This window comes from Cannabis sativa, chromosome 5 (genome assembly GCF_029168945.1).
Source record: "Cannabis sativa cultivar Pink pepper isolate KNU-18-1 chromosome 5, ASM2916894v1, whole genome shotgun sequence".
Taxonomy (NCBI): domain Eukaryota; kingdom Viridiplantae; phylum Streptophyta; class Magnoliopsida; order Rosales; family Cannabaceae; genus Cannabis; species Cannabis sativa.
The window spans coordinates 32,434,429-32,506,517 of NC_083605.1; the positions used below are offsets into that span (position 1 = coordinate 32,434,429).

The following is a 72,089-nucleotide window of genomic DNA, read 5'->3' on the forward strand; positions in this document are numbered from 1 at the left end:
AGTGGAGAGGTGCAAGGCTCGACTTGTGGCTAAAGGCTATAGTCAGAGAGAGGGCATTGATTTCAAAGAAACGTTTTCGCCTGTTTCCACCAAAGATTCGCTGCAAATCATTGTGACTATAGTAGCCCATTTTGATCTAGAACTCAAACAAATAGATGTAAGGACTGCCTTCTTGAATGGTGACCTATCTGAGGATGTGTACATGGCTCAACATGTAGGTTTTGAGAAATTTGGCTAAGAACACACGGTTTGCAAACTCAAGAAGTCAATATATGGGCTTAAACAAGCATCAAGACAGTGGTATCTCAAGTTTGATATGATTGTAAGTGGGAGAATATGGTGGATCAATGTATACACATGAAGGTCATGTTGGATATTATTTTACCAGGACCTTAGATCTACTCACAAGTATGTTTATTAACATCCTAAATATGAACTTTCTAAAACGATAAATTAAACACATATAAAGTTTAAGAAATCTTACATTGGGTGCAGCGGAATTATAATGACTCCTTCCGTTCAGATCTCTAACCCTTGATTCCTTTCTGTAGCAGAGTATTATCAAGATCTGAACCTGGATCTTCTTCTCTGAATCCTTGATGCTGAATCTCCTTTGCTGATGATCTTTCTTCACGATCTTCCTCACTATGATTGAGGTATTGCTTGATGTGTGTGGGCACTACTCTAATCACTAAGAGAGGTTCGAAATATAGAGGAAGAATAGAGAGAGAGAGTGGCGGCTAGAGAAGAGAGTGGAGGCTCAGGTTTTTTCTGATTCAGAAAGTGTAATTTTCCTGAAGCCTTCACTATCTATTTATAGCATTCCACTAGGGTTAGATTTGAATTATATGGCATTAAAATAATGAAAAAATCATTTAAAAAAGATAACATAGGTGGCCGGCCCTGGCTAGGTGGACTGGGCCTTGATTTTTGCAATTTTGCAATTTTACCACCTTTTGTATCTGATTTTCTCAAAAATGCCAATTTCCTAATTCAATCATTTAAATGCCAATTCTAACTATTTAATAACTATAAATAATTATTAAATAATATTGTCATTTATCATATTTATTAATTGAACCATACAAAGTATCATAATTAACAAATATGCCCCTGTTAACTCTTTCTTTACAATTTCGCCCTTACTTAGTGAAAATTTCACAAATAAACATAGTCTAATTCGTGAATTATAATTGATTAATCAAAACCAATTACATGAGTCTTACAAGCAATATTATCTCAACTAGTGGGGGGACCATGGGTCTATATAACCGAGCTTCCAATAAGTAGATCAAGAATTTAGCACTAAAATTCACTAACTTATTAATTCTTCGTTGAATCCACGCATAGAACTTAGAATTGCACTCTCAGTATATAGAATGCTCTATATGTTCCACCATATAGACACATCATTAGTTATCCATTGTTATAATCCTAATGTGATCAATGATCCTCTATATGAATGATCTACATAGTAAAGGGATTAAATTACCGTAACACCCTACTATGTATTTTATCCTTAAAACACTTGACCCCGTATAAATGATATTTCAGCTTATGTGAAATGAGATCTCCACCATTTATTTTCGTTTGGTCAAGCTCGAAGGAAATCATCCTTTGCTTACTATTTGCCAGATAGAAGCTATAGATTCCATGTTTATGCTAGCGCTCCCACTCAATTGCACTACCGTGTTCCCAAAAAGTATGTATCACCCTGACCTAAAAGTAGGCTTAACTAACAATTCAAAGGAACACGAATAACCTTTCAAGATTGAGCCTAATCATAACAGGATTAAGATCATTTGATCTAGGATCAACTTGGCGATATTGACTTGAATAGATTTTACGGTAACTTTAATTAAATCTAATTCAAAGTTCAATATCGGTCCCTTCCGATGCATACTCCATGCATCCAACCTGAGCTTTACTTTAACCAATGTTCTGGAAAGAACATAGTATTTCTCCAAATTCAAGTAAACTCTTGTTGTAGATTATCATATCAGTAAAACCCTGTGTCTGATAAATCTAGGAAACTTTATTCACATAGTCATGTTTACTTTCCAATGTGATGAAAACACAATAAACATGATCAAGTATGTGAAAAGGGTTTAAGATGAATTTATAAATCAATTAGACAAGCAATTGATAAAGTGAACCAAAACATACACAAATGAATGAAAAATACTTCTGTTTCTTTATTGATGTTGAATAAAATAGATTACATTGAAATGGAGTTTTATTTAGGGCATAAAACCTAACAAACTCCCACTTGAACTAATATAAAACTAATTAGTACATATCAATTAATCCTAAATTCTGACGGTGCTTTTCAAAGGCTGTCACGGCCAAGACTTTGGTAAATGGATCAGCCAGGTTGTCCTCTGTGTCAACTTTCTCAACTAGTACATCCCCTCTTGCCACGTATTCTCTGATAATGTGATACTTCCTTTCAATGTGTTTGCTTCTCTTGTGGCTTCGAGGTTCTTTGCTGTTTGCTATTGCTCCATTGTTATCACAGAGTAGTATCAGAGGCTTTTCCATTCCAGGAACAACTCCTATGCTGGTGAAGAACTTTTTGAGCCAGACAAGTTCTTTAGCGGCTTACCGTCGCTATGTATTCGGCTTCCATAGTTGAGTCTGATATCGAGGTTTGTTTAGCACTTCTCCAAACCACCGCTCCACTCCCAAGAGTAAACACCATCCCGCATGTTGATTTCTGTCTTCAAGACTTGCCTGGAAATCTGAATCAGTGTAGCCTATGGGATTTAAAGCACCACCCTTGTAGACTAACACAAAATTCCTTGTACTCTTTAAGTATTTCAGAATATACTTAACTGCATTCCAATGTTCTTGTCCTGGATTAGACTGATACCTGCTCACAATTCCAACAGCATAACAGATGTCAGGTCTAGTGCACAACATTGCATACATTAGACTTCCAACTGCAGAGGCATAGGGAATATTTGCCATGTCCTCTATCTCTTGAGGATCAGTCGGTGACTGTTCCTTAGATAGACGAATACCAAATCTAGAGGGCATGTTTGCCCCATTGGCATTGTTCATGAAGAATCTCTCTAAGACTTTGTCTATGTAGGCAGTTTGAGAGAGAGCAAGAGATCTGTTCTTCCGGTTTCTGATAATCTGAATACCAAGAACATAGGCTGCTTCACCCAAATCTTTCATTTCGAATTGAGTGTTGAGCCATTCCTTAATGTGAGTCATTTTCTTGATATTGTTTCCAATGATCAAAATGTCATCAACATAAAGGACCAGGAATACTACTATTTGGTCTTCCTTGAGTTGGTAAACACAAGGTTCATCTTCATTCTGAAGAAAGCCGTAGGTCTTGATGATTTCATCAAACCTTTTGTTCCATGAGCGAGAAGCTTGCTTAAGTCCATAGATAGACTTGTTTAACTTGCAAACTTTCTTTTCTTGCCCAGGAAGAACATAACCTTCGGGTTGCTCCATATAGATGGTTTCTTCAAGTACCCCATTAAGGAAGGCAGTCTTGACATCCATTTGCCAGATTTCATAATCGAAAGCAGCAGCTATGGAGAGAAGAATTCGGATGGATTTGAGCATGGCAACAGGACTAAAAGTTTCCTCATAGTCCACGCCTTCTCTTTGGGTATAACCCTTGGCTACAAGTCTAGCTTTAAAAGTTTCGACTTCGCCTCCAGCTCCTCTTTTCTTCTTGTAAACCCACTTGCATCCTATCGGGTGATAGTCGTCAGGTGCGTCTACATATACCCAGACTTTGTTCTTTTTCATGGAATCCATTTCTGAATCCATGCCGGCTGACCATCGTTTCCGTTGCGGACTAGCCATTGCCTGTTTATAGGTTAATGGATCGTCATCAATACCGTCACCTACGACCATATTGATTTCACCATCCAAGCCATAACGAGCAGGTTTTGTTGAAACCCTCCCAATACGACGAGGTACGGTTGTCTTCTGAGGGAGTGGGATTGTCCTCTTCTCGTGTGGAAGAGAACGGAACATTGGAAGGACTTATATCTGAAAGCATTTCCTCCAACACTACTTTACTTTGTGATTTGAAATTCTTAATATAGTCATCTTCAAGGAAAGTGGCATTTGTAGAAACAAACACTTTATCATCCTTGCGACTATAAAATAGTCCACCCCTAGCTCTTTAGAATTACCGACAAACATGAAAACTTCAGTACGTGACTCAAGTTTGCCGTCTTTCTTTCTTAAGACATGAGCAGGGCACCCCCAGATTCTGTAATGGCGTAAACTAGGTGTACGACCATTCCAAAGTTCTAAAGGTGTCTTAGGGATTGATTTAGATGGAACAACATTTAAAATGTCAGTTGCCATCTGAATTGCATATCCCCAGAAGGACGTAGGTAGAGTTGAAAAACTAAGCATAGACCTAACCATTTCCAAAAGCGTGCGATTCCGTCTTTCTGCAACTCCATTTTGCTGTGGAGTGCTAGGGGCGGTTAATTGAGATTCAATTCCAAGTTCAATTAAATGATCTTTGAACTGCATATCCATATATTCTCCACCCCTATCAGTTCGCAAGATCTTTAATGATTTACCTAATTGGTTTTGGGCCAAAGCATGAAATTCTTGAAACTTTGCAAATGTTTCAGATTTCTTATGCATAAGGTAAATATGTCCATATCTAGAGTAATCGTCAATGAAAGTGACGAAGTACTCATAACCACCTCGGGCTTTGACATTCAAAGGTCCGCAGACATCGGAATGCACTAACCCTAGAGGGATTTTGGCACGCTCTCCCTTTGCAGAGAAAGAACGTTTAGTCATTTTTCCTTCTAGGCAGGACTCGCATACTGGCAGTTCACCTAAGACGACATTTTTCAATGGACCGTCTTTGGTTAGCCTATTGAGTCTATCAAAGCCTATATGACCTAAACGTAAATGCCATAGATATGTTTCATTATCATCATCGATCTTTTGCTTTTTGTGGTTTCTAGGTTTAGCTACTTTAAAAAGTTCGTTATGTAGAGCAAATGGTGTTTCTGGTCTAAGAACATAAAGCCCCTGTTCCATGGATGCAACACAAATCTGAATGTCATTTCGAGAAATGGTAGAACCAGAATCCGAAAAATCTAATTTGTATTGTTGCAATTGTAAGCATGAAACAGAAACCAAGTTTCTACTGAAATTTGGAATGTATAAGACATTGTCTAATTCCAAAATTTTGTTTTGAAACTTGAGTTTGGCTTTTCCTCTAGCTCTAACCGAAACCATTTCGCCATTACCAACTTTAAGTTTCAACTCTCCGGATTTCAAATAATTCCAATTCTCAAGCAATTGCAATGAACAACTTACATGGTTTGTAGACCCAGAATCAAGAATCCAAATGGATTTATCATTCTCTAACACACATGATTCGAAGACTAAAGCATTACTGCTTATTCGTTTGTTAATTGTTGTTTTTGCTAGTTTATTTTGTTGTGAAGTATAACTTGAGGAAGTAGAATCACTTTCTCTTATCTTCTCAACTAAGCTTGAAGTAGTAGGATTTATGGAGTTATGAACTATTTGCTCTTCAGAGTGAACAATTCCCAGCTTACCTGCTTTCTGGAACTTAAAGTCCATCATGAGCATATGTGAAGTATTACTCTGACAAGGAGTTTATAACTTCAAGTTCAATTGCTAAGATATTAACTAGGAGTGGAATGAGAAGGGGATTATAGACACTACAACACATCAATAAAACAGAAGTAAGGTTTTGGTTCAAAATTCATACACAAGTTTAGAAAATAAGAAGTAATGACATATGTTATAGAAATACTAAATCTAACATAGTTATTTTCCAAGGTTTCCAACATAATGAAATACAGTGTCCCGGTAGGCGAGAGTCAAAGATAACATTAGTTGAATAGAGTTGTCAGCTCATCTAAAATAAACATTTTAGCAACCTTTTATTCGATTAAAATGAGAATCCAACGTTGTCCCGGTAGGCGAGAGTCAAGGTTATTCTCATTTTATGAGCTTCCACCATTGTTTCATGTTCTATGAGTTTATCTCTAAGTAGTCACCGTAGGGGAGAGTCTAAATAGAGACGAAAACTCACAAAACACTTATCAAATGAAATCTTACGGTGTTAAAAGTGTTCAACGAATAACCATCCATAGGGGGACGAAGTCTAGCGTCTCGAGGTTATATTGAATAAGTTTAACTATTGTAAGACCAACAATGGAGATCGAATATCTTTTGATTAAAAGCTCATTATCTAAAAAAAATATATATATGTATTTTGTATAATCATAATATTCGATATTATAATAATGAAAAATTACAAATTAAAGTTGGTTTAATTATAAAATCAACTTTAATTAATTTTCAATTATTATTTAATTTGAAAAATAAATTCAAATAAATATCGAACAAGTTTCATAATATAATAATGAAAAATTAAAAATTAAAATTGATTTAAATAAAAAAAATCAACTTTAATTAATTTTCAATTATTAATTAAATTCAAAAAATAAATTTGAATATTTAAATGGAACGAATTTGAAAATATCTTGTTTAAGTTGTTTTAGAAAGAATCTAAAAAATCAACTTAAATATCTTTCAAATCAGATTTAATTAAATTCAAAATTAAGTTGTAACCACTTAATTTTGTAGATATTTTAAGTTAATATTCAAAAAGATATTAACCTAAAAATATCTAAGATATTCCATTTTAAGTTAATATTTGAAAAATATCAACTTAAAAAATATCTAAAGAATCTTAATAACCAATTCCTAAAATTCCTCAACTTAATTTTAAAATTTTGAATTCAAAAGATATTCAGATTTAAGTTGGTTAGTTATGGATAACTAAATATCAACTTAAATAGGAATATTTAATGAAAAATTTAAAATAAGTTCCAGAAAGAATCTAGATGGTTATAATTCTATATTTAATTAAATACAAGAAAATACATATAGTTTAGCTTAGAATATTAAATTCTTTAAACTATGATTTTCTAAATTAATTTCAAAATAAATGAAATTAATTATGTTGCTAATTCAATTTTAATTAGGTTAAACTAGTGTAATTAACCTAGTACAGTCATTCAAATCAGGCAAATGGGCCTTCATAATTGGGGTAGTTTGTGTGAGGGGGTGCTGGGTTCAGTATGTCGTACCCACTTCTATGGCTCCCAACTCTCACACAAGGCCCAAAAGAGAGGAATTTAACCTTAATAAGAACAACTGTTATTAATTGAATAGGCCCAAAAAGCTAAATGGGCCTAAATAAATCCTATCAAGAACTATGATAATTTATTTTAGCAACATTAACCTATATGCATCTATAATAAAATTAAACACATAGGCTCACACAGGCACACTTTGGATGGGTCCTATCATGTTGCTAGGTCATACACAGATGAAAGAAGATTGTAAATTATACCTGTTACAAATTATTATCTTGACCAAGGGAGCCATCAGATCATTAGATCTGGCAAAAGGTAACCATGGCTATTTGCAATCAAGTAATAATAGGTTTTGAAAACTTACACATAAGTTAAAACACATACTCTGCAACAGGGATAGCTGGATAGTTGGAAGTAGTATTTATTTAATTTTAAATAAATAATTTCGAATAAATAAATAATTAAAATAAAAAAAAATATTTTAATATTCGAAAAATAATTTTAAATTTCAAAAAAAATTTAAAATTAAACCTACTTTTATCTTATATCTATTTAAAATTACATGATTATAAATATCTTATTTTAAATAAGGTCAAAATATCTAAAAATATTTAAAAAAAAATAAGATATTTTTAAATATCTTAAAAGATAAGATATTTTAAAATATCTTAAAAGATTTTATAAATATCTTAAAAGATATTTTTAAAATATCTTAAAAGATATTATAAATATCTAAAAAATCTGACCTTAAATTTAAAAAAAATATAATCAAATTTAAAAATAAGATAGGTTTTTAAGCAAAAAGATAAATACTAATTCTATTCAAATTCAAATTACGCTAATATCTTGAATTAATTTAAAAAAAAATTAAATTAATTCAAAATGATAATTAGAATTGAATTAGGAATAGTAATAGTATATATACAAAACCATACAAAAAATTGGAAGTTAATTCCATGAAAAAGTTTGAAAAATTGAAGAAAAAGGAAAAAATTCGAAACTGTACGGACAGTTCTGTGATCGCAGGAAACTATTAGCACAGCCCCGATTTTGTCAAATCTTCAAAAAAATCATAACTAATTCAAATAAAATCCAAATTGAGTTCTGTAAAAGGCTAACTTGCTTAATTTTTTCCATACTATCCAATAAAAATAATTCCAGAATCGAAATCACAATTATTTTTCACGAAAATTTCACAAACATCAATCATTCATCAAATAACACTCAATACAACATGATACCATCCAAAGAACATACAAACAATCGTTTTAAAGTCCAAATTTCATGTAAGTAAATCAATTACCATGGCTCTGAGGCCAGTGGTTGGATATTATTTTACCAGGACCTTAGATCTACTCACAAGTATGTTTATTAACATCCTAAATATGAACTTTCTAAAACGATAAATTAAACACATATAATGTTTAAGAAACCTTACATTGGGTGCAGCGGAATTATAATGACTCCTTCCGTTCAGATCTCTAACCCTTGATTCCTTTCTGTAGCAGAGTATTATCAAGATCTGAACCTGGATCTTCTTCTCTGAATCCTTGATGCTGAATCTCCTTTGCTGATGATCTTTCTTCACGATCTTCCTCACTATGATTAAGGTATTGCTTGATGTGTGTGGGCACTACTCTAATCACTAAGAGAGGTTCGAAATATAGAGAAAGAATAGAGAGAGAGAGTGGCGGCTAGAGAAGAGAGTGGAGGCTCAGGTTTTTCTGATTCAGAAAGTGTAATTTTCCTGAAGCCTTCACTATCTATTTATAGCATTCCACTAGGGTTAGATTTGAATTATATGACATTAAAATAATGAAAAAATCATTTAAAAAAGATAACATAGGTGGCCGGCCCTGGCTAGGTGGACTGGGCCTTGATTTTTGCAATTTTGCAATTTTACCACCTTTTGTATATGATTTTCTCAAAAATGCCAATTTCCTAATTCAATCATTTAAATGCCAATTCTAACTATTTAATAACTATAAATAATTATTAAATAATATTGTCATTTATCATATTTATTAATTGAACCATACAAAGTATCATAATTAACAAATATGCCCCTGTTAACTCTTTCTTTACAATTTCGCCCTTACTTAGTGAAAATTTCACAAATAAACATAGTCTAATTCGTGAATTATAATTGATTAATCAAAACCAATTACATGAGTCTTACAAGCAATATTATCTCAACTAGTGGGGGGACCATGGGTCTATATAACCGAGCTTCCAATAAGTAGATCAAGAATTTAGCACTAAAATTCACTAACTTATTAATTCTTCGTTGAATCCACGCATAGAACTTAGAATTGCACTCTCAGTATATAGAATGCTCTATATGTTCCACCATATAGACACATCATTAGTTATCCGTTGTTATAATCCTAATGTGATCAATGATCCTCTATATGAATGATCTACATAGTAAAGGGATTAAATTACCGTAACACCCTACTATGTATTTTATCCTTAAAACACTTGACCCCGTATAAATGATATTTCAGCTTATGTGAAATGAGATCTCCACCATTTATTTTCGTTTGGTCAAGCTCGAAGGAAATCATCCTTTGCTTACTATTTGCCAGATAGAAGCTATAGATTCCATGTTTATGCTAGCGCTCCCACTCAATTGCACTACCGTGTTCCCAAAAAGTATGTATCACCCTGACCTAAAAGTAGGCTTAACTAACAATTCAAAGGAACACGAATAGCCTTTCAAGATTGAGCCTAATCATAACAGGATTAAGATCATTTGATCTAGGATCAACTTGGCGATATTGACTTGAATAGATTTTACGGTAACTTTAATTAAATCTAATTCAAAGTTCAATATCGGTCCCTTCCGATGCATACTCCATGCATCCAACCTGAGCTTTACTTTAACCAATGTTCTGGAAAGAACATAGTATTTCTCCAAATACAAGTAAACTCTTGTTGTAGATTATCATATCAGTAAAACCCTGTGTCTGATAAATCTAGGAAACTTTATTCACATAGTCATGTTTACTTTCCAATGTGATGACAACACAATAAACATGATCAAGTATGTGAAAAGGGTTTAAGATGAATTTATAAATCAATTAGACAAGCAATTGATAAAGTGAACCAAAACATACACAAATGAATGAAAAATACTTCTGTTTCTTTATTGATGTTGAATAAAATAGATTACATTGAAATGGAGTTTTATTTAGGGCATAAAACCTAACAGGTCAGTGGGAGCAGTTTCATTTTCTTGGTACCGTGTGTTGATGACATCCTTCTTGCATCTAATAATTCTGACCTGTTGGCTGAGATAAACAACTCTTGTTTGACCATTTTGACATGAAAGACCTTGGAAGTGCTTCTTATGCGCTTGGGATTCAAATCCCTCAAGATAGGGCCAATGGTATTCTTCTTTTGTCTCAGAAAACTTACATTGATTGGATCTTGAAAAGATTCAATATGCATTCATGTTCTTTTGGGAAGGCACCGATAGTGAAGGGTGACAAGTTCTCAAAGGCCCAATGTCCACAAAATGATAAAGAGAGAGATGAAATGAAAATTGTTCCGTATGCGTCACTGGTTGGTAGCCTTATGTATGCTCAAGTATGCACACGCCCTGATATTGCCGTTGTTGCTGGCGTGTTGGGTAGGTACTTGAGTGATCCCGGACTTAGCCATTTGGAAAGCGGTTAAGAAGTTCATGTGGTATCTTCAAGGTACCAAGGATCATATGTTGACCTATCGGCGAGCTAACATTCTGGATATAGTTGGGTTCAGTGACGCCGATTATGCGGGATGCGTGGACGATAAAAGGTCCACTTCAGACTATATTTATATGATGGATGGAGGAGCTGTATCGTGGAAAAGTGTCAAGCAGACACTCATAGCTTCATCCACAATGGAGGCAGAGTATATGGCGTGTTATGAGGCTACTTGTTAAGCAATATGGCTGCAGAATTTCATTTCAGCACTAGATGCTGTAGCCTTTATCGCGAGGCCGCTGAAATTATATTGTGGTAATTCTACAGCAGTAGCTTTCTCTAAGAACACTAGAAGTACTTCTCGCTCAAAGCATATTGACAAAAGTACTATTTTGTTAAAGAGAAAGTTACAAAGTCTCTTATTTCCATTGAATACACGCCTAGCACTGGCATGTTAGCAGACCCACTAACGAAAGGCTTACCCATATGTGTATTTTGGAGCATGTTGCCCGAATGGGATTGTTGGAAGCCTAGCTTATTAAGCTCAGTGGGAGTTTGTTATTTATGTATTGAACATGCTAGAATTTTGTACGGATTTCTTATGGCTTGTGTTTTGTTAAGAACATGCATTATGATACTGAAGTCACTTCTTTATTGTTATTACATATGTATGCTTATACATATATGTCGTTGTTCAAGGAAGTGACAGGTACAAAACGAGATGAATGCGCATAATCTCAATTTTGTCGTACCTCATGCATGTTTAGTTTGATTGTTAATGATTGTTAATGGATAAATGTCTTCAAGGTCAATTCATACATAATACATGTATCCTGTCGATATGATATTATGTACGTCTTAATTGGTTACCTTATGTGTGATAGACAATGTTATGGTGGTTGATTATATTGTCCAAGTGGGAGAATGTTAGAATTATTATTGTGGACTAATATAATCATGAGCTTAATACCATAAACACAATCATTAACTATGTGCCCAATATTTGTTCACTACCATAATGGGATGGTTAATAATCATATATTATGTTAGAGGCACATGAGAGCACCCTTAAAACTATAATTGGCCCATTAAATTATAGTATACCATTATTGGACCACTTAAGCCCAATTAGTAAATAACCCTTTAGGGTTAAATGGGCATGAGATGTATATATATATGTTATATATGAAGAAGTGGTTTTAAGGTAGGTTAATGGTAATAACGTGAAGAGGGGATAGCTCCACATTGTGCTCCTGTCCAATCTTGGTTTTACATTGCATTGTTTGGATTCTTGGATGCTCTAACATGGATCAAATGGATGGTTCATCAATGGAAGGTATGTATGTTTATTTTGGTTTGTGATGCTCTAAATAAAATATAGATCTTGGTTAATGATTATGAGTTAATGTGTTTGAATATCTCATAATCTATATGATAATTTAACAAGTACTTCACAAAATTTAAGAATATATTTGTCCAATATTTTATTCTTTTTTAATTCATATAATTCAGCCCTAAGTCCTAGTTGAAACACTATAAAAGGAACATAATACTCTCACTCATCCACTCGATGCCTTCAACCATATATCAAAATCTAGTTTTCTATGTCAGACAACTAGTTGATGAGAGAGTTCCTTCCTTAGTGATTTCTCACCTCCTTCATTGTTCTTCTATATTCGAAACCTTGAGTGAATAAGTGTCGTGCCCACACATAGCAAGTCAAGTACTCAGTCATAGTGAGTAAGACGGTGGTAACCAAACTCGAAGGAGAGAAAGAAATCCAAGTTCAAATCTTGATAATGCTCTGCGACAGAAATGAATTAAGGGCTAGAGATCTTAAACATAAAGGAGTCATTATATTCCGCTGCAATCAATGTATGGTTTTCTTAAATCCTTATGTGTTTATTTTCACTGTTTTAGAAAATTCATATTTAGGATGTTAATTCAACATACTTGTTAGTAAATATAAATCCTGGTAAAATATTCCCAACAACTGGTCTCAGAGCCATGGTAATGATTTACTTTCATGAAATATGGATTTAAAACGATAAATATTGTTTGTGTGTTGATTTGGATGTGTTCATATTGGTTTATGTGTTATTTGATAAATGTATGTGAATTACAAAATTTTTCCATGAAAATATTTTATTTGGATTCCTTGTGAAAAATTAAGTAATTTTAATTTTTTACAGAACTTGATTCTGATAAAAATTGAGAAAGATATGGATTTTTGAGTTTCGGGACCAAGAGGTGTCGAGTGGGGTGCATCACATGCACCAGGCACTCGGACAAGGCTTCCGCACGCGTGACAGGGGACAAAACCCTGTCTTGGCCAAGGATCATGCAGATCTTTCATTCTGCGCGCGAACACGGCGATTTGCAGCCTGTCTTGGCTGCACGTGCGTAAGCCCCCAAAATCCGAATTTTGTGGGATTTTTTTCCCAATTTTAAATTTTTGTAATTTTCAAACCCTAATTTTAAAATAAAATATTATTTTTAATATATTTAAACTTAAATATAAATTTTAAATTAATAATATTTCATTTTTAATAGATTATTATTAATTTTATGATATTATGAGGTTTAAATTTAAAAATTGATTATTTTATTTTTTAAATTATGATTAGATTTTAAAAAAATTATTAATTTCTTTAATATTTATATATTGTTTAATTATAAGATTATATATTTTAACTAGGTAGATGTTACGTGTAATACACGAATACTTAATTTTCAATAATTAAATAAAGTTTGTATATATATATATATTGTATATTGTATTGCATTACTCTTTCTCTACTACAAAAGTTTGTGTCAAATATGAAAAGTGGACATTGTTGTAATAATTGAATGATATCTTCGTGATCACCTAATTTTCTTTTTTAAATTATAAAAAAAACAATTGAATATCACACATTACCAAATGTTTATAACAGATGTCAATGCTAAACATGACATTCTGTAGTAGTTACTTAGAATCACTAATTAACAACTCTTCCTGAATTAAAAGAAGGAAGGAAATGAACCACATGAACAACGTATCCTTGTATAAGTTCTAGAACTCTAATACTACTACATGACAAGCGTTTAATTAAATCATCCACTTAAATTATGCAGAATCTAGATGATAAGCTTATATAGTTGATGCGTTTACTTGGAAAGTTCTTATATATATATATACATTTCTTGCACTCAACTATGGTTGGGTTTCTCATACACAACATGAAAATGATTACAAGTAACACTTGAGGCAACAATAAACCGTATCATATTTCAATGCTTAAATAATTATATTATAACCGGATTGGAAAAATTTGTGGTTATTTGGTTGTCAATGCTTTTTGTTTAGCATATCTCTCTGCTTTGAGGCGATAAATAAGAGGAAACAGCGAACATACCTTTTAGTTTCTTCATGTTGCCCATGATTTCGCCCAATATACGTGGACCAATCAAATAGGGACACGTGGATCAAATAACTTGTAAATATTTGATAAGTCTTTGTATGCCACAAGGAAGCACCCTGGGCATAGGTCCCGGAGGAGGCACCCGGAGTACAAGGTGCTCCCGGAAGCTCGCATAGCATAAAGCCTCTCCGGGAAGTGTCAGGCCTCTCCTGAGCAATCAAGTCGCATTTAATGCTGCATGGGAGGAAGCGTGTTGGGACTGCAACACGCAATAAAGTCTGACGGCACAACCTCCAAACAGCAGCGCCACAGTAATGATCATTTAAGTCTAGCGACGGCCACTCTGCGAAGAGTCACATCAATCACAAGGCAAAAAGGACATTCCTCATAAAAACCCTACAGCACCTAGGGATTTGACCATGTATTACCCATGGTATATTCATTGGGAATACCCAACTTTATGGATACTTACAGATACGTTTGTAAGAACAATTCTAGGGATTACCCCACCAAAACACTATAAATACCCCCTCAATACTCATTTAATGGGATCGAGAATCTTGGGTTGCATATGAGCAAGAAGAGCAAATACTCACCAAGAACATTCTCTGTATTTATAAGGCTAACATTCCCTCAAGTGTGGAATCTGTATTAAATACATCCATTAATAACAAAGACTCGTGGACTAAGGCTCATTAACGCCCCAACCACGTAAAAATCCTTATCTCACTTTCTTACAGCTCAATATTATAATCATATTTTAATAGTTGCCGAAAATCTCGGTCAACATTTTGGTGCTTTCATTGAGAGCTGAAGAAAGCTGCTACACAACAAGCATTTGGCTTCACAAAGATGGTGGAGACAAGAAGTACACGTCAGCCTCGCCCTCTGGAAGATGCTCAAGACCCAAATGAGGAGGATGTAGCCTCAAGAGCAGCAGAGGAGTCCGAGGAAGAAGAAGAAATATGTAACGCCCTGTCCAACAGGGACGCCACGTGTGTGCACTTTATTTAAAATACCAATAATTATATAAGATGTAATTATACTAAAAGTGTGGGTAATTAAATTTTTGATAGTTAAAACTCAACCTTTAAACTGTTTAACAAAAGATAAGTAACATGAAGTATGGGGTCCCCCTGTTTTCAAAATATTTACAAACTGGTTTCAAAGTATTTTACAACATAAGCTTTATATTTTCCAAAATACAATCAAAATAGAGCATCCTGTAACTGGGCTGCCTACGGCTGGTATGTACATTGCTGCTGCGACCATAAACTCATGGTTGCTCGACTTTAGCCTTTCCTTTACCTGCACCATAAAGCACCAGTGAGTCACAGAGACTCAGCAAGAAAGTGATCAAAACAATAATTGAAAGAAAATGATTATCAACTTATTCTCATGCCATTATGTTTACTCACTATTCGATAATAATAAGCGTTCCTTTAAACATCACACATTCCTGGTACTTAATAAAGTACCACTTTTTACCACTCGTCACATACGAGCTGAATATGTCACTATCGTTGCCCGATAAAGCAAACGATAAGTAAGAAACCTAACCGCGGTTTCAAGAGTAATTACTCATAACGGTAATAACCGTTTCCAACCCTAGGTCATAACCTAGGCTTAATAAACTTTTAATCAGCATCATGATAATAATTTAAGGCCACTTCCATTCATCCATTAATCTTTAACCACATACGGTGCTTACCACTTTTCTTACCTTAATTCAGAAGTCAAAAGTATGGCCGACCTGAGTGGAAGAACAAGCTAAGCGATCCCGGTCCTATGTCACGACAATTGAAACACAATAAATACCTTAACTCAAAGTTCCGGATTAAAACCCTAATTTAGAAATCAAACGTAACCTAACTCCCAGCAACCCCAATTTAGGTCAAGCATCCCATATTTAATTTAAAACAGATAGTACACAACTCCCCGGGTCAAAACTGAACATAAAGCAAACCCGAAAAAATTCTCCCCTGCAGGCAACCGGTCGACCGGTTCTGATACACCAGAACCCATCCGGTCGACCGGTTCTGGCAGACCAGGAACAAAAGTTCCTCTTCACCAAAATCGAACCAAAACCCCTCCAAACCTAACCAAACTTTCCAGAACAGTATATTAACATAAATATGGCATAACCTAAGCTGCAAAACACAGTGGTTCAATCTCTAGCTTAAAATCACACACTCAAGTGAAGAAATCAAATTTCTTTTAGCTTCCTCACTGACCAATCAATCCCAACAGCCATGAATTCAATTCAAACATACATTAACAGACCTTATTCAACTTAGATAACAAACCTAAACCTTCACTAAACCTACAGCTTTGAAAACTTTCAAAAAAAGTAACAAACCTAGCTTAGAAACCTAAGAAAACATCAAAACAAAAGGATGAACTTACCTAAGGTGCAAGGTTGATTTGAAGGTGGAGTTTAGCTCTGAAAATAGGTGTTGGCTGAAGCAAAACAATCCCCCTAGTGGCTGGTTTCACCTGCTCGAAGGAAGAGGAGGAAGAAGGTTGAGAAAAAAGTTTCTTGCCTTGGAAGAAAGCTTCCTCTTCATTTATAAATGCTTTGTTTTCTTTCTTTTCTTTTTTTTTTTAAAATATAGGCAGCTACAAAATAAAACAAAAACCAACACCTAAATTACTAATCTACCCCTCTTAAATATTAAATTCTTAAAAAAAAACCCTAGGGGCATTTTGGTAATTTTACTAATTCCCCAATCCGGCATTCTAATAAAATTGTTACTTAATCCGGGATATTCTCAAAATAATTCTTTCATTTAATGTCGTGACATTGCTAACCACATAGCTAAAATTCCACAATTGCCGGGCCCAAAATAACGTATTTCATTAAATAATTTCTCAACAATTTACCTAAGTAAGATCATAATCCTACTTCATTTCCCAAATAATTACATATTTAATAAAATATGTCCATTTAAATATTATTTATTTTCTGGGATATTACAACTATCCCCCACTTATAGGGATTTCGTCCTCGAAATTTACCTGAAAAGCTCGGGATACAGTCCCCGCATCTGCGACTCTAATTCCCAAGTCGCTTCTTCAACTTTGCTGTTCCGCCACAACACCTTGACTAGTGGAATAGTCTTGTTTCGCAACACCTTTTCTTTCCTGTCTAAGATCTGTACTGGTTGTTCTTCATATGACAGGTCGGTTTGAAGCTCAATGTCTTCATAACTTAAAATATGAGTTGTATCAGATACATATTTCCGAAGCATCGAGACATGAAACACGTTATGAACCCCAGATAAAGCAGGAGGTAGAGCCAACCGATAAGCTACCTGACCTACTTTCTCAAGAATCTCAAATGGACCAATAAATCTGGGACTCAACTTTCCTTTCTTCCCGAACCTTCGAATTCCTTTCATTGGGGACACCCGAAGAAAAACAAAATCCCCAACTTGGAATTCAACATCTCTACGCTTTGGATCTGCGTAGCTTTTCTGTCTACTTTGGGAAGCAAGCATACGAGCTCGAATCTTTTCAATAGCCTCGCTCGTTCTTTGGACAGCTTCAGGTCCAAGGTACCTACGTTCACCAGCCTCATCCCAGTGAATAGGTGATCGACATTTCCTTCCATAAAGCATCTCATACGGAGCCATGCCAATGGTACTCTGATAACTATTGTTATAAGAAAACTCAATCAGAGGTAGGTACTTGTTCCAAGAGCCTTCAAAGTCCATTACACATGCCCTCAACATATCCTCAAGTATCTGGATAGTCCTTTCAGATTGACCATCGGTTTGAGGATGAAAAGATGTACTAAATTTCAACTTAGTACCCATTGCTTGCTGTAAACTTTCCCAGAATTTGGATGTAAATTTTGGATCTCGATCTGAAACTATCGACTTTGGGGCACCATGAAGTCGAACTATCTCCTTAATATACAAATCAGCATATTGATCCACTGTATACGTTGTCCTCACCGGGAGAAAGTGAGCAGACTTCGTATATCGATCCACTATCACCCAAATAGAATCATAATACCCTACTGTTCTGGGCAATCCTACCACAAAATCCATGGTGATGTCTTCCCATTTCCATTCAGGAATCTTTAGAGGTTGAAGCAAACCTGCCGGCCTTTGATGTTCTGCTTTAATTTGTTGACAGGTTAAGCATTTTGACACATATTCAACAATATCCCTCTTCATACCGGCCACCGGTATAAAGCTTTCACATCATGATACATCTTGGTTGTTCCCGGGTGTAAGGAGTACGGTGTAGTATGAGATTCATCAAGAATCTCCTGTCTGATTTCTTTATCAACCGGTACACAGATTCTGTTTTTGTATCGCAACAACCCATCAGATAAGCACGAAAAGTCTCTTGCCAATCCAGCCTCTAACTTCTCCTTATGTCCCTGTAGCTCAAGGTCACCTTGTTGGGCTACTCTAATTCTTTCCAATAGGTTAGACTGTATGGTGATATTAGCAAGTTTTCCAATTACAAATTCAATTCCCGCTCTCGTCATATCCTCAGCCAACTTTGCTGAGATTTCCTTTAGTTCACAAACTTGCCCTGGTCCTTTCCGACTTAGAGCATCCGCTACCACATTTGCTTTACCAGGGTGGTAGAGAATCTCGCAGTCATAATCTTTGACCAGTTCTAACCATCGTCGTTGCCTCATATTTAAATCCTTCTGAGTGAAAAAGTACTTGAGGCTTTTGTGATCTGTATAAATTTCACACTTCTCACCGTATAGATAGTGACGCCAAACTTTTAGTGCAAAGACAACCGCTGCTAATTCAATATCATGGGTAGGATATCGTTGTTCATACTCCTTCAATTGCCTGGATGCATAAGCAATCACTTTCCCTGACTGCATAAGAACACAACCTAACCCTTGTTTGGATGCATCACAATAAATCACAAACTTTTCATCACTTTTTGGTAAAGTCAGCACAGGAGCGGTAATCAACCTTTGCTTCAATTCCTGGAAACTTCCTTCACACTTGTCAGTCCAAACAAACTTACAATTCTTTCGGGTCAATTCAGTTAAAGGCGTAGAAATCTTTGCAAAGCCCTCAACAAATCTTCGGTAATACCCTGCTAACCCCAGGAAACTTCTAACTTCAGTTGCTGACTTAGGTCGAGGCCAGTCACGAACTGCTTCAATCTTTACTGGATCCACTAAAATACCATTTTTACTCACCACATGCCCCAAGAAACTCACCTGAGGTAACCAGAATTCACATTTCTTAAACTTGGCATACAACTTATGCTCCCTGAGACGTTGTAATACCATTCGAAGATGTCTTTCGTGAGTCTCTTCTGAGTCTGAATAAATTAGAATATCATCGATAAAGACAATAACAAAATCATCTAGAAAATCTTTGAACACTCGGTTCATCAAGTCCATAAATGCTGCCGGGGCATTTGTTAATCCGAAGGACATTACCAGGAATTCATAATGACCATACCGGGTCCGAAAAGCTGTCTTGGGAATATCCTCCTCTCGAATCCTCAGTTGGTGATAACCAGATCGAAGATCAATCTTAGAAAAGACAGTCTTACCCTGCAGCTGATCAAATAAATCATCTATTCTTGGTAAAGGGTACTTGTTCTTCACTGTCAATTTGTTTAACTCCCGATAATCTATACACATTCTTAATGTTCCATCTTTCTTTTTCACAAACAAAACTGGTGCACCCCAAGGTGAAGTACTAGGTCTAGTAAATTTTAAATCCATCATCCCCTGTAATTGAACTTTTAACTCTTTCAGCTCTGCCGGTGCCATCCTGTAGGGAGCTTTCGATACAGGCTCAGCTCCTGGTATTAAATCAATCTCAAAATCAATTTCACGTTTTGGTGGCAACCCTGGTAACTCTTCTGGGAACACATCCAGAAATTCTCGAACCACTGGGACATGCTCCGGTCCCGCTAGTGGTTCCCTGGAAATATCCACAACACTTGCCAAGAAACCAATGCACCCCTCACACAACAAATCCCTTGCCTTAAGGGCTGAAATTAAGGGAATCCGAGATCCTTGCATCTTACCCACAAATACAAATGGGTCCTCGCCCTCAGGCTGAAAAGTTACCATCTTTCTTTTACAATCAATGGTGGCGTTGTATTTAGCAAGCGAATCCATCCCCAAAATAACATCAAAATCCTCCAGATTTAATTCTATCAGATCAACTGATAACTCTCTTCCTTCCACAAACACTGGAAGGGATCGAACCCACCTGCTGGAGATAACCAACTCCCCAGTAGGCAACAAGGTTCCAAAACCTCTAGAAAGCACATCACTAGGTTTATTCAGCTGCTCAATTATTCTACTTGAAATATAAGAATGCGTCGCACCAGAATCAATTAACACAGTCAATAAAGTACCAGCAACAGAAAGCTGACCTGTCACAGTAGAAGGACCAGCATCAGCCTCAGCTTGAGTCAGGGCAAACACTCGGGCAGGTGCGGGTGTATCATCCTTCTTTTGCTCTAGCCGTAGCAATTGTGGACAATTTCTCTTCATATGACCCACCATTCCACAGTGGAAACAGGCCCTAGCCTGACACTCGCCCAGGTGATGCTTTTTACACCTCGGACATTCAGGAAAAGTCCGCCAGTTTTCGTTTCCACTACGACGGAAACCTTGGTTACCCTGGAATCTTTTGTTTGGGCCTGCCGCTGATGATTCACTAGGTCTTTTCTTGCGGTCACCAAGATCAGTACCCCTACCCGAACCAGCACCTGCTGCTTGCTTCCATGAATCTCTTCTAGCAATATTTTTCTTTCGTATCTGAGCCTCGGCACCCTCAGAAACTAAGGCCAACTCAACTATTTGAGCATAAGTTCGGGCAACCCCCGGTTGTTTAGAAGCAACAATCACATCCCGGGCGATGTGTTCATCCAGCCCCCGTATAAACTTTGCTTTTCTAGCAGCTTCAGTGGCCACCTCATCTGAGGCAAACTTTGCCAGTCGATCAAACTTAGTAGCATACTCTGTCACAGTCATACTACCCTGAGTTAACCGTATAAACTCTTCTGCCTTTGCTGCCTTAATAGATTCATTATAATACTTCTCATAAAATAAGGCCCGAAAAGTTTCCCAGGTCATGTTATTCAGATCATGGCCCTGAGATACAATCTCCCACCAAATACGGGCATCATCTCGTAGCATATAGGTAGCACACCTGACTCGGTCATTATCTTCAACTCGCATAAAATCGAAAATGGATGTTATCTTACTCATCCATTGCTCCGCCTTGAGTGGATCAGCACCACCCTCAAACACTGGCAGATTCTGCTTCCTGAACCGCTCATACAATGGTTCCAAACGATTCCCTGCATCCGGTGGCACTACTAGAGGTGCCGGAGGATCAGGATTAAGATTTAGAGCAGGCTGAGCTCGCTGCTCTCTTAATTCTCTGATTTGCTCACCCTGCTGCCGAATAGTTTCTTGCATAGCAGCATATAACTCTTCCCAATTAGGTGGTGGTAAAGGGTTCTCACCCTCACCGGCAGCCCCGAGCCCAGCTAGCTCGCGGGTACCCCTACCAGTCCGCCTTGGGTGCATAACTATACGCCTGCGATCACATTCCAAGTAATAACAATACTGATAAGTATTTCCATATATTATAATTCTTCCCACAACATTCTGGTATCAACATAATTCAAATAATCAGGTTATCAGAAAATTAACAAGCTATCTTTTAACTTAAAGCTTACTAAACCATGAGTCGATCAGGTCCTTGCAGCCAATGTACATATCAAACCAGTCTTCAGGATCTAAAAACCTTGGCGCTCTGATACCATGTTGTAACGCCCTGTCCAACAGGGACGCCACGTGTGTGCACTTTATTTAAAATACCAATAATTATATAAGATGTAATTATACTAAAAGTGTGGGTAATTAAATTTTTGATAGTTAAAACTCAACCTTTAAACTGTTTAACAAAAGATAAGTAACATGAAGTATGGGGTCCCCCTGTTTTCAAAATATTTACAAACTGGTTTCAAAGTATTTTACAACATAAGCTTTATATTTTCCAAAATACAATCAAAATAGAGCATCCTGTAAACTGGGCTGCCTACGGCTGGTATGTACATTGCTGCTGCGACCATAAACTCATGGTTGCTCGACTTTAGCCTTTCCTTTACCTGCACCATAAAGCACCAGTGAGTCACAGAGACTCAGCAAGAAAGTGATCAAAATAATAATTGAAAGAAAATGATTATCAACTTATTCTCATGCCATTATGTTTACTCACTATTCGATAATAATCAGCGTTCCTTTAAACATCACACATTCCTGGTACTTAATAAAGTACCACTTTTTACCACTCGTCACATACGAGCTGAATATGTCACTATCGTTGCCCGATAAAGCAAACGATAAGTAAGAAACCTAACCGCGGTTTCAAGAGTAATTACTCATAACGGTAATAACCGTTTCCAACCCTAGGTCATAACCTAGGCTTAATAAACTTTTAATCAGCATCATGATAATAATTTAAGGCCACTTCCATTCATCCATTAATCTTTAACCACATACGGTGCTTACCACTTTTCTTACCTTAATTCAGAAGTCAAAAGTATGGCCGACCTGAGTGGAAGAACAAGCTAAGCAATCCCGGTCCTATGTCACGACAATTGAAACACAATAAATACCTTAACTCAAAGTTCCGGATTAAAACCCTAATTTAGAAATCAAACGTAACCTAACTCCCAGCAACCCCAATTTAGGTCAAGCATCCCATATTTAATTTAAAACAGATAGTACACAACTCCCCGGGTCAAAACTGAACATAAAGCAAACCCGAAAAAATTCTCCCCTGCAGGCAACCGGTCGACCGGTTCTGATACACCAGAACCCATCCGGTCGACCGGTTCTGGCAGACCAGGAACAAAAGTTCCTCTTCACCAAAATCGAACCAAAACCCCTCCAAACCTAACCAAACTTTCCAGAACAGTATATTAACATAAATATGGCATAACCTAAGCTGCAAAACACAGTGGTTCAATCTCTAGCTTAAAATCACACACTCAAGTGAAGAAATCAAATTTCTTTTAGCTTCCTCACTGACCAATCAATCCCAACAGCCATGAATTCAATTCAAACATACATTAATAGACCTTATTCAACTTAGATAACAAACCTAAACCTTCACTAAACCTACAGCTTTGAAAACTTTCAAAAAAAGTAACAAACCTAGCTTAGAAACCTAAGAAAACATCAAAACAAAAGGATGAACTTACCTAAGGTGCAAGGTTGATTTGAAGGTGGAGTTTAGCTCTGAAAATAGGTGTTGGCTGAAGCAAAACAATCCCCCTAGTGGCTGGTTTCAGCTGCTCGAAGGAAGAGGAGGAAGAAGGTTGAGAAAAAAATGTTACTTGCCTTGGAAGAAAGCTTCCTCTTCCTTTATAAATGTTTTGTTTTCTTTGTTTTCTCTTTTTTTTTTTAAAATATAGGCAGCTACAAAATAAAACAAAAACCAACACCTAAATTACTAATCTACCCCTCTTAAATATTAAATTCTTAAAAAAAAAACCCTAGGGGCATTTTGGTAATTTTACTAATTCCCCAATCCGACATTCTAATAAAATTCTTACTTAATCCGGGATATTCTCAAAATAATTCTTTCATTTAATGTCGTGACATTGCTAACCACATAGCTAAAATTCCACAATTGCCGGGCCCAAAATAACGTATTTCATTAAATAATTTCTCAACAATTTACCTAAGTAAGATCATAATCCTACTTCATTTCCCAAATAATTACATATTTAATAAAATATGTCTATTTAAATATTATTTATTTTCTGGGATATTACAAAATAGTCCCCGACGAGGACTACGAGGGGAACCTCGACGAGTATGCCTATGACGAAGGAAGTTACTCAGAGCTGGTGCTTCTCAGACAAAAAGCTATCGATCATGAAGCCGAGATCGAAGCTCAGAAAGCACAAAACCAGAAAATGCAGGAAGTGATGCTAGCCATGCAGAAAGCCATGGAAGCAGCTGGCATTCACGTGCACCCCAAGGCAATGACTGCTGGACTCAACAGGGAGCCAGCGACGTCTACGCCTAATTCCCAGCAGCAGAAATCTAGGGAACCTAGCCCTATAAGATATCCTGCTGAGGGAAATCAGACGAAAAACCCTACTTCTACCCCTGGGCGAAAGAAAAAGGTGCAGGATCCGCGAAGGGTCCGCTCAGATTTCCCTAAAGGGAAAGGTCCGCAGAGGGGCAAGCCCCAAAAAGGGAGTCTTGGCCCTCAGGATCGAGGGGACCGAAAAAGCGTTTCTGTGCACCAGGAACCAGGGGGTAGAGGGAGAAGAGGACAGAGATGTCCTCCCATTGATCTGAGAAATCAAATTAATGGGAATCAAGGTGACCTCCGGGATCACCTTGACCAAAAAAGATACGGGCCCGTGGTTTCCTCTGGTACGTTAAACGAAGGGATTATGGCGGAACTCGCCATACTTCGAAAAGACATTGCTCGAGTCTCCCGGAGGCAGAAGGGAGACGACTCAGATTCAGACAGCGAGGATCGGGAGCCGTGTGCCAAGCACATCCTGGAGGCGGAGCTCCCTAAAAACTTCAAGATTCCCAAAATGGCGGCATATACCGGGAACTCCGATCCCAGTGACCACCTGTCACGGTTCAACCGTGTCATGACAGTCATGCGGGTCAGCAATGATGCCAAATGTCTGTGCTTCCCACTCACTCTGAGTGGGTCAGCGGAGGAATGGTTCAAAAAGCTGGAACCAGGATCCGTGGGCTGTTGGAACAAGCTCCAGACCAACTTCCAGAGACAGTTTGTCGCCGCCAGAAAGGTTAACTTAGAGGTTAGTGCCTTGACCAATATCAAGCAACTGCCCACTGAAACCTTGAAGAATTACATCAAGAGGTTCCGAGAGGAAGCCTTGAAGACCAAGAAGGTTGATGAAGGACAACAGCTTGCACTTCTCCAAGCAGGAATCCGTACTGGGACTCCCTTCTGGAATGAGTTGCAGCAAGAAGGGGCTGCTAGCCTCCAGGACTTCCAGAAAAGAGTCCAAAAGTATATCAACCTCGAAGAAGCCCAAATCGTGGCTTATGGAGGCTATTATCCCACCGGGATAGCAGGGTACATGCCCGGAGTATCGCCCTCGGGTACTGCCCCGACCGCGACTCCACAAGTGAGTGGCATACAGTTCTCTGCTACCACTGGGTATAGCCAGGGCCAAGCTTTGGCGCCAGCATCTTCTCATTTTGGCAACCCGTCCGGGGTGAATGGGCAAGCTCCTTCACAGGCTGCCCCGACTGCTAGCCTAACAGGCCCTACCCAGGGATCGAGGAGTAAAAGGTCCTCCAAAGGCAGCACCCGAACGGTAGAGAAGCGCCAGAAAAAGGGGTACACCCCCCAATATACTCAGTACACGGAGCTGTCGGACTCTCAGGAACGTGTGTACTTCGCCACTAGGCAAAATATGCACTACCGGAGACCACAACCATTGTACAAAGACAGCTCCCGGAGAGACCCGAGCAAAAGATGCGAGTACCACAACGACATTGGTCATAGCACCAATGAGTGTAAGAATCTCAAAGACGAGATCGAAAATCTAATCCGTTTGGGCCACCTCTATGAGTGGATCAAAAATAAGTTGCCCCACCTTAATCCGGGACAGGTGGCTGGGGGTATGCCTCCGGGAACACCAGGGGGTACAGCAGGAGTATTGGCTCCAGCTGCTCCCGCAGGTGACGCCCAGCATATTCCCGGGCTACCGCCCCGGCCTAATGGGCGGGTGGCCATGATCTCCGGAGGTCCCCATATCAGAGGGAACACTCGCAAGGAGCAAAAACGATACGCCGAGGCCGCGAAACACAATGAGATATGGGAAGTTACTCAACTCCCAGCTCAAAGGCCTCGACTGATGGACCAACCCATCACGTTCACGGAAGAAGACGCCAAGACGGTGCGTTTTCCTCATCACGACCCGTTGGTCATAGAGACCCCCATCGCGAATAAAGTGGTGGCCAGAGTCTTAAATGACAATGGGAGTTCCGTGAACCTGCTCTTCAAAGAAGCCTTCACCGCGATAGGGTTGACCGACTGTGACCTCTCGCCTAGTGGGTCGCAACTCACGGGGTTTAACGGGGCGACGCTTATCCCGATGGGAAAAGTAAGGCTCCCGGTCACTCTGTGCCCGGATACTCCCCAAAGCACATTTAAGTATTGCACCTTCGTGGTGGTAGACTGTCCGACAGCCTACAACGCGATCCTCGGCCGGCCGGCCCTAGTGGATTTTGGTGCAATCACTTCGATTCGACATCTGTGCCTAAAATTCCCTACCCAGGAAGCCGGAGTCGGAACTGTGAGGGGAAATCAGGGGGAAGCAAGGCAATGTTACAATGTTGCCACCCACCTACCCGTACTTATGGTCCGGGAGTCCCCTGAGATAGAGAAAGCTGAAGAGGATGAGTTGGATCCTCGTTTAGGATCCGAAAGGGTCGTGGAACCAATGGAGGACGTCGAAGAAATACCAGTGTGCGACGACGACTCCACCAAAGTACTCCGGATAGGGAAGAACCTGGACCCGGAGGAAAAGGACAAAATAATAAAAACACTGAAGGGCGCCATCGACATCTTTGCATGGCGCCAAGAAGACATGACAGGCATAAGCCCTCACGTCATCACCCATGTACTCAATGTCAACCCGGACATGCCTCCTGTACATCAAAAGAGACGCCCGCTCGACTCGGTAAAGGCCGAGGCTCTAGAGAAAGAGGTGGACAAACTTTTGACCAGCGGCATGATCCGCGACGTGTACTATCCGGAATGGCTGGCCAATCCGGTCCTGGTGCCCAAGCCGAACGGGACTTGGCGAGTTTGTATAGACTTCACTGATCTAAACAAAGCTTGTCCAAAGGACTGCTTCCCGCTACCCAGGATCGACCAAATGGTAGACGCCACTTCCGGATTTAAACTGTTATCTTTCATGGATGCCTATGCTGGGTACAATCAAATAAAAATGCATACGGCAGACCAGGAACGCACTAGCTTCAGGACCGATAAGGGGGTATACTGCTACCTAGTCATGCCTTTCGGACTGAAAAACGCCGGAGCAACCTATCAAAGAATGGTTAACCGGATGTTTAAAAGCCTCCTGGGACGAAACATGGAGGTGTACGTGGACGACATGCTCGTCAAATCCAAAGCATGCAACAGCCATGCAAGCGACTTAGAAGAATGTTTCGGAGTCGTCCGGAGATACGGTATGAAACTCAACCCAAAAAAGTGCACTTTTGGGGTCAAGTCAGGAAAATTCCTGGGTTTCATAGTCAGCCAAAGGGGGATTATGCAAACTCGGAAAAAATCCAGGCTCTCCTGGATATGCCATCCCCCAAGAAGCATAAAGACGTGCAGAGCTTGACCGGAAAGGTAGCCGCATTGAGTCGTTTTATCTCACGATCCACGGACAAGTGCATACCCTTCTTCAACGTGCTAAAGAAATGCCAAAAGTTCGAATGGTCGGACGAATGCGAGGAGGCATTCAAGAGGCTAAAAGATCACATGGCCAAACCTCCTATCCTATCGAAACCCGTCCTTGGAGAAGACTTGTTTCTTTACTTAGCCGTCTCCGAGCACGCGGTCAGCGCTGCCCTGGTCCGGGAGGAAGAGAAAACTCAGCATCCCGTGTACTATGTCAGTAAGCGCATGATAGGGGCCGAGACAAGGTACCCGGTCATCGAAAAATTAGTATTTTGCCTCCTGATGGCATCAAGGAAGTTAAGGCCATACTTCCAAGCCCATCCGATCAAGATCCTAACCAATCATCCGCTCCGGCAAGTTCTCCAAAAGCCTGAAGCGTCCGGAAGACTCCTCAAGTGGGCGATGGAACTAAGTCAATTCGACTTGCACTACGTCCCCCGGATTTCCATAAAAGGCCAAGCCTTGGCAGACTTCATTACCGAATGCAACGAAGCCGAGGCAACAGCGAATACGCCGGTACCACCAATCCCCACCTGGAGGGTATTTGTAGACGGAGCTTCTAATGAGAACGGCTCAGGAGCCGGAGTGGCTATGATATCACCAACTGGACTGCGGCTCCAGGCGACCCTCCGATTTGACTTCACAGCTTCAAACAATGAGGCCGAATGTGAAGCCCTGATAGCAGGGCTGAAATTGGCAAAAGCTGTAGGAGCCAAAAGAGTGGAAATCTACAGTGACTCTCAACTGGTCGTAAACCAGGTATCCGGAGAATACCAAACTCGCGGCGAGCGGATGGCCGCGTACGTAACAATAGTCCGAGAACTGCTCCACGAGTTCGCGGACTATAAAATAGAAAGAGTCCCCCGAGAAAAGAACGCTCACGCGGACTGTCTGGCTAAATTAGCCTCGGATAGCGAAATCGAAGAGCTGGGGGTAGTACCAGTGGAACGCTTGGCAGAGCCAAGCATCAAAATAAAAGAGACCACACTAACGGTTGGGCAAGAACCCAGCTGGATGGTCCCCATCATAAAATACATAACAACAGGTGAGTTGCCCCAAGAGAGGGCACTGTCTCGAAAGATTCAGTATCAGGCTCATCGTTATGTAATGATGGACCAAATTCTCTACCGGAGGGGACTCAGCATCCCTTATTTAAGGTGTGTATCAGACCCTGAAGCTAGACAAATCATGCTAGAGGTCCACGAAGGGTTCTGTGGAGATCATACGGGAGGACCCAGCCTCTCAAAGAAAATATTGAGGCAAGGGTACTTCTGGCCAACAATGAAAAAAGATTGTATAGACTATGTCCAAAAGTGTGACTCGTGCCAAAGGTACGCGAACATACCGAGAGCCCCTCCAAACGAGATCACCCTGATGACCAGTCCACAGCCCTTCGCGGTACGGGGAATAGATCTCATCGGGTCTCTACCAACAGGAAAAGGAGGGGTAAAGTATGCAATAGTAGCAGTAGACTACTTCACCAAATGGACAGAGGCTGAGCCTATGAAGACAATAACTGCCAAGAAGGCATTGGACTTTGTTATAAAAAACATAGTGTGTCGATACGGCCTGCCTCACAAAATAGTCTCCGACAATGGAAAGCAATTTGATTGCGAGGAATTTACTGACTTCTGCAACCAACACGGAGTAGTAAAGAGCTTCTCCGCGGTAGCCAGGCCTCAAACAAACGGCCAGGCGGAAGCGGTCAATAAAATCCTAAAGGTCACCTTGAAGAAGAAGCTGCTGGCTTGCAAAAATAACTGGCCTGAAGAATTGCCAAGGGTATTATGGGCCTACCGAACGACCCCCAGAACCACAACCGGTCACTCGCCTTTCTCAATGGCGTACGGTTGTGAAGCAATGGTCCCGGTAGAAACATTATTCCCATCCCACAAGAGGACGACTTACGATCCTGCCATAAATCAGGCACTGCTCCAAGAAGCTTTGGATCAAGTCGAAGAACTCCGGGATGAGTCTCAAATACGGATGGCTGCTTATCAAAAGAAGGTGACCAAGTATTTTAACTCTGAGGTTAAAGACAGAAAATTCGCTATTGGGGATATGGTCCTAAGAAGGGTTTTCCCAGCTACCCAAGAACCCGGAGTGGGGGTACTTGGGCCAAATTGGGAAGGACCATATGAGATCGAGGACGAGATCGGTTCCGGCACTTACAAACTAAAAAGAATGGATGGAACCACCGTCCCAAGAGCCTGGAATGCCGATCACCTCAGAAGATATTACCAGTAGCGAAATAAAACTTAGACTTTGTTCAAAGGGTTTGTACCGTCCAAATGTATACCTCCTCTACATGTTAAATAAAACTGAGTGCCTTAAAAACAAAGTTTCTATGCCACTCAGGGGGGTACTAGGGTATACCGCACGGACAGACAGAAAAACAAACTAAGTAAAATATCCTGACCCAAAGGGCAGGTCAAAAAGTATGCGCAAAAATAAAAAGCATAAGTATAAAAACCCTGATCCAAAGGACAGGTTAAAGAGAGAAGTATGTGGCAAAAGTAGGATCACATATAAAATATCCTGGCCCAGAGGGCAGGTCATATACGTATAAATGGCCCGGGGATAGGCCTTAAAAAATAATTGTCTCCCCTTCGAATAAAAACTGCTACCTATATATATTGTTCCAAGGCAGCAACAAATATGTACAAAAGAAAAAAAAAGAGAGAGCATAATAAAAGAAGCAGATGGAATCTTGGTTATACTGGGTCGGTTGTACAGCAGCTCAGTCAGCGCGCGGAGGAAGGCGAGGTCCGATACGTGCCTCTAACACGGCATCAAGCTTCTTCTTCTTTTCCCGGAATTCGGCAATCATTTCCTCGGGTTTGGGATAAAAAGTAAGCTTGATATTTTGGTTGTTGGTGGACCAAGCCATGTAGACTCCATCGTCAAAGCGCTTCGGATTGCTCGGCTCTTTTTGCCTTCCTGATGGATTGCTCCTTGAAGTCCCTGAGCTCCTTCAGCTCCGCAGCTAGAGCGGCCTTGGACTCTATGTTTGCCTGGTGAGTTTCCTCTAAAGATCTCACCTTGGCAACCATCTCGTCCAAAGCCTCCCTGGCCTCCCGGAGGTCCCGCCTGGCCTTATCAGCAGCCTCGCTTTGAGCCCTCAGCTCTTCCTGGTGTTGGGCCTCCATCCTGTCCCTCCGCTGGGCCTCGTCCCGGATCATGGCTTCCGCCTGAGCCTCCCTCCGTTTGGCCTCCTCTTCCTTGGCCTTGGCAGCCGCCTCCTGGCGCTCGGCAGCCTCCTGGTAGATCTGCCTCTCCGCTGTAAGGTCCTGAAGGACCTTCCTGACATCGTTCATGTCCCCAAAGTCGGACAGAACGAAGCCGTGGTTTATGATGTTCTTGGAGAGGCGGCTAGCCTCAGCAGCAAGCTAAACAATAACACAAGTGTAAGAAAGAAAAATCTCCCAAGAAGAAAAATAAAGGGAAAAGCAAAAATTGCGAAGTACTTACCACGGTGAGGGAACGGCTGAGGTCCTGGACCTGGAAGATGGAGTTCAGGGAGGCGCAAGTGGCGAACCGCTTAGGCGCGCATCGGGTAAGCTGAGAAGCGAACTCGCCGGTCATCTCCGCAGCAAAAGGAGCCAAGGTGGGCCCAAGGAAGCGACGGAACCAGTCCGATAGGGGGTCCAAGTTAAGGTCCCACGGATCGTGGTACTTTGGGTTGTTGATACTCGCCTCTACCTCAACCCGCAAAACCCTCCTAAGGGCTTCCACCTCAGCGTACCCCCGGGAGTACTCGTCCATGGCATAGTTATGCTTGGCTATCCGAAGCTCTTGCCTCACCTCATCCCCCGGGACCGGAGTAAGCACGATGTTGGGAGGAGGAGGATTTTCTTCCATGGGGGAGACCCCGCCGTCAAGACCATGAGCAGGAGTGTCGGCTCTCCGGGGCTTCTTGGGCTCGTCCTGGGCAATCATCTTGCCCTTGCGCTTACGAATCAAAGCCACCTCAGGCTCCTCTTCGCCTTCCTCAGCCTCCTCCGGAAGGGCTCGGAGCTCTCCCGCACCCTCAGCGACTTCCTCAGAGAAGTCCCACTGCTTCCCTTGGCCTTCTCCCGGAAGCACCTCCTCGTCGTCCACTAAATCAATAGTGTCAGGGGGAGCGCTGGAAGAGACCTTCAGGGAAGGGGCCATGGGAGAGGAGGTAAAGGCTGGAGGAGCCACGGGAGTGTGAACTCCGGCAAGCTGTTCCAAGATGGCGTCCATGGAGACACCTGTTTCACAAAATAAGCAAGTGTTAGATATCCGTGGGGAACCACTTATACAAGATACAACAAATAAGCTACTCCTACCCGAACTTCCTAATTCGGCCCTAGCAAAGTCCTGAACTTTAATGCTGGCAGCATCATCTCCGAGATAACTGTCCGAAGGCCGGAATCAGCTGGACGTTATGTAAGCTGAAGGACCTAAGGGAATAGGTTCCGGAGGGCCAGAGCCCATCCGGGACCGACCTAGGAAATCTCCTAAGTTTGAAAAATAAAATTCCTTCAAACGATCCCCCCACCGGGTCGATGGCATCCTAAACCTATGAAGACGCTCGTCGAACCCTACAGGCCTATGACTGGCGTATTCACCAACGGAAGGAACATAACGAATTATCAAAGGAGACTTACCGCCGGCACCGGAGGTGCTAGCACCAGGAGCCCCCGAGTTGGGCTCTGGGGCAGAAGGCTGTGGCTGGGGGGTCTGCCTCTCCGAAGATTCCTCAATACGAAGGGGCCTCCTGGCAGGACGATCCCCAATCTCTTCTTGAAGAATCTTGTCAAAAAATTTAGCCTCGGACTTCCCGGCAATCGCCTGGCTCCTTCGCACCACCGGACTCCCCACGCGAAGTCCCCTCCCAGAGGCAGCCTGGGCCTGAGAGTATGCCTTCTCCTGGGCCTTCCGGTAGAGATAGTCTTGGTACTTTTTCTCTGCCGTGGCGATAAGCTCATCTCGGAAGGCCTTCTCCGCGACCGGCGCCCTTACATTGGGACAGATGACTCGTGAGAGGTTAGAGTCCTCCACGAATTGATGCGGAAGGATAAGTTTGGCCTTCCTGCAGTTCTCCGTGGTGACCAAACCCCCGACATCGAGATCGGCGCAGTCGTAGGAGGCAAAGGCTTGGGCCCTCCGGAGGAAAGTCTGGGTAGGGGCCGTCCGCTGATAGGGTGGGATGCTCACCCACTCAGTAAGGAGCTCCGGGTGATCCACTGCCCTGAACCCGGAGGAAAAGAAAAAGCGATGGCGATACTCCTTGACGTGAGTCTGCCTATTATACGGGACCACCCCCTCGTTAGCGGGATGGATCCGGAACCCATAGAAACCGTCCTTAAGTTTGTCCCCTTTTTTGGGGACGGATACAAGTTCATAAAAATACAAAATTTTCGCCGGGCTGGGAGATCCCCATCCGCGGGCGGCATAAAAAATAAATAAGCCTGAAAGCAGGCGATAAGCTTGAGGAATGAGTTGGTATGGCGCAAGGCCGACAAAAACAAGGAAATTAACAAAATAGTCTTGAAGTGGGAGCATGGCACCGGCCATCAGGTGTGTCTGGCTCCAGGCTCCGAAGCCGCCGTAATTGTGGTTAGGCGTCTCCGAGTCGCGAGGTGGCCGGTGATAGGTCCCCAAAGTGGAAGGTTTGATCCCAGCAACGTCCATAATATTCTCCAGCTGATGAGGACAGGTTAGGGTGGAATGAAGCTCGGCCGCTTCCCACCCGGTTGCTCGGGATTTATACCCCTCCTGAGCAACGGGTCCCAGGGAAACCTCCTCCAGAGTGGCCATGCGTTTCCCGCTCTTCTTCGAAGACTTCGAACCAGAGGCAGACATTTTGTATTCTGTGAAAAACAAAAAAAGAAAGAGGAAATTTCAGCAGTTAGGTCCCATACCAAACCCTAAGTCAAGAAAAAGGGAGTGGGGGTCCCCTAACCGCTGGAAAGAGGCCCCCTCCGGACACGTGTCACATGGGAAACCCTAGAAAGATTCCCTGGACAAGTTTCGGGTGCAGTAAAATCGCAGAAGGTGGTTTTACACAGTAAGGAAAACAGAAAGAAAAAGACCCCATTCTATGCCCTAAGCAACCGTTGAACGAAGAACATATGGTTTTCTTCAACAAAAATGCACGATAATAACAAAGGCATAATAATGGCGATCCTACAACTAAAGCAGTAAACACAAAACAAAATACATGAAGAACTTAAACACTTGCGTGCCCGGAAATCTCAAAGTGCGAACCCAGAAAAAACGAACAAAGCAAGTAAAAGCATGTCATTACCAAAGGATGCAAGAAACTTACAGTGAAGTGTTGAACTGGGGGTCCTGAGTTTAGTCGAGTAAGGACGAGAAGGACTGATAACAGCAAGCAAGGGAAAACTGGAAGAAAATGGCAAAGTGTTCAGAAGGTTCGTGCTGTTTTTGAAGAATTTTCTCTCTCGGAAATTCGAGCAAAAATGGCAAGGAATGGAAAGTAACCGAAATGAAGGAAAGATGGTGGCTTTTATAGGCAAAAATGCATGAGGAACAGGCGTCACCACCTACCAATCGTACGGTGGGGGAAACGCACGATTCAAATACCCAAAGATCAACGGGTCAGATTGAGTTGCCATAAAGGCGGTGGAAACGTTTGAGTATCCGTCTGACACCATTAATGCGCTGCATCAATCAAAGGGCGTGAAACAAATCGACCTCTGCAAAAAAGCGAATCGCTGCATTTAATGCCATCATTAGATGCACCCTCACGCGCCCCAAGCTCGTGCCGAGAAACCGAGGAGGCGACCGGAGACGCCTCTGCAAAAAGAGAATCGCTGCATTAAATGTCATCATTAAATGTGCCCCCACGCGCTCTGAGCTTGAGCCAAGGAACCGAGGAGTTAGCCGGAGGCACCTGAGCAAGCCTTGGTTTATTTTCCAAGTAAACAAGGCTTGGGGGGTAAATGTTGCCCCTGATTTCGCCCAATATACGTGGACCAATCAAATAGGGACACGTGGATCAAATAACTTGTAAATATTTGATAAGTCTTTGTATGCCACAAGGAAGCACCTTGGGCATAGGTCCCGGAGGAGGCACCCGGAGTACAAGGTGCTCCCGGAAGCTCGCATAGCATAAAGCCTCTCCGGGAAGTGTCAGGCCTCTCCTGAGCAATCAAGTCGCATTTAATGCTGCATGGGAGGAAGCGTGTTGGGACTGCAACACGCAATAAAGTCTGACGGCACAACCTCCAAACAGCAGCGCCACAGTAATGATCATTTAAGTCAAGCGACGGCTACTCTGCGAAGAGTCACATCAATCACAAGGCAAAAAGGACATTCCTCATAAAAACCCTACAGCACCTAGGGATTTGACCATGCATTACCCATGGTATATTCATTGGGAATACCCAACTTTATGGATACTTACAGATACGTTTGTAAGAACAATTCTAGGGATTACCCCACCAAAACACTATAAATACCCCCTCAAAACTCATTTAATGGGATCGAGAATCTTGGGTTGCATATGAGCAAGAAGAGCAAATACTCACCAAGAACATTCTCTGTATTTATAAGGCTAACATTCCCTCAAGTGTAGAATCTGTATTAAATACATCCATTAATAACAAAGACTCGTGGACTAAGGCTCATTAACGCCCCAACCACGTAAAAATCCTTATCTCACTTTCTTACAGCTCAATATTATAATCATATTTTAATAGTTGCCGAAAATCTCGGTCAACACTTCATTTTTCTTAATTTTACATAAATGAATGTATATATATAATAGAAAATAAAAAATCGAAAAATTCTAGTAAGCCATATTCGTTCTCAATTTTAGAAAAAGACATTTACTATAGATAGAAAAGAAAATAATAAAGAATGAAAAATTCTCATTGCTGTCACATGTTCGTTCTCAGTTTCAGAAACAACATCAACGTGAAAATCTTTTGAGGCCACTTGTTTCCATCAGTGAAAGGCTCATCTCTTGCTTTAGCGAAGCCCCTGTTAAGTGACAATTTGGCATTCACATTCACCCTTTCCTTGGTAGATTCCTTGATCCAAAGGATCCGAAATCGATTATTTACCTTTTTCCTTTTAACTATTCTGAAGGATTCTTGATAAAACTCTCCAATGATGAATGACTAAACAGGGATGAAGAGCGGCATAACAGGAGGTTTCATTTGAAGTTTATACAACAAAAAAAAATTAATAATCTTCGAATGATTAGAGCATGTTTGATATTGTTTTCTGTTTTTTTGTTTTAAAAAAATGTTTTTAGAAATGAGAACAAAATATAATTTTTGAAGTTTTTAACACACAAATCATGTTTGGCTAGTGATTTTTAAAAACAATATTGATCAAAAGTGAATTGGTTTTTAAAACAGAAAACAACATTTTGTTGTTTTCAAAATTCTTGTTTTTTGTAACTTTGTTTTCTGAAAACTGTTTTTAAAAAATAAGGCCAAACAAGCCAAATTGTTTTTAAAAATAATTTTCTGTTTTTAAAAACAAAAAATATTTTTTTAGGTATGATGCCCAACATGCACTTATTGTTGTTGTTTTATAATTTCTTGAATCGTAGAATTTTTTTTTTCAATCGCAATCTAGTGCATGGAGGTGGCAATAACTGTTGGGTTTTATGCCCTAAATAAAACTCATTTCAATATAATCAGATTTACTTATTAATATAGATCAGAAATAACATTTAATGTTGCATGGTTCACATGATTTATTTCATGATTATATGTACATAATGTATAAATTCATCTGAAACCCTTTTCACATACTTGATCCCGTTTATTGTGCTGTCAACACATTGGAAAGTAAACATGACTATGTGAATAAAGTTTCCTAGATTTATCAGACATAGGGTTTTACTGATATGATAATCTACAACAGAGTTTACTTGCATTTGGAGAAGTGCTATGTTCTTTCCAGAGCATTGGTTAAAGTAAAGCTCAGGTTGGATGCATGGAGTATGCATCGGAAGGGACCGATATTGAACTTTGACTTAGATTTATTAAACTTACCGTAATATCTATTCAAGTCAATATCGCCAAGTTGATCCTAGATCAAATGTTCTTAATCCTGTTATGATTAGGCTCAATCTTGAAAGGCTATTCGTGTTCTTTGATTTGTTAGTTAAGCCTACTTTTAGGTCAGGGTGATACGTACATTTTGGGAACACGGTAGTGCAATTGAGTGGGAGCGCTATCATAAACATGGAATCTATAGCTTCTATCTGGCGAATAGTAAGCAAAGGATGATCTCCTTCGAGCTTGACCAAACGAACATAAATGGTGGAGTACTCATTTCACATAAGCTGAAATATCATTTATACGGGGTCAAGTGTTTTAAGGAATAAATACATTGTAGGGTGTAACGGTAATCTAATCCCTTTACAGTGTAGATCATTCATATAGAGGATCATTGATCACATTAGGATTATAACAATGGATAACTAATGATGTGTCTATATGGTGGAACATATAGAGCATTCTATATACTGAGAGTGCAATTCTAAGTTCTATGCGTGGATTCAACGAAGAATTAATAAGTTAGTGAATTTTAGTGTTAAATTCTTGATCTACTTATTGGAAGCTCGCTTATATAGACCCATGGTCCCCCCACTAGTTGAGATAATATTGCTTGTAAGACTCATGTAATTGATTTTGATTAATCAATTATAATTCTCAAATTAGACTATGTCTATTTGTGAAATTTTCACTAAGTAAGGGCGAAATTGTAAAGAAAGAGTTTATAGGGGCATATTTGTTAATTATGATACTTTGTATGGTTCAATTAATAAATATGATAAATGACAATATTATTTAATAATTATTTATAGTTATTAAATTGTTAGAATTGACATTTAAATGGTTGAATTAGGAAATTGGCATTTTTGAGAAAATCAGATACAAAAGGTGTTAAAATTGCAAAATTGCAAAGCCCAAGGCCCAATCCACTAATGCTTGGCCGGCCACCTATTGTAGGTTTTTAAATTGATTTTTTCATTATTTTAATGCCATATAATTCAAATCTAACCCTAGTGGAATGCTATAAATAGATAGTGAAGGCTTCAGGAAAAACACTTCTTCTGATTCAGAAAATCTGAGCCTCTCTCTCTCCCTATCTTTAGCTACCACTTCTTCTTTCTTCTTCCTTTGAATTTCTAAATCCTTAGTGATTAGAGTAGTGCCCACACACATCAAGCAATACCTCAATCATAGTGAGGAAGATCGTGAAGAAAGATCATCAGCAAAGGAGATTCAGCATCAAAGATTCAGAGAAAGAGATCCAGGTTCAGATATTGATAATGCTCTGCTACAGAAAGGAATCAAGGGCTAGATATCTGAACGGAAGGAGTCATATTATTCCGCTGCAACCAATGTAAGGTTTCTTAAACTTTATATGTGTTTAATTTATCGTTTTAGAAAGTTCTTATTTAGGATGTTAATAAACATACTTGTGAGTAGATCTAAGATCCTGGTAAAATAATTTCCAACAACTGGCCTCAGAGCCATGGTAATTGATTTACTTGCAAGAAATTTGGACTTTAAAACGATTGTTTGTATGTTCTTTGGATGGTATCATGTTGTATTGAGTGTTATTTGATGATTGATTGATGTTTGTGAAATTTTCGTGAAAAATAATTGCGATTTTATCTCTGAAATTATTTTTATTGGATAGTATGGAAAAAATTAAGCAAGTTAGCCTTTTACAGAACTTAATTTGGATTTTATTTAAATTAGTTATGATTTTTTGAAGATTTGAAAACAATTGTTTTGTCTTTGATTTTTTTCTCTGCGATCGCAAATCTGTCCGTACAGTTTCGAATTTTTTTGTTTTTCTTCGATTTTTCATGCTTTTTCATGGAATTAACTTCCAATTTTTTTGTATAGTTTTGTATTTATACTATTACTATTCCTAATTCAATTCTAATTATCATTTTGAATTAATTTAATATTTTTTAAATTTAATTCAAGATATTAGTGTAATTTGAATTTGAATAGAATTAGTATCTATCTTCTTGCTTAAAAAACTATCTTATTTTTAAATTTGATTATATCTTATTTTTTTTTAAATTTAAGGTCAGATTTTATAAGATATTTATAAAATCTTTTAAGATATTTTTAAGATATCTTATCTTTTAAGATATTTTTAATTATATCTTATCTTTTAAGTTTTTTTAAATTAAATCTTTTTAGATATTTTGACATTATTTAAATTTAAAATAAGATATTTATAATCATGTAATTTTAAATTGATGTAAGATATTTTGCTAACTTTTAAATTTTGTTATTTTATTTATTTAAATTAAATTTAAAATCTGAAAAGATATTTATTTATCTTTTCTTATTTTTTATTTAATTTTATTTATAAAATAACATTTAAAATTTAAAAGTAGTTAGCAAATTTTTGAAATGATATTTAGGTTGGTTGAAACCTAATTTTTCAAAAAAATTGTAGGTTTAATTTTAAATTTTTTTTTAATTTTCGAATTTTTCAATTTTTTTTTAAATTTTTCGAATTTTTTTTATTTAATTAATTATTTTCGAAATTAAATATTTAATTTAAAATTAAATAAATCCTACATCCAACTATCCAGCCAACCTTGTTGCAGGAGTATGTGTTTTAGCTTGTTTGTAAGTTTTCAAAACCTATTATTACTTGATTGCAAATAGCCATGGTTACTTTTTGCCAGATCTAATGATCTGATGGCTCCCTTGGTCAAGATAATAATTTGTAACATGTATATTTACAATCTTCTTTCATCTGTGTATGACCTAGCAACATGATAGGACCCATCCAAAGTGTGCCTGTGTAAGCCTATGTGTTTAATTTTATTATAGATGCATATAGGTTAATGTTGCTAAAATAAATTATCATAGTTATTGATAGAATTTATTTAGGCCCATTTAGTTTTTGGGCCTATTCAATTAATAACAGTTGTTCTTATTAAGGTTAAATTCCTCTCTTTTGGGCCTTGTGTGAGAGTTGGGAGCCATAGAAGTGGGTACGACATACTGAACCCAGCACCCCCTCACACAAACCACCCCAATTGTGAAGGCCCATTTGCCTGATTTGAACAACTGTACTAGGTTAATTACACTAGTTTAACCTAATAAAATTGATTAGCAACATAATTAATTTCATTTATTTTAAAATTAATTTAAGAAAATTATAGTTTAAAGAATTCTTTATTCTAAGCTAAACTATATGTATTTTCTTGTATTTAATTAAATATAGAATTATAACCATCTAGATTCTTTCTAGAACTTAATTTAAATTTTTCATTAAATATTCTTATTTAAGTTGATATTTAGTTATCTACAACTAACCAACTTAAATCTGAATATCTTTTGAATTTCAAATTTCAAAATTAAGTTGAGGAATTTTAGGCATTGGTTATTAAGATTCTTTAGATATTTTTAAGTTAATATCTTTTCGAATATTAACTTAAAATGGAATATTTTCAAATTAAGTGGTTACAACTTAATTTTTGATATTTAATTAAATTTAAATTTGAAAAATATTTAAGTTCTAGATTTTTTCTAATACAACTTAAATTAGATATTTTTTCAAATTTTGTGGAAAAGATACTTAGTCAAATAAGATATTTTCTAGATAGTTATTTCTAGACTACTTATTATTTCTAATATTAAATAGGAAAATATTATAAATTGTGAAATTAATTATTTAATTAATTTTGGTACAATTTATTTTAAGTATATTTTTCCTAGTATTAAACTAGAAATTAATAATTAAGCCTTCTCTACACTTAATTATTTATTTCTTGAATTTAATACATTTAATTAATTTGAAAATTAAATATCTAAGTTGATTTTTATCATCATACTTAAATATTTCTTTTTCATGACATTTAATTAAATAGAAAATTATTTTTAGTTGATTTTTTTTTCAACTAAATTTAAATAATTTTCAAAATATATTTTTCTTTATTTTATTAATCAATTTTCGAAATTGCATTTCTTAAATGCTAGAATTTCGAATTTTATCCTGAAAAATAGATTAAGTTGTAAATTAATTATTTATTTTAATTAATTCTTGGATTAACTTAAATCAATGATTTTTTTCATTTATTGATTAATTTAAAATAAATTGAATTAAAGTATATTATTAGAAATTGAATTAATTAGTCAAAGGAAAATCTAGATAGGTGATATTTTTGCTTGAAGTATTTTTCTAGTGTATTTAATTAAATAGAAAATTAATATTTAAGTTGATTTTCATCATCATACTTAAATATTTGAAATTTTTCTTATAAATTTAATTAAATAGGAAAATTATATTTTTTGTTGTAAATTAATTTTATTAATTAATTTTGGGCCAATATTAAATTAGAATGATTTTTGCAGGATTTATTTTTTATTTTAATATGCATTTTTCGAAAATTGTATTCTTAAATACTTTAATTTTTCGAAATGCAATATATATTTATAGAAAATTAAATTTGAGTTGTAAATTAATTTAAATTAATTTTGTAACAACTTAAATATTTTTTTTCTAAATATTTATTGGAAATTATTACTAAGATGGAAATAATTCATGTTATTTTCACATCCATCTAAGTAAAATTTATAAATATTAAATTAAAATTTATATTTGGAATTTTTCATTCTAAATTGTAAATTTTAATTAAATAAATATATATTTAAAATAAATAGAATAAATAAAGAGAATCAAAGAAAATACAACTCACTTTAAATAATGAGCTTGATTATTATTAAGATATTCGATCTCCATTGTTGGTCTTACAAAAGTTAAATGTTTTCAATATAACCTCGAGACGCTAGACTTCGTCCCCCTATGGATGGTTATTCGTTGAACGCATTTAACACCGTAAGATTTCATTTGATAAGTGTTTTGTAAGTTTTCGTCTCTATTAGACTCTCCCCTACGGTGACTACTTAGAGATAAACTTATGAAACATGAAACAATGGTGGAAGCTCATAAAATGAGAATAACCTTGACTCTCGCCTACCGGGACAACGTTGGATTCTTATTTTGATCGAATAAAAGGTTGCTAGAATGGTTTCTATTTTAGATGAGCTGACAACTCTATTCAATAAATGATGCTTTGACTCTCGCCTACCGGGACACTGTATCAGTTTGTTGAAAACCTTGGAAATCATATAGGATTGTATGTTTGAGTATTTTCACTAGTCATTCCTACTTGCTATATGTTTATAATTTCTGAATTGTGTATGAATTTATATTGAACCATGTTATTTTCTGTTATTAAGTTGTAGTTTAATTTCGAATCTTCATTGTTGGTCCAACATGTTTGTTTATCTAATGAGATAAATCCCTAGTGGATTTTCACCATTAGACATACATAATAGCGTTAGATCTCGAAAGATAAATATTGTATATGCGACATCTAGCTGTTCATCAATTGATGGCACCTTAGACTAGTATTTTTACGATATGAAACAAGAAGATTGTATAAATAAGATTACTTTGACTTTCGCTAATCGAAGCATCGTTGGATTCTTATTTTAAATGAAATTATCCTAATTCCTCTTAGCTTATTCATTTCGAATTAGCTTTAAAAACATATCATTGGATGAATGGTCTATAAATCATTTCATGTCATTTCATATGACGCATATGATTATAATCCCGAAATTCTATTCCCAATTGATATAAATCCTCAATCTTAGAAATCTCCTACTTGTATGGGCAAATCTGACTTAGAGTTTAAATTAGTAGTGGTGGTCCAAGAAAGAATTACTCATTATATTTGGTATAAATTTAAGTCTTTGACTTTAATTTTAGATTCCAAATAGAAATTTTCTTATATTTCTAATTCCAGAATACAATACAGTTACACTTTTTCAAGTGTTTAATATCCATCTTCTATTAATGGATTAAAACTGTATGGAATATGAGTTAGGTATTCTGTGACCAGGATCCACTTGCAGTATTCTAAGAACTCTTTGATGTAACAAAACCTATGTCATCAAAAGACACTACCACATTTTAATCTATGGCATTTGTATCTTGTTCATAGTGGATTTGACAAGATCAATCTCTGCAAAGAGTTAATATGCCTATATCCACTGAAAGTAGTTCATCTCATTCGCAGATGGATGTACATTCAGGGGTGGATATGAGTTTTTCGTTGTATTCTTAAAACGATAACTCTAGATTATACCTTTTAGCAAGAAATTTGAAATGTTTGAAAAATTTCATTAATTTCTAGCAATGGTTAAAACCATTAAGGTAAGTGGTTAGAGATCTTGCGAACTGATAGGGGTGGAGAAATAGTTAGTAGATATGTAGTTCAAAGATCATTAAATTGATTTTTGAATTATATCCAAACTTACCTCCCCAGAAATTTCGAGTTGCATATTGATGATTAGTTACTAGTCGTTGCCTAAATCCTTCTATGGTAATACAATTTCAGAATGATGTAATGGTTGTATACTTAATGTAAATCATTACTAGATTCATGGATGACCTAATCAAAATCTTAAGAAAAGCTAGAACTGTTAACCATGGTTTCTTAGCTATTCTAAGTGATTAGGGGTGGACCATCCCATTGTCAATAGATAAGAAAGTATTTGTTCAAACAAATACTACTTTTCTAAGTTAATGACTAAGTCTGAAAACAAGTAGCAAATAAAAGAGATATTTAATTCTTGATTCCAAAAGTGTTCTATCATCTTATTTGATATATGATGATCCCACTGCCTCTGTTGTCTTGTCACAACCGAAGAGATCAATACCATTTAGTTTTCTTAGACATAATTCACGGTGCCTTGTCGTAGTGGGAGAGTTTCTAGGAACTCACCTTCTTATGACTTGGAAGACACTAGTGATTGAAATCCATTGTGAGTTTAAACAAGTAATGGATTGTTAAGATAAGAAACTAAGAAGAAAGCCAATAGAACTATGGTTTAATCCATTCAAATGGAATAACCTAAAGTTTTCTATTACAAGGACACAAAAGGAAATTTTCGTTTATAAGTCCATTCAATGGACTTAACAAACTTCCTGTTCCTAGTATTATAGGTTTGAGTTTATCTAAACCTATGGCTTGTGGTATACCTGGTAATTACTTACTCTAATGCAAGCAACTTATTTTAGTAAGATGCTGAAGCATTTTCTTTCTAATGGAAATCTATAGAAGCTTCACAACTTCTAAGGCATAGATTTTATTTATCTAAGGAAAAGTCTCAACTATTCCAGAAAAGATAAAGCCATGAAAGAATTTCTTATTTCAACAGTGAGAGGTCTTAGATATGCTTTTGCATGCCTTAGACCAGACACCTGCTGTTGAGTGGGAGTAATGAGTAGGTATCAGATTAATCCAGGAGAAGAACATTGGAAGACAATCAAGTAAATCCTAAGATTAAGAAGAGGAACTATATGTTAGTCTATAAGGGTGTGTTTAAAACTCTTAGACTACACCATATCAGATTTCGAAATTTGCCTTTGTGCTAGTAAATCTTTCTGATAAGATTGTGATTACTCTTGGGGTGGAATAGTGATTTTGGAGAAGTGTAAAAACCTATCTGAAGTCTCTAGGTCTACCACAGAGGGACTGAATGTTAAGGTTGCAGGAAAGGTACTTATTCACTCTAAGGAAAGTTCTATACATTTTTGGCATCATTCCAAATTGCCTTAAACTACTAGTGTTAATTTCCTGATTAACCAAAAGTAGTTGCCAAAAGTATAGAATCCAGTATCCCAAGAGAGTAGACATATAGAGAGGAATTTCACATTATCAATGATTTTGTGATTAAAGGAAGAGTAATGGTGGAGAAAAGGTTGTGTTTAATTCAACCTTTCAGATCCTATTACGAGGAGTTTACTACTACTACATTGATTTGTATATCAAGGTGTTGAGATTATTTGAAACGCACTTTTTGTTTTATATTAGTGCAAGTGGGAGTTTGTTGGGTTTTATGCCCTAAATAAAACTCATTTCAATATAATCAGATTTACTTATTAATATAGATCAGAACTAACATTTAATGTTGCATAGTTCACATGATTTATTTCATGATTATATGTACATAATGTATAAATTCATCTGAAACCCTTTTCACATACTCGATCCTGTTTATTGTGCTGTCAACACATTGGAAAGTAAACATGACTATGTGAATAAAGTTTCCTAGATTTATCAGACATAGGGTTTTACTGATATGATAATCTACAACAGAGTTTACTTGCATTTGGAGAAGTGCTATGTTCTTTCCAGAGCATTGGTTAAAGTAAAGCTCAGGTTGGATGCATGGAGTATGCATCGGAAGGGACCGATATTGAACTTTGACTTAGATTTATTAAACTTACCGTAATATCTATTCAAGTCAATATCGCCAAGTTGATCCTAGATCAAATGTTCTTAATCCTGTTATGATTAGGCTCAATCTTGAAAGGCTATTCGTGTTCTTTGATTTGTTAGTTAAGCCTACTTTTAGGTCAGGGTGATACGTACATTTTGGGAACACGGTAGTGCAATTGAGTGGGAGCGCTATCATAAACATGGAATCTATAGCTTCTATCTGGCGAATAGTAAGCAAAGGATGATCTCCTTCGAGCTTGACCAAACGAACATAAATGGTGGAGTACTCATTTCACATAAGCTGAAATATCATTTATACGGGGTCAAGTGTTTTATGGAATAAATACATTGTAGGGTGTAACGGTAATCTAATCCCTTTACAGTGTAGATCATTCATATAGAGGATCATTGATCACATTAGGATTATAACAATGGATAACTAATGATGTGTCTATATGGTGGAACATATAGAGCATTCTATATACTGAGAGTGCAATTCTAAGTTCTATGCGTGGATTCAACGAAGAATTAATAAGTTAGTGAATTTTAGTGTTAAATTCTTGATCTACTTATTGGAAGCTCGGTTATATAGACCCATGGTCCCCCCACTAGTTGAGATAATATTGCTTGTAAGACTCATGTAATTGATTTTGATTAATTAATTATAATTCACAAATTAGACTATGTCTATTTGTGAAATTTTCACTAAGTAAGGGCGAAATTGTAAAGAAAGAGTTTATAGGGGCATATTTGTTAATTATGATACTTTGTATGGTTCAATTAATAAATATGATAAATGACAATATTATTTAATAATTATTTATAGTTATTAAATTGTTAGAATTGGCATTTAAATGGTTGAATTAGGAAATTGGCATTTTTGAGAAAATCAGATACAAAAGGTGTTAAAATTGCAAAATTGCAAAGCCCAAGGCCCAATCCACTAATGCTTGGCCGGCCACCTATTGTAGGTTTTTAAATTGATTTTTTCATTATTTTAATGCCATATAATTCAAATCTAACCCTAGTGGAATGCTATAAATAGATAGTGAAGGCTTCAGGAAAAACACTTCTTCTGATTCAGAAAATCTGAGCCTCTCTCTCTCTCCCTATCTTTAGCTACCACTTCTTCTTTCTTCTTCCTTTGAATTTCTAAATCCTTAGTGATTAGAGTAGTGCCCACACACATCAAGCAATACCTCAATCATAGTGAGGAAGATCGTGAAGAAAGATCATCAGCAAAGGAGATTCAGCATCAAAGATTCAGAGAAAGAGATCCAGGTTCAGATATTGATAATGCTCTGCTACAGAAAGGAATCAAGGGCTAGAAATCTGAACGGAAGGAGTCATATTATTCCGCTGCAACCAATGTAAGGTTTCTTAAACTTTATATGTGTTTAATTTATCGTTTTAGAAAGTTCTTATTTAGGATGTTAATAAACATACTTGTGAGTAGATCTAAGATCCTGGTAAAATAATTTCCAAAAATAATCTAGAGTCATAAAATTAAATAATTTTAAAATAATATTAATATTTATATATTTATGAAACAAACAGTACTAACATCCCGTTAAACTTAACAGAATATTCTTTTATTTTTAAAGTATATTCTGTTAAACCAACAAAAATGGTTAGATAGCCACTTTTTATATATAAAGAAATTAGCTATATTTTAGATTAAAAGATATATTTATCTTTTTAATTTGAAATATTATATTAAAATTATCTTATATGATAAATTAAATAATTAATAAATTTGAAATTAACCTAGATATTTTTATAGATATTCTAACTATAATATTTTTAAATTCAAAATTAGTTATTTTGTTAAATATTTTTTTTTTGAACAAGAATATGAATCTTTATTCAAACCAGCAAGAACAACCAAAGGTTACACAACAGTAACAGTCCGAGACCCTGCACTTAAGACCAGCCGAAAATTACATTTAAAATGTAGCTATCTAGGTTCCCTTTTCCCCCATTACAACCCATTAAACATCTAGATTTTACACAAGATTTGATCTCTTTACTCAAGGTACTAACTGTCTTACAACTCAGCTCAAAAATACAACTATTTCTGTTTGTCCAAACTATGTACAAAGTTGCCAAAATGACAGTGTTAATAACCCTTTCCTGCATACTGTTGGCTGCCTTGGAGAACCATATGTTCAAGTCGACTGACCAGTCAAATTGGCCACACCGTTTGGTAATCTCACCAGTCAGTTTTTGGGTAAAACAGCAGTGCACAAACAAATGCTGGTGCGACTCATTTTCCCTACAGCAGACCGAGCATAAAGGAGAAGAGATTGACAAAAACCGGCTAAGGTTGTCTCTGGTTAGCAGCTGGTTGTTCACAATTTGCCAACCTATGAATCGATGCTTTGGAAGGACCATTCTATTCCAAATGTTTCTTGCATAATCAACCTTGTGGGCTTGAATATAAGAGAGATAAAACAGTTTAGCACTGAACTTACCTCTTTTTATAGCAGCTATGACATTTGATTCATTGACAGTTGAACGAAGATGAAGGATTTTTTTGAAGTACCAGCTCGCATCTTGCTTGAATTTAACTATCCAGAAGCTCAACCCTCTCAGATATATCGCATCAATCCACCTAACCCAGAGGTTGTCCTGTTTGCTGGATATAGCCTAGATATACTTTGCCATAAGCGTTATGTTCCAAATCTTCCCTTCTCTGAAGCCAAGACCTCCTGAGTTCTTGGGGAGACAAACTTTCTCCCAAGAGGGAATATGGAATTTGCTTCTGTTTCCCTTGGAGCCCCAAAGGAAGTCTCTACAACATTTGTCAATAGCCGCCGTGATATTTCGAGGAAGCAAGAATAAACCCATCCAATAGTTCCTGATTCCCAGAAGAATTGAATGGATCAATTGAGCTCTTCTGGCAAAAGAGAGGTTTCTGCTAGCCCAAGTGTGTAAATTCTTATGGAGTTTATCAAGGATGATACCACAGTCAGCAGATCGCCATTTGGTAGGTCTTAGATACACACCTAGGTACTTCAAAGGGAAAGAACCCTCTTCCATTTGTAAGATGTTAGCAAGTCTCTGTTTACAGGAAATTGGAATACCCCCAAAGAACACCGTTGATTTGGCTTTGTTGGCAATCAAACCTGTTGCTTCACTAAATCGTTGGAAGGCCTCTTTCACTATCTTAACTGATTTGTCATTGCCCTTGCAGAAGATAATAAGATCGTCTGCAAAGCAAAGATTGACAAGGCCTAAGGATTTGCAAAGAGGGTGAAACCCAAATCCCTTCTTAGAACTCTGAATCAGAAGTCTAAATAAATACTCCATTATGAGCACAAATAGAAGCGAAGACATCGGGTCCCCTTGACGAAGGCCTTTTTCACCCTTAAAAGAACCTTGGATTCTTCCATTAAGCAGAAGGGCATAAGAGGCTCCTTGAAGACAACTTAATATCCAGGTAATAAACTTTGAAGGGAAGCAGAGAGCTTTTAAGATATCAGCCACAAAGCACCAGTCAACCGTATCATAGGCCTTGCTCAAATCAATCTTCATGATACATCTAGAAGAAATGTTCTTCCTAGTGTAACCTTTGAGAAGATCCTGCAAAATCAAAACATTGTGAGCTAAAAGCCTCTTCTTAACAAAGGCACCTTGGTTTTCATGAATAAGCTCAGGAAGAACTTCCGAGAGTCTAGTACAAATCATCTTTGAAATGCATTTGTAAGTTGTAGTGCAGCAGGCTATAGGTCTGTAGTCAGAAGCTCCTTGAGGATTATCAATTTTGGGGATAAGAGATATGGATGTTGCACTCACTTCTTGAGGAAGCTTTCCAGATGGGAAAAACCCCAACACCGCACAAGAGAAGTCATCTCCAATATCATTCCATAGCTCTTTGAAAAAAGCCGCACCAAATCCATCAGGGCCCGGACTTTTGGACGAGTGAATGCCAAATAAAGCTTCTTTGACATCCTTCTTGTTGAACGAACGAATAAGTCTCACTTGATGTTCGATAGTAAGTTTATTCCCAAACTCAAGGCAGTCCTCTTCCAATCTTCTTGAAGCCGAGCTTTGTCTCCCCATGAAATTGCGGAAGTGGTTTAAAAAATGCTCAACCACTTTGTCATACTCATCAATGACCAACCCATTGACAGTGAATGAACATACTGTTGGGTTTTATGCCCTAAATAAAACTCATTTTAATATAATCAGATTTACTTATTAATATAGATCAGAAATAACATTTAATGTTGCATGGTTCACATGATTTATTTCATGATTGTATGTACATAATGTATAAATTCATCTGAAACCCTTTTCACATACTTGATCTTGTTTATTGTGTCGTCAACACATTGGAAAGTAAACATGACTATGTGAATAAAGTTTCCTAGATTTATCAGACATAGGGTTTTACTAATATGATAATCTACAACAGAGTTTACTTGCATTTGGAGAAGTGCTATGTTCTTTCCAGAGCATTGGTTAAAGTAAAGCTCAGGTTGGATGCATGGAGTATGCATCGGAAGGGACCGATATTGAACTTTGACTTAGATTTATTAAACTTACCGTAATATCTATTCAAGTCAATATCGCCTAGTTGATCCTAGATCAAATGTTCTTAATCCTGTTATGATTAGGCTCAATCTTGAAAGGCTATTTGTGTTCTTTGATTTGTTAGTTAAGCCTACTTTTAGGTTAGGGTGATACGTACATTTTGGGAACACGGTAGTGCAATTGAGTGGGAGCGCTAACATAAACATGGAATCTATAGCTTCTATCTGGCGAATAGTAAGCAAAGGATGATCTCCTTCGAGCTTGACCAAACGAACATAAATGGTGGAGTACTCATTTCACATAAGCTGAAATATCATCTATATGGGGTCAAGTGTTTTAAGGATAAAATACATTGTAGGGTGTAACGGTAATCTAATCCCTTTACAGTGTAGATCATTCATATAGAGGATCATTGATCAAATTAGGATTATAACAATGGATAACTAATGACGTGTCTATATGGTGGAACATATAGAGCATTCTATATACTGAGAGTGCAATTCTAAGTTCTATGCGTGGATTCAACAAAGAATTAATAAGTTAGTGAATTTTAGTGCTAAATTCTTGATCTACTTATTGGAAGCTCAGTTATATAGACCTATGGTCCCCGCACTAGTTGAGATAATATTGCTTGTAAGACTCGTATAATTAGTTTTGATTAATCAATTATAATTCTCAAATTAGACTATGTCTATTTGTGAATTTTTTCACTAAGTAAGGGCGAAATTGTAAAGAAAGAGTTTTAGGGGCATATTTGTTAATTATGATACTTTGTATGGTTCAATTAATAAATATGATAAATGATAATATTATTTAATAATTATTTATAGTTATTAAATAGATAGAATTGGCATTTAAATGGTTGAATTAGAAAATTGGCGTTTTTGAGAAAATCAGATGCAGAAAAGATAAAACTGCAAAATTGCAAAAAGTGAGGCCCAAATCCACTATGCATGGCCGACCACTTTTGTAGGCAATTTAAACTGATATTTCATTATTTTAATGCCAAATAATTCAAACCTAACCCTAGTGGAATGCTATAAATAGATAGTGAAGGCTTTAGAAAAATTATACTTTTCTTCTGACACTTCTGAATCAGAAAACCTGAGCCTTTCTCTCTCTACCTTGGCCGCCACCCTCTCTCTCTCTTCTTCCTTAGAATTTCGAAATTACCTTAGTGATTAGAGTAGTGCCCACACACAGCAAGCAATTCCTCAATCATAGTGAGGAAGATCGTGAAGAAAGACCATCAGCAAAGGAGTTTCAGCATCAAGGATTCAGAGAAAGAGATCCCGATTCAAATCTTGATAATACTCTACTACAGAAAGGATACAAGGGTTAGAGATCTGAACGGAAGGAGTCATTTAATTCCGCTGCACCCAATGTAAGGTTTCTTAAACTTTATACGTGTTTATTTCATCGTTTTAGAAAGTTCATATTTAGGGTGTTAATCAACATACTTGTGAGTAGATCTAAGATCCTGGTAAAATAATTTCCAACACATACTTTGTGATGGAATTTATTTTACCAGGATCTTTGATCTACTCACAAGTATGTTGTTTAAACACGCTAAATATGAACTTTCTAAAACGATAAATTAAACACATATAAAGTTAAGAAAACCTTACATTGATGCAGCGGAATTAATGTCTCCTTCCACTCAGATCTCTAACCCTTGTGTCCTTTCTGTAGCAGAGTATAATCAAGATCTGAGCCCGAATGTTCTTCTTCTTCAAGTTTGATCCTTCACAGTCTTCCAATCTATGATTGAGTTACTGCTTGCTGTGTGTGGGCACTTACTCTTTCAGTAGGGTCGAAATTGATGAAGGGAAAAGAGAAGAGAGGGTTTCGGCCAGGTATAGAAAGTGGGGAAGGCTCAGTTTTTCTGAAGAGAGAAATTTCTTTCAGAAGATGATATGAAAACTTGTGATTTGACTGAGCCATCACTTTCTATTTATAGGCAACTACTAGGTTTAGGTTAGGAATTATTTGGCATTAAAATAATGAAAATATTAATTTGAAAAACCTCAATTAGTGGCCGGCCATGGTGTTGTAGTGGGCCCCACTTGATTTTGCAGTTTTATCAAATTTTATTTCTATTTTCTCAAAAACGCCAATTTTCCAATTCTAACCTTTTAAATGCCAAAACTAATTATTTAATAACTAAAATAGATTATTAAATAATATTGTCATTTAATTTAATTATTAATTAGACATATAAAGTCCATTAATAAATAAATAAACCTAGAAACTCTTTTCTTTACAATTTCACCCCTGCTTAGTGAAAATTCATAAAATTAGACATAGTCTAACTTTAGAATTATAATTGATTAATCACGAATCAATTAATGAGTCTTACAAGAAGAATGTTCTCAACTAGAATGGGGACCATGGATCTATATGCTGAGCTTCCAATAAGTGAACCAAATTTACCAAGTAAATTCCTACTTATTAATTCTTCGTTGAATCCACTCTTAGAACTTAGAATTGCACTCTCAGACTTATATAGAGCATATTATATGTTTCACGATATCAATATGCTATCTCATTTAACCATTGTTATAATCTTATTGTGATTTAAAGATCCTCTATATAGATAATCTACATCGAGATGGGATTTCTTTACCGTTCTCACCCCTCAATGTATTTTGCCCCTTAAAACACTTAGCTACCTGTAAATGGTGTTTAGTGATCTAATGATTAGTCAGTTAAACAAGAGCTCATCCATTTACTTCTATTTGCTAAGCTCGAAGGGAATCATCACTTTACTTCTATACACCATTAGAAGCTATAGATTCCATATTTATGTTCAGCACTCCCACTCAATCATACTATCATGTTCCCAAAATATATGTATCACCCTGACCTAAAAGTAAGCTTAACTAATAAATCAAAGAACATGAATAGCACTCCTGAGTTGAGCCTAAGCATATCAGGATTTAGATTCTTTTAATCTTAAGATCAACTACTAATATTGACTTGGAAAGATATATAACGGTAAGTTTGTAATATCTTAACTTATTTACAATATCGGTCCAGTCCAATGTATACTCCATACATTCGAAACTAGTATACTTTACTAATGTCCTGGAAAGAACATAACACTTACTCCAAGTGTAAGTACACATCATCGCTGATTATCACATTAGTGTAAATCCAATAACACTGATGAAACAGGGACCAATTCTTTTGATTCATATGATCACAAACACATTCCACTGTGTTGACGATACTGTAATTGTGAATAAACATATGATTTGGATTTAACTGATTCTGTGTGTAAATGTAATAAACATATTTAAACCATTAGCATGTATAATTCATGCAAACATCAATCACTTCAAAATTTCTTATATTGATAACTAATCAGATTGTAAAGATTTTTATTTAGGGCATAAAACCCAACACTTTGTTCTCAGCTCTCCTCTTTTTCATGATAGCATGAAAATAGCTTGTGTTTTCATCACCAAGCTTTAACCAACAAGCTTTAGAGTTTTGATGCAAATAGCTAAAGTACTGTTTTTGGGCATCTTGGTAGTTCGCACGACTCATTTTTTCAGTTAAAACAGCTGAATGACATTTCGGGTTGATGGCCAAGGCTTCTTGAGCTTCGATAAATTTGTCTCGGGCTTCATTGTACTGACCTGTGATATCCTCTTTCTTCTTAACATAGCAGGTTTTCAGTATGTGTTTCACCCTATACAGTTGCTGGTGTAACGAATGCAGATCTGTGACCATGTGCTTCTTCCAAGTAGAGACAACATTATCTCTGAAATCCTCTTTAAACACCCAATGATTGCAAAACCGGAAAGGTTTGGTCCCACGGTTACCAACCTTGACGTGTTTGATTAGGCAGTAACTGTGATCCAAGAGGGCCCCCCATCTGAAGTTGGCTTCTGTATTCGGGAAGTGATCTAACCAACTTTCATTAGTGAAAACTCTATCCAACTTTGAGTACACTCGACTGCCCTCCTCGTGGTTATTAGACCAAGTAAAAAAGGAGCCAGAAGTCTTCAACTCTTCAACCTGACCCCTAGCAAGCCAGGTTTGACTATCCTAGATTTCAAGGCCTCTAATTTTCCTACCCCCACTTCTATCTTTGTAGGCCTCTAATTTCCCTACCCCCACTTCTATCTTTGTATGCAAACATGGCATTGAAGTCTCCAAGTATAATCCAAGGAGCATTTAGGTGCCCAATGCTAGTAAGCTTATTCCAAAGATCCTTCCTCTCGTTTAATGAATTACTTCCATAGACCGCAATGAGAAAAAACTCCTCCTTGTAACCCACCATTTTGAGTTTACAATGGATGAGTTGCCTATCTTCCATCAAAATATCCACTTTAACAAGCTTGTCAATCCAAATCAACAAAATTCTAAACGAAATCTCTTGACTGGAATGGATCTTCCAATTCGGATTATTAGACATAAGTTTGCTAACTCTATCATGATGGATCTTAGTCTCAAAAAGAGCCCCAAAACCCACCTTATTTATCTTACAATGTTCAAACACCTCACGCTGCTTCTCAGCATTATTCAGCCTCCTAACATTCCAGCCTAATAGATTGAAACTATCCATTAGAAAGGTGTCTAAGATCAGTAGCCAACATACCCTCTGCATCCTCTAAAGCCTCATAGTCATTGCTTGTGATTGCTTCTTGTTGCGGCCTAATGACAGACTTTGCACCTTTTCTTTTAGGAGTCACCCATTGCTCATTTCTGGTTTGTATAACAGTATTTTTCACGGCCCCTGTACCCTCAGAAATGACTCCCCGTTCCACTTTACTATCAACAGTAGGTAGAGCAATATTATTGACAGGTATAGCAGTGTTTTAAAGTTCAGTATCACCCTTTTCAGATTCCTTGGCACCATTCACTTTCTCTGTTGGAATCCCCTTGCTTCTAGCATCCTGTTCAACATCAGTTATCTTATTCCCTTGCTGTTTTTTCTTCCACACAGTCGGCTTCCCTTTGTTACAGTTGGAAATTGAGTGTCCAAGCATATCGCAAGCCGTACACTTGGTAGGCAGCCACTCATATTCAACAGGTTGTTCCATTAGTTGCTTCTTCTCATTTACATAAGCAATAGTTCTCAGAGGTTCTTCCTTAATCTCAACATCCACTAACACCCTAGCGTACTTGATCATAGACCGCTCAAGAGTAACCTTGTCAGCCATAATCGACTTTCCTATCGTGCTAACAAGTGCACTCAAGTTCTTCTTCCCCCAATATTGGAGTCCCAAGCCATTTAATCTCACCCACACAAGGACCGATTTGACCATCCGGGCTGTCTCCATATCCTCGGACCAAGGCCTTAGAATCACAGGTTTCTTATCGAATTGAATTACTCCGGTTTTAAGAATAATGTTCCTAGTAACCCCATCCTTGAAACTAACAAGAGTGAACCCTGAGTGCATTCTCACTATCCTTTCCACTCCCAAATTCCCCCAAATTCTCTTGATAAATCCTTCAAACACTCTAAAAGGAGGATTTGCCCCTAAAACGATGCATATAATCGACGTCTCCAGTATGATGCTTCTAATTCAGCTTCATCCAAATCTAAATTTGCAACCACCTGATCCCCAATTTTAGATGGTTCAGTAAAAGTAAGTTGGGAAGAAGAGGTTTTCACCTGATTCAGATTGAATTTAGTCCAAGTAAATTGTGCCGATGCCTGAAAGTCCATCGCCTCCGCATCGTCCGCCCAAGTTTTCGATTTAGGAGTCGACTTTACCGCTTCTGCAACTACTTCCTTCTCCGGTTCCAGTTCATCACACGGGTCTAGGAAAACCTCTGTAGCTTCATCTTGGATTGAGGGCAGCTCAAGGCTCGCTCTCGCGACATTGACGTTGGCAGCACAAGGCTTCGATGTACCTTTCCTCTTCTTCACCATGGGAAGAGGAGCAGAGCATCACACGGCTGCTAATTTTTTCTTCTTATTATTATTATATATATGTAACGTATTTGTTAAATATTTAATTGTTTATAAATTATAAGTTAGAAAAATAATATTTTATATCATTTTACTTATCAAATATTTATAAATAGTATTTTAAATATTTAAATAACCTAGATATTTTTGTAGAAATTTGAAAAAGTCTTAATTTGAGATATTTTCACATATAATTAGGATAATTATTATTTTTTTATTATTTTATTCCTAAAATAATAATTGCCTAACCATATCTATTTTAAAATTGGTTTATTTTATTATTTTAATTTTATTAAATTATAAGATTAGAATATGATATTGAAAATATCTATGTGATTATTTTCAAATCATTTATCTTATTAGATATTTAATTTAATTTGATAAAATAATTCAAATAAATCTAGATATTTTAAATTAGTTTTATTTTTGAATTTTAAATTTTGATAAGATATTTAAGGTTGTTTCTAACAACCCTAAATTTTCAAAATTTAGTTGGTTAGTTTAAATAATAATTTAATTATATTAATATTTTAGTTCACAATTTGTTACATGGACATTGTTTATTCAAAATCTTTTTTAACAAACTTATTATTTATTTGATCTAAATTGCTATGATTAACTTGTTGACAGATTCAATAATTTGATTTTAATCATAGTCCAATTGTCAATAGATCTTATAAATAATTGGTAACAAGTAAATTTTGTACTTCTTTTATCTGTGTAAACCTAGAAACATGATAGAGCCCATCTAAATTAATTTGACTTGTGTGAGCCTTTATGTTTGCTTTTGGGCTTAGATGCATATAGGAAGTCCATTTATTTCTAGATATCTAAATGGACTAGGTTGCTAAAATGAAATATCACTTTTGATAGTTTTATTTAGGCCCAATTAGTATTGGGCTTATTCAATGAATAACATAGGAAGCTATGGACCTAACCTTTGATTCGATAAGTTTGGCCTCAAATGTAATTGTAGGATCTTGAGGAGTCTTGGATTTTCGAGCCTTAGAAGTCATAATTTTAAAATCTAAGTCACTTGGTGAAAAAGCAACAGTGACTCAAGGTAAAAACAAGGGTCTCGCTAAAGGAATAAAAGATAAAATTTGGCATTCAGGCTAAGTTGCATCTCGCAGAAAACGACATTTACCCTCGACTATTTCTTGTAAAAATCATCTAGAACGACTTGAAACCTCGTCCTGATTGGTTTTTATTAGATGATCTCTAATCTTTGTACTGTTTATCTCAAGAAGGGTTTTGGGAACATAAGTTTTGGATTCGAAAGGAAAGGCAAATTTTTTAGGACAATCAGTTTCCAAGAATTCTGGGATTGTGTTTTTTGAAAAAAGTTGGGTCATGTTTGTGGACAAATATTATCCCATTTTTCAGAAAATCTAAATACAATCTAACCCAGGAGTCTATGAACCTTATAACCTATATTTTATCCTTAAAACCCTAAAATTATCCAGAAAAACAAAACTAAAATTACCTAAATCAAATGAAGTAGATACTGAAGCGATCAATCACAAAGACAAGATTACCAATACAGAAAAGAAAAATAGCAGAAATAAGGGAATGAGCCACTTACTATTTTGGTGAAGGTTTCTAGGCAATGAAGAACTTTGCAATTGAGATTTTGATGACAGGCAATGGGTTCTGAAATTCTCTGAGGTTGAATATGTAATCAGAGAAAATGTGCAAGAAATAAGTCAAAGACAGTGAGGGCATATAATATGAAAGGGGGAAAATCGTCAGTTTCAGAGGAAATTTGAAGGTTTAAGATTCAAAAATGGTGAAATAGACTGATGCTCTTGTTCTTTACACCCTATTAAAAACCACCGTTAGATCAAAAGAAATCTGATCTAACGGATGAGAACATTGCAAATTGGAAGAGACAGAGCATTTAATGCTAATGATGTGCCTTAAAATTCTAAACTGCCAAAAACCCGAAGCATGCAATATTTTAAAATTAGGTTAAGATAAAATACCCTTATAATCATTTAAAAAGTTCTTTTAATCAAAAAGTACTTTTGAAGGGGTAATTGTTATACCCAAAATTCGAGTACACTTCAGAAGTTGACACATGTCCAACAGAAGGAATATGAATCAATTCTAAATGATATATAATATTATATCAATAAATACATATTTAATAACTCATTATTATTTAATAAAGATTTAATAGATAATATTCAAAACTCGTTGACTTTATAGTCAAAAGTGAGAAAATGATAATAACTATTGATATGAAGTTCGAAATATACATTTAAGAAGGGGATATTCATCCACCCGAGCAGATTGAATGTATCAACATAAACTACCTCACATTACATATAGCGAGAAGATCACCTCGCATTATGAAAGCCACAAAGAGAATATTGTTGGGAATTATTTTACCAGGATCTTAGATCTACTCACAAGTATGTTTATTAACATCCTAAATATGAACTTTCTAAAACGATAAAATAAACACATATAAAGTTAAGAAAACCTTACATTGATGCAGCGGAATAAATGTCTCCTTCCACTCAGATCTCTAACCCTTGATTCCTTTCTGTAGCAGAGTATAATCAAGATCTGAGCCCGAATCTCCTTCTTCTTCAAGTTTTGATCCTTCACAGTCTTCCAATCTATGATTGAGTTACTGCTTGCTGTGTGTGGGCACTTACTCTTTCACTAGGGTCACGAAAAAGATGAAGGGAAAAGAGAGAGAGGTATTTCGGCCAAGGTAGAGAGTGAGGGAAGGCTCAGTTTTTCTGAAGAGAGAAATTTCTGTCAGAAAGTTGATCTGAAAAACTTATATTTTGACTGAGCCATCACATTCTATTTATAGGCAACTACTAGGTTTAGGTTAGGATTTATTTGGCATTAAAATAATGAAAATAATAATTTGAAAAATCATCATTAAGTGGCCGGCCATATGGTGTTATTGGGCCTTACTTAATTTTGCAATTTTATCAAATTTTATCTCTATTTTCTCAAAAATGCCAATTTTCCAATTCTAACCTTTTAAATGCCAAAACTAATTATTTAATAATTAAAATACATTATTAAATAATATTGTCATTTAATTTAATTATTAATTAGACATATAAAGTCTATTGATAAATAAATAAACCTAGAAAACTCTTTTCCTTACAATTTCACCCCTGCTTAGTGAAAATTCATAAAATTAGACATAGTCTAACTTTAGAATTATAATTGATCAATCACGAATCAATTAATGAGTCTTACAAGCAGAATGTTCTCAACTAGAATGGGGACCATGGATCTATATGCTGAGCTTCCAATAAGTGAACCAAATTTACCAAGTAAATTCCTACTTATTAATTCTTCGTTGAATCCACTCTTAGAACTTAGAATTGCACTCTCAGACTTATATAGAGCATATTGTATGTTTCACGATACCAATATACTATCTCATTTAACCATTGTTATAATCTTATTGTGATTTAAAGATCCTCTATATAGATGATTTACATCGAGATGGGATTTCTTTACCGTTCTCACCCCTCAATGTATTTTGCCCCTTAAAACACTTAGCTACCTGTAAATGGTGTTTAGTGATCTAATAATTAGTCAGTTAAACAAGAGCTCATCCATTTACTTCTATTTGCTAAGCTCGAAGGGAATCATCAGTTAACTTCTATACACCAGTAGAAGCTATAGATTCCATATTTATGTTCAGCACTCCCACTCAATCATACTATCATGTTCCCAAAATATACGTATCACCCTGACCCGAAAGTAGGCTTAACTAATAAATCTAAGAACATGAATAGCACTCCTGAGTTGAGCCTAAGCATATCAGGATTTAGATTCTTTTCAATCTTAAGATCAACTACTGATATTGACTTGGAAAGATATGTATAACGGTAAGTTTGTAATATCTTAACTTAGTTGCAATATCGGTCCAGTCCAATGTATACTCTATACATTCGAAACTAGTATACTTTACTAATGTCCTGGAAAGAACATAACACTTACTCCAAGTGTAAGTACACATCATCGTCGATTATCACATCGGTGTAAATCCAATAACAACGATGAAACAGGGACCAAAACTTTTGATTCATATGATCACAATCACATTCCACTGTGTTGACGATACTGTAATTGTGAATAAACATATGATCTGGATTTAACTGATTTTTTGTGTATGAATGTAATAAACATATTAAACCATTAGCATGTAAAATTCATGCAAACATCAATCACTTCAAATTTCTTATATTGATAACTAATCAGATTGTAAAGAGTTTTATGTAGGGCATAAAACCTAACAAACTCCCACTTGCACTAATATAAAACAACCGTGCAAATAGGTCAATACGATGTCTTGATCTTCGCATCAAGTGTAGTATATTTGAATCCACCCAAACTTCGGAAACTAGTTCATAAATACACTTATGAAACATCCTTTACTATATGCTTTACTCATCAAGGGATACCGAAATCTTTACTCGTTTTAAAAGTACATACTGAATTAACGGGGGACATATCTCTCATATTTTAAAATATGTAATTGAGATAATACGGTAGACTTTTCTTCAGTGATATAACTTTCTGGTATTTTCGAATAGACCAAGTTATAGTTCTTCTCTGGTAGAGCTTGAATTATTATACAATAATTCCTCCACCCCCAAAGTAAGCACCATCTCATATAAATCGAAATTAGATGGTGAGATACAAGGACAACTGATACACAGTTCCTTAATATCTGACATATAGATCACTTTCATAAATCCTTCTTGAATATCTTCTAATGTTCCCTATTTGATTACATCTCAGATAGCTCCCACTCAATAGCAGATGTCTGGTTAAATAATACTTTTAACCTCTGATTGTTTAGAGAGTTACCTAGTTGTGACTTTTGTATTAGTCTGAAACTTTAAGTCAAGACTAAGTCATCAACATAGCAGACTAGTATTTGAAGTGAAAAATACATGCCAGAGATAAAGTAATCAAAATTAAGATACCATAAAATTTTATGAGGATTAAGAATTCTTGGTTCAAGTCATTCGAATGGACTGAACTAGAGTTTTTTATCTTATTCTCATAATTCTGATAAGCTATACCTATCCATGTGAATGGTTAGATTTGCTTTTCAGTATTGTTCTTAAGTACCTATCACAATTATCAACCTAATGAAGATGGGTATAGAACTTTAAAATTCTCCCACTCAATTAAGGTAGTGTGAAACTTTAACAAAGAACTTTCAAAGGTGTCAAACTTTTACTTACACCAGTAAAATCGAAATGGAACATACAATCAAGATCAAGAATTTATATTGACAATAGCTGACTCATTATATTACTTCTATGTTTAAACAAGATATGTGTTTCATAGGGAATTGTGGAATAGACTCCACCCCTAAGAATATACATATAGGGTACTATGGATAACCTCCACCCCTAAGTATATAGAGATTATGATCCACTACGAAAGGTTGTAAAGATCATGATTCTCTTAGTGTGATAGACTTTATGTGGAGTTGAATACTATCCAGAGTTCATTAGATATAAAAGATCGTTGAACTGCATAGTTTTCTTAACTTTTCTCCACCCCTATCAGATCATAAGATCCTTTTATTAAACAAATTCTTAATAATTGTATGAGAATTAACAATTATTGATAAACATAGAAATAATTTCTAATGTTTATATAATATAACTCTATGAAGAGTTGTAAATATTATAGAATTCGCATCAATAATAAAATCACTTACACATACAAACATACAAATATAATGTGGTAATAATTGATGAAGATAAATTATATGAAGCTCAATCTCATAAATTGCAATAGGGAATTTCGAAAATAAAACTTTATGAATAAAAAAAAGTATTGCAACAATATGAGAGAAACAGGGATAAATATCCCTGACTAAAATTTGAAATCCAAATTGTCTTTAAACTAAAACAATTAATTCAAAAATTGAAGAGCTTCATCTTCATCTGGACGATTTCACCCTTGGTCCAGCTTGCTGATCCAACTCAATTGAGTTCAAGTAGCTGGGCCTATCAGAAGAAGAAAACAAATAAACAAAGTTTAGTCCAGAATCATAAATCCAATTGGATAATAATTCACTAAAACTCTTAAAGTTTATTAATGGAAATACCTTGTTTCTTTGCAAGAAGTTTAGGACACTGGGGTTTCCAATGACCTTTCTCATTGCAGTAGAAACACTTTCCTTTAAGTGTAGCATCACCAGAAGGAGCAGCCTTTTTCATGGCTTTTGTTCGCTTCTTGGTGTTCTTCCACTTCTTCTTCGATTTCGGCTTTGAAGCAGAGGCAACATTTGCTTCAGGTTTGATCGTCCCATTATCATTCCCAGGATTGTGAGGTTTACTCCCTTTCTTCTTGGGTCCTCCAATCAAATTTTCATAAGTTTGAAGGTCATTGACTAATTCATGAAAGTCAATTTCCTTCTTATTCATGACATAATTTGATGTATATGGTAGAAATGCTGGAGTCAGGCTATTCAAGATAAGACTAACTTGAGTAGCACTGTCCATTTCAGCACCATGATCCTAGGCTTCTTGGAAATAACTGGACATGAGGAGGACATGATCACGCACGTTTTGATGAGGTTCCATCCGTGCATTAATGTACTTCTTAGTCGCGTCAAAGCGTGACTGAAGTGATGCCTTACCGAATAGCTCATTTAACTTCGTCATAACTTCAGCAGCCTTCTCGGTTTTAGAAAACCGAGTTTTGAGGGTGTCAACCATGCTAGAAAGCATAAAGTATAGAGCTTTGTCATTTGCCTTCTGCCAACGCTCATACTTTTCTTTCACAGCTTTGGATGCATTATCCCTGTGCACTTCGTGACGGCTCAGTTAAAACAAACAAGGCACTTTCTCCTATGAGAGCAATATTAATGTTCTCATTCCATTTATTAAAGTTAGATCCATTCAGCTTGTTTTCAGTCAACAGTGATAACATGGGATTCATTTTGACAAAACAGGATACTACAAAATAATAGAAATCAACAAATAGAAATTAATAATGGTTTAACACACAAAAACAATTCAGAAATTATAAGCACATAGCAAGTAGGAATGATATGAGAAAATACTTACCTAAATAATTTCCAAGGTTTTCAACAAACTGATATCAGTGTCCCGTTTAGGCGAGAGTCAAAGCTATCATCCATTGAATAGAGTTGTCAGCTCATCTAAAATGTTAAACATTCTAGCAACCTTTTATTCGATCAAGATCAGAATCCAGCGTTGTCCCGTTTAGGCGAGAGTCAAGGCTATTCTATCTCATGAGCTTCTACCATTGTTTCGCAATTTGCAAGTCAAATATGGTCGCCACCATTAGGGTGATCTATACCATATAAAACACTTACAAACCACTTATCATGCGAGATTAAACGGTGCGAAATTGCTAATGAACGTTCCTCCATTAGGGAGGATTACTCACTAAAACAAACGCGGTGTAAAACCCACAATGGAGATCGAATATCTTAATAATAATAAAGCTCATTATTTAAAATGTATTTTCTTTATTATTCTAATAAATAAATCTCATTAAATTCTATTTAAGAATTAAAATTCAAAAAATAAGAATTTAATATAATATTTATAAAATTATACTTAGATGGTGATTGAAATAAAATTAATTATTTCCATCTTAGTAATAATCTTAAATATAAATATTAAGGAAATTAATTTAAGTTGAATTAAATAAATAATTAGCAACTTAAAAATTTCTTTTGAGAATATATTTATCGGGTTCGAAAATTTAAAGTATATAAAAATACAATTTTCGAAAAATAATAAAAATAGAAAAGAAATACTTCAAGCAAAAATATCACCTATCTAGATTTTCTTTTGACTAGTTAATTCAATTTCTAATAATATATATATATTTTTTAAATTCATTTATTTTAAATTAATCAATTAGATGAAAAAATCATTGATTGTAGTTGGTCCAAGAATTAATTAAAATAAATAATTAATTTACAACTCAATCTATTTTTCAAAATAAAATTCGAAAATATTGCATAATTAAAATGCAAATTTCGAAATTGATTAATAAAATAAAGAAAAATATATATATTGAAAATTATTTAAATTTAAGTTGAAAAATTAAATTTCAACCTAAAAATAATTTTCTATTTAATTAAGTGTCATGAAAAAATCAATAAATATTTAAGTATCATGATGAAAATCAACTTAGATATTTAGATTTTTCAAGTTAATTAAATGTATTAAATTCAAGAAATAAATAATTAAGTGTAGAGAAGGCTTAATTATTAATTTCTATTTAATACTAGGAAAAATATATTTAATAAAATTGTACCAAAATTAATTATTTAAATAATTAATTTCACAAAAGTATAATATTTTCCTATTTAAATATTAGAAATAATAAGTAGTCTAGAAATTACTATCTAGAAAATATCTTATTTGACTAAGTATCTTTTCAAAATTTGAAAAAAAAAATATCTAATTTAAGTTATATAGAAAAAATCTAAAACTTAAATAATTTCAAATTTAGATTTAATTAAATATCACAAATTAAGTTGTAACCACTTAATTTGAAGATATCTTTTTAAAGTTAATATTTGAAAAGATATTAACCAAAAAAAAATATCTAAGATATTCCATTTCAAGTTAATATTTGAAAAGATATTAACTTAAAAAATATCTTAAGAATCTTTAATAACTAATGCCTAAGATTCCTCAACTTGATTTAAAATTTAAATCAAATATTCAAATTTAAGTTAGTTAAGAAAAATCAGTTGATACAACTAATTTATAACTTAAATATGAATATTTAATTAAATAAGCTCCAGAAAGAATCTTAGTTAGTTAAAATTCTATATTTAATTAAATACAAGAAAAATACAAATAGTTTATCTAGAAATAAAATCTAAACTAAAAGTGTTTTTCTTAAAATTAACTTTAAAATATTAAAATGAAAATAATTTTTCATATATTTTAAAAGTTAATTATGTTGCTAATTCAATTTTATTAGGTCAAACTAATATCATTAACCTAGTACAGTTATTCAAATCAGGCAAATGGGCCTTCACAATTGGGGTAGTTCATGTGAGGGGGTGCTGGGTTCAGTATGTCGTACCCACTTCTATGGCACCCAACTCTCACACAAGGCCCAAAAGAGAGGAATTTAACCTTAAAATGAATAACTGTTATTAATTGAATAGGTCCAAAAACTAAATGGACCTAAATAAAATCTATCATGGTGTGACATTTTATTTAGCAACAACCTATATGTATCTATATAATAAAATAAACACATAGGCTCACACAGGCACACTTTGGATGGATCCTATCATGTTGCTAGGTCATACACAGATGAAAAAAGATTGTAAAATTTACCTGTTACGAATTATTAACTTGACCAAGGGAGCCATCAGATCATTAGATCTGGCAAAAAGTAACCATGGCTATTTGCAATCAAATAATAATAGGTTTTTAAAACTTACACACAAGCTAAAAACACATACTCCTGCAACAAGGTTAGCTGGATAGTTGGAAGTAGGATTTATTTAATTTTAAATAAATAATTTCGAAAAATAAATAATTAAAAAAAAAAATTAATTAATTTAGAAAAATAAAAAAAAAATTAATTAATTTCGAAAATGAAATAAATTTAAATTTCAAAATTATTTTAAAAAAAATATTTAAAATTAAACCTACTATTTTGAAAAAATTAGGTTTCAACCAACCTAAATATCATTTCAAAAATAACTAACTACTTTTAAATATTAAATGTTATTTTAAAAATAAAAATTAGAAAAGATAAAAAAAATATCTTTTCAGATTTTAAATTTAATTTAAATAAATAAAATAACAAAATTTAAAAGTTAGCAAAATATCTTACATCTATTTAAAATTACATGATTATAAATATCTTATTTTAAATTTAAATAAGGTCAAAATATCTAAAAAGATTTAATTAAAAAATCTTAAAAAGATAAGATATTTTTAAAATATCTTAAAAGATAAGATATTTTTAAATATCTTAAAAGATATTATAAATATCTTAAAAAGATATTATAAATATCTTAAAAGATAAGATATTATAAATATCTTAAAAAATCTGACCTTAAATTTAAAAAAATATAATCAAATTTAAAAATAAGATAGATTTTTAAGCAAAAAGATAAATACTAATTCTATTCAAATTCAAATTACACTAATATCTTGAATTAAATTAAAAAAAAATTAAATTAATTCAAAATGATAATTAGAATTGAATTAGGAATAGTAATAGTATATATATAAAACCATACAATAAATTGGAAGTTAATTCCATGAAAAAGTATGAAAAATTGAAGAAAATTGAAAAAATTCGAAACTGTACGGACAGTTCTGCGATCATGGAAACTATCAAGACAAATTTCCGATTTTGTCAAATCTTCAAAAAATCATAACTAATTCAAATAATATCCAAATTGAGTTCTGTAAAAGGCTAACTTGCTTAATTTTTTCCATACTATCCAATAAAAATAATTCCAGAACCGAAATAACAATTATTTTTCACGAAAATTTCACAATCATCAATCAATCATCAAATAACACTCAATACAACATGATACCATCCAAAGAACATACAAACAATCGTTTTAAAGTCCAAATTACATGTAAGTAAATCAATTACCATGGCTCTGAGGCCAGTTGTTGGGAATTATTTTACCAGGATCTTAGATCTACTCACAAGTATGTTTATTAACATCCTAAATATGAATTTTCTAAAACGATAAAATAAACACATATAAAGTTAAGAAAACCTTACATTGATGCAGCGGAATAAATGTCTCCTTCCACTCAGATCTCTAACCCTTGATTCCTTTCTGTAGCAGAGTATAATCAAGATCTGAGCCCGAATCTCCTTCTTCTTCAAGTTTTGATCCTTCACAGTCTTCCAATCTATGATTGAGTTACTGCTTGTTGTGTGTGGGCACTTACTCTTTCACTAGGGTCACGAAAAAGATGAAGGGAAAAGAGAGAGAGGTATTTCGGCCAAGGTAGAGAGTGAGGGAAGGCTCAGTTTTTCTGAAGATTGAAATTTCTGTCAGAAAGTTGATCTGAAAAACTTATATTTTGACTGAGCCATCACTTTCTATTTATAGGCAACTACTAGGTTTAGGTTAGGATTTATTTGGCATTAAAATAATGAAAATAATAATTTGAAAAATCATCATTAAGTGGCCGGCCATATGGTGTTATTGGGCCTTACTTAATTTTGCAATTTTATCAAATTTTATCTCTATTTTCTCAAAAATGCCAATTTTCCAATTCTAACCTTTTAAATGCCCAAACTAATTATTTAATAATTAAAATACATTATTAAATAATATTGTCATTTAATTTAATTATTAATTAGACATATAAAGTCTATTGATAAATAAATAAACCTAGAAAACTCTTTTCCTTACGATTTCACCCCTGCTTAGTGAAAATTCATAAAATTAGACATAGTCTAAGTTTAGAATTATAATTGATCAATCACGAATCAATTAATGAGTCTTACAAGCAGAATGTTCTCAACTAGAATGGGGACCATGGATCTATATGCTGAGCTTCCAATAAGTGAACCAAATTTACCAAGTAAATTCCTACTTATTAATTCTTCGTTGAATCCACTCTTAGAACTTAGAATTGCACTCTCAGACTTATATAGAGCATATTGTATGTTTCACGATACCAATATACTATCTCATTTAACCATTGTTATAATCTTATTGTGATTTAAAGATCCTCTATATAGATGATTTACATCGAGATGGGATTTCTTTACCGTTCTCACCCCTCAATGTATTTTGCCCCTTAAAACACTTAGCTACCTGTAAATGGTGTTTAGTGATCTAATAATTAGTCAGTTAAACAAGAGCTCATCCATTTACTTCTATTTGCTAAGCTCGAAGGGAATCATCAGTTAACTTCTATACACCAGTAGAAGCTATAGATTCCATATTTATGTTCAGCACTCCCACTCAATCATACTATCATGTTCCCAAAATATACGTATCACCCTGACCCGAAAGTAGGCTTAACTAATAAATCTAAGAACATGAATAGCACTCCTGAGTTGAGCCTAAGCATATCAGGATTTAGATTCTTTTCAATCTTAAGATCAACTACTGATATTGACTTGGAAAGATATGTATAACGGTAAGTTTGTAATATCTTAACTTAGTTGCAATATCGGTCCAGTCCAATGTATACTCCATACATTCGAAACTAGTATACTTTACTAATGTCCTGGAAAGAACATAACACTTACTCCAAGTGTAAGTACACATCATCGCTGATTATCACATCAGTGTAAATCCAATAACACTGATGAAACAGGGACCAAAACTTTTGATTCATATGATCACAATCACATTCCACTGTGTTGACGATACTGTAATTGTGAATAAACATATGATCTGGATTTAACTGATTTTGTGTGTATGAATGTAATAAACATATTAAACATATTAAACCATTAGCATGTAAAATTCATGCAAACATCAATCACTTCAAATTTCTTATATTGATAACTAATCAGATTGTAAAGAGTTTTATTTAGGGCATAAAACCTAGCAAATATAACGAGACAGACTACTTCCCAACACTTAGTATTTTTTCTTTTCAAGATGGACAAAGAAGATAACTCGAATCAGAGAAGAAATAACCGTCCATGTCAGCAATAACCATCTAAAGGATAAAGCTAAAGAGCGGTTGGATAGTTATTAAATATTATCCCACGTGTGATTTAAATGAAATGTGGGGATTGTCCACATTTCATGAATATTTATATTTAAATCAATCCCCAAAAAGGATAACAATCAATTTATAATCCTATAAATTGGGGCAGATTCCATGAGAAAACGGATGGCAAAATTTGAGAGCATTCAAAATCAGATATTGTATTTTGTACTTAAAAATATCCCTAATAATAAGAACTTATGGAGTATGTAGATTTTAACTACAAAACCACGTTAAAATATCTGGAGTTATTCTATCAATACTTACTTATTATTTTTTGTAGATAATTTATTACTAAAAGGCTATTTATTTTTTGTTAATGAAAATCTGCGTTAACAAAAGATTACTTATTCAAAAATTATTATTGTATTCTGCATTCAAAAATATCCCTAATAATAAGGACTCGTGGAGTATGTAGATCTTAACTACAAAACCACGTAAAAATATCTGGTGTTCAATAAATACGCATATAATTCTGTAGTATATACATTTATTGCAAAAAGGCTATTTATTTTGGTTAACAAAAATCTACGTTAACAATTATAGTATCTATTATATATATATATATATATTCTTGGGGGACTATTCAATGATTATATTAAAAATGTAAATATGATAGTTATATTTTTTGTGACCTGCTATAACAGGTTACTAACAAGTAAAAATTTCTTGTAGACTCAAAATAATTATAATTAATTATATATTTAAAATAAATTAATTTTTTAATTAAAATATTTAATAAGATATTTTTTACAACTAATATTTTTAAATATTTTTTTTATTTATAAAAAAATAAATAAAATCAAATTAGTATTAGGTTACAGGTAATTTATTAATTATTTTTGTTTTTTTTTTATGAATAAGAATTTTTATTGCTCCAAACAAACCTTTTACATCACTAATCTTTACATTTTGCTAACAAATTTATACTTACAACTTAGCCTTTTTACAAAATCACACCATCAGAATCCATGTTTTATCTTCAACCTTGGCCTTCTTGGGCAGCAGCCCCTTAATTCCCAGCTTGCTCATTTGTTGAGATTTTTTCACCGTAGTATTAATGAGCCACACTTGTTGATTCCATAGTACTTCATTCCTAGCCTTCCATATGTAATACACAAGACTTGCAAGAACAGTTTTCACCATACTTTTCCTTGTTGCAGAGAACCTCTTCGTGTTGTGACATGCTTATAGCAGCTGCTTAATGTTTGTTGCTGGTGTGTTCCATTGCAGAAACTGTTTTATCTCTTGTAGACATTTCCTGCTATAGTCACACTCAAAAAATAGGTGGTCTATGGATTCATCTTTTTTTCCACACGATAAACATTTTGAATCCATGTTATGAGTGTACTTGCTGATTCTCTCTTTCATGTTCAGTCTTTCCCAAAGCACCAACCAAAGAATGAACCTATGCTTAGGAATAATGAGTCTATCCCAAACTAGATTACTCCAAGGCAATTTCTCATATTCAGAAAATAACAAATGGTACCCCTGTTGGATCTTATATTTCTGCATCACAAAGCCATTCATGTCTACCCTTTGCTTAATCTTATTCTTGACAGCAACTATCTTTTTCCATGCCCAGCTGCAATCCAATGGAGTTACATAACTCCACCAATCCTGCTCCTTCAGATACACATTGTGTATCCATTTGACAAAGAGACAATATTTTTTACTAGCTATGTCCCAAACATATCTCCCCAAAGCTGCTACATTCCAATGATGTACATTTTGAAAGCCTAAACCTCCTGTTGCTTTAGGTCTGCATACTGAATCCTAGGCCACTAAACCAGGGCCTGTCCCTTCTTAAGTGCCTTTCCAAAGAAAGGATCGACAAGTTGCTTCTATATCTTTCAAGAGCTTCTTTGGTAGAATAAAAATATGTGCCCAATATGTATGTATAGCTAGCAAAATTGAATTGATTAAGGTTACTCTATCCATATAAGATAAGTTCCTTGTACTCCACATTCGAATTCTACTTGTCATCTTTTCCAGCAGACTTTGGCATTCAGTCCGAGATATCTTCTTTCAACAAACATGGATACCAAGGTATCTAAATGGTAATGAGCTCCTTGTAAAATTAGATGCCTCAAGGATCCTGGAGACTTCAGATTCAGGCATTCCTGGACAATAAATGGTTGTTTTTTGTTCATTTGGCAACAAACCAGATGAAGTTGAGAACAACTTAAGTCCTTTTAGTAGCAGCATCACAGAAATAAAGTCTCCATTGCAGAAAACTAATAAATCATCAGCAAAACGCATGTGATTCAACTTTAAGAAGGCACATATGTCATGGAATTTAAAACCTGGCCATTCTCCCACTTTGGTGAAGAATCTGGATAAGTATTCCATTCCTGACACAAAGGGGAAGGGAGACATCGGATCACTTTGTCTTAACCCTCTCTTTGCATTAAAGAACCCACAAATAGAGCCATTCAATAGTAAGGAGAATTTAGGGGTACTAATGCATTCCATAATAAGATTTATGAACTTACCAGGGAAACCTAGAGCAGTCATCATCTCTTCCAAGAACTCCCATTCTATAGTATTATAAGCCTTCCTCAAGTATATCTTGATCATGCAATTTGGTTTACAGTTTTTTCTCCCATACAGTCTCACCAAGTCTTGACACACTAACACATTGTGAGCAATGAATCTCCCATGTACAAATCCTCCTTGGTTTTCTGCAATAAGATCAGGAAGTATCTTCCTCAGTCTATTGTAGATCACCTTGGTTGCTATCTCATACACAACATTGCAACATGAGATGGGTCTGAAATCCACAACACTTTTGGGACATGTAGTTTTGGGAATTAGTGTGATAGTAGTTGTGTTTATCTCTTTTGAAATCTTTCCAGAATTTGAGAAAGAAATAACAGCCTCCACTATGTCAGGTCCCACTAAATCCCAATTATCTTGGAAGAATGCACTCCCATAACCATCAAGTCCAGGTGCTTTATCCCTATCAATGGAAAATACAGCCACTTCCACTTCCTTGGATGTGTAATCAACAAGTAGTATCTCCCTATGGCAATCTGTAACTTTGGGTCCAAGATCCACTACTGATTGAAAAACCTTCCTTCTTGCTGGTGTAGTAGAACCTAGTAATTTTTGGTAATACTCAAGGAAAGCATGTTGAACTTTATCAGGAGAATCACACCAATTTCCATGCTCATCTTCAATCGAGAAAATCCTATTTTGGAGTCTTCTCAATTTTAGAGAAGCATGAAAAATGTGGGAATTCTCATCACCAAATTTTGCCCAACTTATTTTAGCTTTTTAAGACATGAAGCTGGCAAAGGCCTTACTGATCTCAGCATATTTTTTCCTTACCACCTAATCTTGTTCCATCAATTCTTTATTATGTGGCTCTTGACTCAGTTTAGCTTGCAACTCAGCCAATTATGCTCTTGTTGTGATCTTTGTCTTGTGTATCTCTGAGAAACCTGCCTGATCAATCTACTTCAACACAGCCTTCAACCTTCTCAGTTTTTGGATAGTGCAAAACATTTTTGACCCCCTGTTTTCTTCTTTCCAAGACTTAGTCACTAGCTTGTCATAATCAGGAGCCATTTTCCACATGTTATAGTACCTGAACGGTTTTTTTCCATAGCTTCTATCTTCATAAATAGTCACCAAGATAGGGCTATGATCGAAACTTAACTCAGGTAAGAATACAACTTCAGAACTGGGAAAGACATTTATCCAATGTGTATTGACCATAGCTCGATCAATCGTGGAAAATATTCTCTCCTCTGGCTTTTGTTTATTGTTCCAAGTGAAAAAAGAACCTGAATATTTCAAATCTGCCATCTTGCAATTCTCCATACTGTCTCAAAATCTCCGAGATGGGAATCTATGAGCTCTTTTTCCAATTCTTTCATTAGCATTCATTATCTCAT

General features: G+C 35.8%; 3 protein-coding genes across 3 annotated transcripts; 1 reads left to right on the forward strand and 2 right to left on the reverse strand.

Moving 5' to 3' along the window:
* The first annotated feature begins 10,592 nt into the window (after nucleotides 1-10,592).
* On the forward strand, nucleotides 10,593-11,073 carry LOC133038275 (secreted RxLR effector protein 161-like). Its single transcript, XM_061116370.1, has 2 exons — nucleotides 10,593-10,779; nucleotides 10,850-11,073. Exons 1-2 carry the CDS (start codon nucleotides 10,593-10,595, stop codon nucleotides 11,071-11,073), a joined length of 411 nt encoding a protein of 136 aa, XP_060972353.1.
* A 41,838-nt stretch (nucleotides 11,074-52,911) lies between these two features.
* Nucleotides 52,912-54,938, reverse strand: LOC115717744 (uncharacterized). The gene is made up of 4 exons (XM_030646723.2): nucleotides 54,371-54,938; nucleotides 54,134-54,301; nucleotides 53,673-54,078; nucleotides 52,912-53,557 (listed from the first exon to the last, which is right to left on the reverse strand). The coding sequence occupies exons 1-4, from the start codon at nucleotides 54,936-54,938 to the stop codon at nucleotides 52,912-52,914; spliced, it is 1,788 nt and encodes a 595-aa protein (XP_030502583.2).
* Nucleotides 54,939-69,375: 14,437 nt separating this feature from the next.
* Nucleotides 69,376-72,015, reverse strand: LOC133038276 (uncharacterized). Its single transcript, XM_061116371.1, has 3 exons — nucleotides 71,651-72,015; nucleotides 70,225-71,392; nucleotides 69,376-69,813 (listed from the first exon to the last, which is right to left on the reverse strand). Exons 1-3 carry the CDS (start codon nucleotides 72,013-72,015, stop codon nucleotides 69,376-69,378), a joined length of 1,971 nt encoding a protein of 656 aa, XP_060972354.1.
* Between the last annotated feature and the right edge of the window lie 74 nt (nucleotides 72,016-72,089).

Bases quoted from the DNA above. Each gene is read 5' to 3' on its own strand.
- LOC133038275 (XM_061116370.1), top strand. From the start codon at position 10,593: ATGCATTCATGTTCTTTTGGGAAGGCACCGATAGTGAAGGGTGACAAG. The intron at 10,780-10,849 runs GTAGGTACTTGA...GGTATCTTCAAG, and splicing joins CGTTGTTGCTGGCGTGTTGG to GTACCAAGGATCATATGTTG.
- LOC115717744 (XM_030646723.2), bottom strand. From the start codon at position 54,938: ATGCACTCAGGGTTCACTCTTGTTAGTTTCAAGGATGGGGTTACTAGG. The intron at 54,079-54,133 runs GTATGTTGGCTA...TCAATCTATTAG, and splicing joins GGCTTTAGAGGATGCAGAGG to GCTGGAATGTTAGGAGGCTG. The intron at 53,558-53,672 runs GTTTGCATACAA...CTGGCTTGCTAG, and splicing joins CTTGGAGACTTCAATGCCAT to GGGTCAGGTTGAAGAGTTGA.
- LOC133038276 (XM_061116371.1), bottom strand. From the start codon at position 72,015: ATGGAGAATTGCAAGATGGCAGATTTGAAATATTCAGGTTCTTTTTTC. The intron at 71,393-71,650 runs GTAGATTGATCA...AAAATTGAGAAG, and splicing joins AGGTTGAAGGCTGTGTTGAA to ACTCCAAAATAGGATTTTCT. The intron at 69,814-70,224 runs GTTTGTTGAAAG...GTGTATCTGAAG, and splicing joins TTAGATACCTTGGTATCCAT to GAGCAGGATTGGTGGAGTTA.